This window comes from Corylus avellana, chromosome ca2, assembly GCF_901000735.1.
Source record: "Corylus avellana chromosome ca2, CavTom2PMs-1.0".
Taxonomy (NCBI): domain Eukaryota; kingdom Viridiplantae; phylum Streptophyta; class Magnoliopsida; order Fagales; family Betulaceae; genus Corylus; species Corylus avellana.
In genome coordinates this window covers 3,647,771-3,708,718 of record NC_081542.1, presented here as the reverse complement: position 1 = coordinate 3,708,718, position 60,948 = coordinate 3,647,771, and the positions used below count along the sequence as shown (strand labels likewise).

The 60,948-nt window shown below is 35.0% G+C and overlaps 7 protein-coding genes across 7 annotated transcripts; 2 read left to right on the top strand and 5 right to left on the bottom strand.

Annotated features, from left to right (window-relative positions):
- Positions 1 to 503: 503 nt before the first annotated feature.
- LOC132172282 (transcription factor RAX3) lies at positions 504 to 1,784 on the bottom strand. Its single transcript, XM_059583755.1, has 3 exons — positions 1,595 to 1,784; positions 1,366 to 1,495; positions 504 to 1,290 (listed from the first exon to the last, which is right to left on the bottom strand). Exons 1-3 carry the CDS (start codon positions 1,728 to 1,730, stop codon positions 600 to 602), a joined length of 957 nt encoding a protein of 318 aa, XP_059439738.1. The 5' UTR covers positions 1,731 to 1,784; the 3' UTR covers positions 504 to 599.
- Positions 1,785 to 7,787: 6,003 nt separating this feature from the next.
- Positions 7,788 to 15,590, bottom strand: LOC132171091 (branched-chain amino acid aminotransferase 2, chloroplastic). The gene is made up of 10 exons (XM_059582315.1): positions 15,381 to 15,590; positions 15,174 to 15,262; positions 14,552 to 14,726; positions 11,984 to 12,160; positions 11,761 to 11,892; positions 11,076 to 11,174; positions 10,330 to 10,446; positions 9,889 to 9,984; positions 8,867 to 8,979; positions 7,788 to 8,079 (listed from the first exon to the last, which is right to left on the bottom strand). The coding sequence occupies exons 1-10, from the start codon at positions 15,510 to 15,512 to the stop codon at positions 7,962 to 7,964; spliced, it is 1,248 nt and encodes a 415-aa protein (XP_059438298.1). The 5' UTR covers positions 15,513 to 15,590; the 3' UTR covers positions 7,788 to 7,961.
- A 1,459-nt stretch (positions 15,591 to 17,049) lies between these two features.
- Positions 17,050 to 24,822, bottom strand: LOC132170382 (protein CROWDED NUCLEI 4). Its single transcript, XM_059581346.1, has 8 exons — positions 24,483 to 24,822; positions 22,082 to 22,291; positions 21,716 to 21,969; positions 20,857 to 21,127; positions 20,675 to 20,758; positions 18,618 to 20,455; positions 18,116 to 18,464; positions 17,050 to 17,581 (listed from the first exon to the last, which is right to left on the bottom strand). The coding sequence occupies exons 1-8, from the start codon at positions 24,687 to 24,689 to the stop codon at positions 17,573 to 17,575; spliced, it is 3,222 nt and encodes a 1,073-aa protein (XP_059437329.1). The 5' UTR covers positions 24,690 to 24,822; the 3' UTR covers positions 17,050 to 17,572.
- Positions 24,823 to 26,051: 1,229 nt separating this feature from the next.
- Positions 26,052 to 26,557, bottom strand: LOC132172891 (pathogenesis-related protein PRB1-3-like). Its single transcript, XM_059584452.1, has one exon. It carries the CDS (start codon positions 26,551 to 26,553, stop codon positions 26,056 to 26,058), a length of 498 nt encoding a protein of 165 aa, XP_059440435.1. The 5' UTR covers positions 26,554 to 26,557; the 3' UTR covers positions 26,052 to 26,055.
- An 878-nt stretch (positions 26,558 to 27,435) lies between these two features.
- On the top strand, positions 27,436 to 30,484 carry LOC132168502 (GDSL esterase/lipase 7-like). The gene is made up of 6 exons (XM_059579491.1): positions 27,436 to 27,681; positions 28,281 to 28,524; positions 28,751 to 28,878; positions 29,000 to 29,242; positions 29,349 to 29,601; positions 30,453 to 30,484. The coding sequence occupies exons 1-6, from the start codon at positions 27,436 to 27,438 to the stop codon at positions 30,482 to 30,484; spliced, it is 1,146 nt and encodes a 381-aa protein (XP_059435474.1).
- An 855-nt stretch (positions 30,485 to 31,339) lies between these two features.
- LOC132171315 (uncharacterized) lies at positions 31,340 to 35,739 on the bottom strand. Its single transcript, XM_059582601.1, has 10 exons — positions 35,083 to 35,739; positions 34,821 to 35,007; positions 34,587 to 34,720; positions 34,382 to 34,494; positions 34,120 to 34,243; positions 33,729 to 33,878; positions 33,448 to 33,603; positions 32,984 to 33,063; positions 32,845 to 32,894; positions 31,340 to 31,700 (listed from the first exon to the last, which is right to left on the bottom strand). The coding sequence occupies exons 1-10, from the start codon at positions 35,524 to 35,526 to the stop codon at positions 31,561 to 31,563; spliced, it is 1,578 nt and encodes a 525-aa protein (XP_059438584.1). The 5' UTR covers positions 35,527 to 35,739; the 3' UTR covers positions 31,340 to 31,560.
- Positions 35,740 to 52,913: 17,174 nt separating this feature from the next.
- Positions 52,914 to 54,383, top strand: LOC132170978 (homeobox-leucine zipper protein HAT22). The gene is made up of 3 exons (XM_059582152.1): positions 52,914 to 53,483; positions 53,596 to 53,675; positions 53,795 to 54,383. The coding sequence occupies exons 1-3, from the start codon at positions 53,037 to 53,039 to the stop codon at positions 54,075 to 54,077; spliced, it is 810 nt and encodes a 269-aa protein (XP_059438135.1). The 5' UTR covers positions 52,914 to 53,036; the 3' UTR covers positions 54,078 to 54,383.
- Positions 54,384 to 60,948: the final 6,565 nt, after the last annotated feature.

The window sequence follows — 60,948 nt, the reverse complement described above, 5'->3', positions numbered from 1 at the left end:
CCATATAATATAGAAAGTTGCAGGCAACTTACAGTTTTCTTCTTTCTAGTTGGAACTACATGAAATGGACAGATAAGATGTGCTTTCACTGCTGTGATTGTTAGAGCAGACATGAAGAAAGAAATAAAAGAAAGCAGCCACATTTTGATGCCCTACTTGCTAAATCCGAGCAAGTGATGGCCAAAACGTCAAAGCACCTTTCCAACTTTACTTCCTTTTCATGGAGGATTCAGGGGCGCTTTGTGAAAGACACAATTCAACCAATGTGTTGGAAGAAAAAAAAAAAAAAAAAAAAAAAAAGAAGTAGCTTTTTAAGTTCGTAATTAAGAAATAAACGATAAAGTTCATCAAACACTACTCATCGAGAGAGGAGACCAGTCAACGCCCAGACAAATCTAAACATGAGTACTGCACTCAAAGAGATCGCAGGAGAGAAGAATTATATATATATATAAAACCAATTAACCATATATGAGAAAGTGCAAGTGCAGAACAAACAATTCTCTGAGTGAATTCATTTGGGTTTCCTTTTTTCTTCTGAAAATCTGACAGAAAATTTTCTACCGGTACAAATTTACACCACCCATGTGAAAGTTCTACTATTGCGGCGGCACAAAGTAGCTCAAATCTTGAAAAGCAGAATCCTGTGGCGGCTGCGGCAATCCTTGTTGGCAACCTTCATAGTCAGAAACCAAAGGAGGATAAACTAAAGAACTTATATCTCCCCAGCCGGTGCTTTCGCCGGAGCTAGTCGTGCCGGTGCTAGCATTGACGATGTCGGCCATTCCATAAAACTCTTCCAACCCATCAATTTGTTGTGGGTTGTGATCATATCCCAATTCACAAAGCTCGCTTGGGAGATTTTCAAGCCCCGGAAACATGTTTGGCAATTGAATAGAATTCATGGCTGCCGAAGAATTAGTAAGCATACTACTACTCATCGAGTTCACATATAGTTGATCTTGTGGCGAGGAAATAATATTAATGGGGTATTGAAAGTTAGTGTTTGGCTGCTGTGCAAGTTTCATCAGCAAACCCCTAAGATTTGCTTCTTCCGGATCTGTAGGCCAGTACGGGCTGATCTGGTTCATGACAGCTGGAGCCATAAACGCCTCACAGCTCTCTCTCTTCATCTCTTGCTTAATTAGGCTGTTGCCTCGCCGAGTCGCCGCCTGAGCCTGTTGCTCTTTCCGCTGCTTCCCAAGGAGCTTCTTCTTCAGCCTTGTGTTCCAGTAGTTTTTTATATCGTTATCAGTTCTCCCTGGTAATTGCCCTGCGATGATGGACCACCTATATATATATACTCGTGAGTATGTAGATGAATTTCTTGCAGAGAAAAGGGTTATAAGAGTAATTAATAATTACCTGCTTCCAATACTTATATAGAGGCTACAAATAATGTTATCTTCTTCCTCTGAAAACCCCCCGTGCTTAATGTTTGGGCGGAGATAATTCAGCCATCTAAGGCGGCAGCTCTTCCCGCATCTCTTAAGGCCTGATCATCATCAACAAGAAAAGACAAGGCATGATGATAAATATGCAAATTTGAATTTGAATTTACAAAAAGAGAGGGGTGAAGAAATAATATATATACCTATCTTCTGGGGCAAGGCAATCCAGTTGCCGCCAGTGCCATGCTGCTCGATGTAAGACTTGAGTGTGGCATCTTCCTCGGGCGACCATGGTCCTTTCTTGACGTTTGCTTTGTCACAGCAAGGAGCTCTCCCCATGTTTGTTTTTCTTTGTAAATGAGAGGTTCTAAAGTAATCTTCAAATCCCTTTATTATTAGCCCCTAGATGATAGTGATAATGATAATGATAATGATGATAATGTAATATATATATATATATATATATATAATAGAGAGAGAGAGAGAGAAGAGGGAGACTATAATGGCTGGAGGAGGGCAGACATGGAAGTGGTCACAGGATTTCAAAAAGGGTAATGGAAAAGATGAACCTTTATGAATAAAATAATAATGATAATAAAAATAAAAAATAAAAATTGGAAATGCCAGAATAGGAGACCAGGGTTTTTCTCATTTGTCTTTCATAATCATCCAGAATCTAGCTAGCTATAACATATGTCCGCCATCCTCCTTGACTGACTCTCTCTCCTCCCTTATCAAGGTGATCTGCTACAGCCTAATTTCTTCTCTGACGATCATGATAGTTCTATAAGTGGACCCGGCTACAACGTTAAGCTAGATATCATACATCACCTCTAGTTGAATGGTTCCTCAGACATGCCTCTAGCATTTCTGTAGAGAATATTATGATATCATCATCAGTGTCCTACTAAGAAACGGCTCTCAAATTAAACCCACAAGTAGAGAGAAAATTGATTAATTAGCAAAGAAATATATTTAGTACTATATTTTTGCCAGATATAGTTTGTGATAATTAAAATATATATAACAATATTGTCTAAGAGTAATGCTAGGTATCATTTTTTTATCCTCTTAAAGATGATGTGGCTTTTAAAATCACCATTAAATTTTAGATGAATCATATTTAAATTTTAATCAAATGGTAATTTTGAAAGTCACATTAACTTTAAAAAAAATTTAAAAAAATAAAAAGATGATACTTAATATTACTCATTGTCTATATATATATATATATATATATATATATGTTAAGTTGTCGCATGTCTTAGTCTTATCAATCATGAACCATTATGATCCATGAGTAGTCTCGAGATGCCACTTCAAAGTTGTAACAACGAAGGTGAACCTTCTGATCATAATTAAGAGGCTGCTGGCTGGGTCAATTAGTACGTATTGCAATCGTGGGGAATGATGAGAGATTTTTTCGTTATAGTAGGTGACCAAATGGCCACCGTGATATTAAAGGGAAGTGTAGCGCTGGATGGCTTGAATGTATCGCCAAATTAAAAATGAATTATTGCAGAAAGTTTCAAATTACAGCAACAATAATAGAGGGCTTTTAGATAATTAACAAATAGTATATATATAAGCAAGGCATGGCCTAGTTGAAGTTTCAACTATAGATTGCTCCTTCAAGGCAAAAGGCTTATGGGTGTAACCAATTATGCTAATCACACATGTCATTTGGGACCCAAAATCATATAAATAAATAAATAAAAGACATGATCGAAGATATATGCAACGTATGAGTTTGCCAGTAGCAATCAAGAACGAGAAACCCAGTGTCACGTCAATCACGTCACAAAATTAGACCTTTTTTGTCTGTTTGTTGAGATTTCATAATAATCACAAATTACTTATTGGGAAAAGATAATAATAATAAAAATATATATATATATATATAACTAAAGTGGTATGAACGTTCAAAGAAAAATGCAGAGGCTGACTTGAATCTTGGGTGAATATATGTGTAAAAGTCAAAGCTGGCATTCTATATTAATGGTTGTTGATTTTTTTTTTCAGTGCTTAGATTTGTCTTCCACATATTTTTCACTGCGTTTTTTATATTTGGTTATAAAAGTAGACAAAGTAAGCGGGAGAAAGCAGTACACAACTTTTCAAACCCGGATGGAAGGAAATGGTCTTCTTGGTAGGCCATGCTCTCTCTCTCTTCTCCAAGAATTGTGTGTTTTTTCCTTCCTTTTGCTTATTTGCTTCTCACTTTGAAAGTCTTTGGAAGGGTGTCCTAATTACAGCTCATGCCCACTTTTTTTCTCAAGCTACTTTCACTTTTTTGAGTGTAACTTACCTAATCCTAAGCTTGGTAATTTGTAGGCCTAGCTAGTTAAGGGCGGAACTACCCTTAGCCTTCAGGATTTTTAGGTTGCCTTGAATTATAAAAATGTCCAAATTAATTATTGGATTTTTTTTCTTTTAACAATGATTAATCCAAGAGTTAATGAATGGCCTGCTTGGAATTGCGTTGAGATAAAAGTATTTTTAACACTCAAAAAGTCCGTTTAAAGAAAAAAGTACTTGTTTGATAAAAAAAAATTAAAAACACTTTTAAGAATCCAAAAAGTCAAAAAATTGTCAAAAGACACTTTTGGCAAAAGCTTAAAAATAAAGCTTTTATCCAAAAGCTCTTTTTGACTTAAAAACTCTATTTCTCAAACGAAATCTCAAACAGATTCTAAGCGTGTCACGTCAGCTTTTGAATGAATATTAGATAGAATTTCTCAAACTTTATTTTACTCTAGATTTTGCTCTTTAAAAGGAAAGAAATTTAAATTAAACCCTAGCCTAATTAACCCTAGCCGCCCATATGGAAAAATATGCTACAACTAGCTTACCCATAAATCCCCTATCTTGAACCTAATAAAAAATTATTATTGGAAGAGAAATCAAATAATTAAGGGTGATTGAGAGTACTAGTCAAACACCCCACTATGGAAAAGGATTTGTTAGACTGGCAAGCAAATTAAAAGTTTGGGTTAAATCTTTTACAGGCAGATATGGTTTAATGCGAAATCAAACAGACCCTTCGATTTTTAAAAGTATCGCACATCATGGTACTTGTAGATAAGCAGCTCGTCCTTCTGTCCATATTCTGTCCAATAACCTAAGCCTAACGGGCCAGGGGCTTTACATTAATCAGTACAAGGGAGCAAAGACATTTAAAAGATTGAAGGAAATGCATTTTAAATCATGTGTGTAAAATGGACGTTCGTTCAAGAACTGTCGGCAACATATATATGAAGCATGCTAGTACTGTTTCACAAAAGAAAACAAAGTTCGACAATATTTTTCATTCACCAAGTATTCTACTCCTCACAGTACATATAAGGACCGACGTGGTTGACTAATCTGTCGCAAGACAGGTTTTTGCCTCTCCTTGCCCTGCAGTTACCTTTCTTTGCCTTTCTGCTTGTTGCCTCTCCGTCACTCCATCTCTCTCGCCTTCTCACAACCCCAACCACCATATCGATCCTTCTATTATTATTATTATTTGTTTTTATTGTACGGTAATCAAGAATTAAATCTGTGATGTCAAACCATGGGCTTCATCAAACTATCAACTCAACGCTGAAAACATGCGCGACACTGCAGGGGTGAAAAGACATAATCGTGTTGAAAATTTCAGAACATCTAGAAACATATATATATATATTTTAATAAGATCACCAAAGAATTAACGTCAGAGACTACGTCCTTTCTTGTTGCTAAGGGAGTTGGACCAGGACAAAAATACTTAAAACTGAAATAATGCTCAATTTGCTTCTCAGATTAGGAAGAAAGAATAAATAATGCTCGTTATTGGTCATGTTGTTTGCACATAATTGTCACATTTTACAGCTATCTTGCTAGTTAAAAAGAGAAGGTTTATGTGGGCATCCTTAACAAATCACGTAGAAAAATACCAAAAAAAAAAAAAGATGTATGTTTAAGAATATTGTTTGTGGTGGGGGAATTGAAATGATGTATGAAAAATGAGTTTGTACACTCAATTATGTGGGAAAAGTAGTTGTGTACCCTAAGCATGAGTATGCTCTCATGCTTCGTGACCGAAAGAAAAAAGCATTCCCATAATTGACCGAAACCAAATCGTTTCTAAGAAGAAAGTGATTGAGCCTTTATTATCATCTTAATATATATATATGCGTTTATTATTCTCTAAAGTTAAGTCAGCCACGCGGTTTCTTCTTCCTTTTGCTGATTCTAGAAATGTGTGAAACAAGGTGAAAGGTCAAAGAACAAAGACAAGCCAAAAGGAGATAAAGATTTTGACGATTCTGTTTTAAAATTATATTGATACATTAAGGTAATACCGTAATAGGACGGAAAGCGATAAAAATGATTGATCGAAAAGTAATGTTTTTCAATTTGTTAAACAACACACAGGTTGATAATGAAAATTCAATTGTTATTGAACTCAAAAATTGCTATCTTCATACGATTATAACCTTCTTATAACAATTATACGAGCTTATAAAGAACTCGGAAGGAATGGAATTAGTTTGTTGCCAAAATTAGAAGATTGTTCAAATTATTTTGCATTAGACGTACATACTCGAACCAACTTCGAGCGGATATTTAGGGCCTGTTTGGGATTGCGTTTGAGAGGCTTAAAAGTGCTTTTAACACTCAAAAAGCCTAAAAATTGCCAAAAAACACTTTTGGCAAAAGCTTAAAAATGAAGTTTTTTGCCCAAAAGCTCTTTTTGACTTAAAAGCTCTATTTCTTAAACGCAATCTCAAATAGGTTCTTAGTAAAGCATTCAAAGGACATACAACTTTCCCACTACATTCATTTCAAATAAGCCTGGCCCAATTAAAAGTGGGCTTAGTAACCAAAATGGGTCCTATAACAAAATTACAACGGGAAATGAACTATTTCGTTTTCTCAAAAAGCACCATAAAACCTCTCGTTTGCCAGAGATAATATATATACCCAAACGTGGGGTTACAAGTGGGATTGATGTTCCATTTTATAGTTAAAATTTTATTTTATTTTTATATTTAACAGTGTAAAGAGTGGTATCATATTGTTATATATACATCATGGCATCACGACCACGTCTGTCCTAGCTTCTCCACCACGTCCGTAATTAAATGACATAATTTCATGCGTACGGTGAATGGGCAGTTTTTGGCAAACACTTTTGACTACTAACCTTGTTATGTATTGTTTGCCTCCCCCTCCGCAAACAAAACTTTGTAGTTATGGTTTAAATCTACAACTTTCTTGCTTTTGCCATTTTGGTTATGGCTCTGCTTGACATGATGAACATATTCCTGAGCACCTACCCACGAAAATACAGATTAATTTCTCTTAGTTTCTCACTCTTAAGCTATTTTTTGCAAACCCTTTTGGGTACTAACCTAGTAATCTCGTAGTTATGGTCCAGAGAATAAGAAAGAGTAGTCCCTAGAATACTTCTAACTTTCTGATCTTCTCCTCTTAACTGTTCTTGGGTAAAAGAGGCAAGCCACGACCTCCAGATCTCCTTGTTAGGCGCAAGCTTGGTCCAGTGGGCACAGGAAGAACTTTTCTTATCCCATGTTTTCCAATAATGGGATGCATTATCACGACGATCTTCATCAGTATAGCCAAGAAAAATGGATCAAATGCGTGTTGTGGTGATGGAGAGAAGGCGTTGGGCTGGTGTGATACTTAAGGCCCACGCTATGATCAACATTTAAAAAAATAAATAAATAAAATAAACCTATTAACATACATCGCTGTAATTGGTATTTTTCTTTAACGTCAGCCACAACATAAATAAAATAATGGAGCATGCTCTCCAGATGCCCGAGGGTTGCAAAAGGTTCGTAAGCATTCACATGGGTTAGCCTAAATGCATTTTTTTTAAACAACTATTTAACAAAACAAAACAACCCAATTATTTCTTCTTTTTGGAAATAGTGATAATAAAAAAATATATTTTAAATAAAATAGTGAAAATAAATAGCTAAAATATTGAATCGATAAAAGTGCTTTTAAAAAGTGGGTGACTAAAATTATTTTTTTTTATTTTTTTTTTTAAAAAAAAAAGGTTTTATTTTAACTAAATTTTAGCTAAAGAGCGGGATGTGAATGGTTCAAGAGTCTGTTGACACTAGAAGTCGCAAGACTAACACAGCGCATCTTTTTAACAAGCTAAGTGAGCTTCAAAAATAAGAAAATAGCAAGTTATAGCCTTTGCTCTCATGCCATCGAGTAGCAAGATGCTTTTTACTGAGGATTATGAACATCTTATCTTACAAACGAGAAACACACCAAATGAGTCAGCGTTAGTCCAATATTTTATAAGGCTCAAAAAGTGTCTTAACTTATTTTTTCATTTGGTTCATATGCTTCAGGGCAGAATAGGGAGAGGAAAAAAAACACTGCATGTAAGCGAATCGGATGAATAAAAATTTTCGGTCTCTTTCAGTAGTCACGAACACACATTAACTTAGAAATAACTCCATCGTGCAAAACTTCTAAAGATCACTAGATACCAAAGCAAACTTGACAATTTCTTGCCTCTAAAGACGTTACAAACTAGATATGTTTATTTGAAAATACCTACCTTAGTTCAACAGTCCAATCCATCTTGTCTTCTATAAGTCCCATCTGCAGTCTGGTAAGCACAGAGTAGAGTTGTTGTGACACAACACCAACACCACCATCTCTATAAGACACCCTGCAAAAAGAAAAGACTACAATTAAGTGCCATTTGTTTCACTTTACAGCCATTTAATTCATAGTTCTTACAAGTAAAATGGATGCTCCTACTTGAGCAAGAATATGAAACAGAGTAATTTGATTCAAGTTTAAGGCAAGTAACTATAAGTACAAAAAAATGCCAAACAAACTTAATGCAGTAAGAAAAGGCATAACGGCAAATGACATGAGCCAGAGAGCAAAACAGCCAAGGGATTCATGTAGTGAGCGCCAAGTAGCAAAAACTTAAGGCTGCAGAGTTCACCAGAGGTTCAACCCATGTTGCATAAAAATTTGAAAAATTCAGTGACTTCCCAAAAACAACAGCACGAATTGATTATCTGATGTCGCTAGAGCAAATGCCTACTGATATGTGTCACTGTAGATCCATATTTAAGCTGTGTTATGACTAGTCAAAAAGAATTCCATTTGCATTAGCCTCTACAGCCACTAATCTAAATTTCCAGCTTGATAAGTTTAAAGCATACATTGACAAATGACTCCAAAAAGTTAGGCTGTAGAATAATATTCACCATTTCTCAACCATTGATTTGATCATGTTACAATAAGCATCATGTTTTTTGGAATTTACATCTGTATGACATACTTCATCAATAAGTTTGTTAGTTCCACCATATGTTGTTATTAGCACAAGCTCATATGAGAATGAAATCATTGTTCATTTTAATTATTAGTGAGACCAAACTATGATTAGGACTATAATTTGTGAAATATGGGGGTCAATCGTTTATTTTATATATTAGTACCTTTTACCCATATAAGTGATGCTGCCCACAGGTGATACAACCACAGCTGTTCCCGTACAAAAAACTTCATCAGCATCAAGCAATTCATCTACTGCCACATGACGTTCCTCAACCTGCAAGTTATTTTACAGTAGTAATCGGGTAGGTGGAGAAAAGCTACATACTGTGGAACTAAAAGACTGATGCAAGTGCAACACATCCAAGATTTAAAGAAATATCAATGATTTGTAAGTTATGTAACCAGCAATGACAACTAAAAACCAATTAAGATATCCCTCCTAGAGGTCCAAGTGAAGTTCGCATTATATTATTCCACCAGTATGGATAGACAAGGGACAATAATTCACAAATTGGAGGTTTTCCTCTCTACGACAAACCAGATGACTACCTTGTACTAGGCACTGGAATCTGATAAAGATGGGTTGGGAAGAAAAAAATTATCTCGTAAAATGAAAGCAAGATTTCAGGGGAAACCAGAAAAAAATCAGTGCAGACAGGTGGAGCAAATGTCATAATGTCAGTGTGTGAAATAAGGTCTATTATCAGGGCTTCCTCTCTATATGGAAGTATGTAAACATGCTTATTGGATCAGAAAGAGGAACTATAATCAAAGTTATCCCAGCTCAACTTGGATATTGAAAAAAGTGGATTTGTCACCCTAGATACTTTTCACCTCAGCAAGCCTCGATTACTAAGAGAGAGCATAACACTCCACCTAAAGTGATATACCAAGGAGATAAGCAGGGAAAGGAAAAGACATGATTAGATTGGAAACACTATAGAATACGTCATTCATAAAGATGACTTTCTGGCCCAAGTAAATATTGTCTGCATGAACACATATTTGAGAGCCACAATCTTTGGAATAAAAAAAATCAATTGTAGGTTGTTTTTTTTTTTTTTCATATTGGCAGATCCAGTTAGTAAAGAATGTAGACAGGCTCAATAACAAACGAAAAATGAGTAGTTATATCTCTAGTATCAAATGCTCATCAACGGTGTCCAAGATATTAAATAAGTACCTGAAACCCTTGGCTACGAGCAACATCAATTATACTCTTTCGAGTAATGCCAGGTAGAATAGTCCCTTTTATCGCAGGTGTGAAGATAACATTATCCTACAAGAACATAAAAATGAGAATATTTCAGCTGTGGCCACCTCAAATGACATGCTTCTTCTACACAGTTCAGATGCCTTGAAGCATTATGATTAGCCTTGCAGTTGCTTTTCTATCCATTAGGGTGCATGTTTCACGAAAAACAGATAAGATAGATGCAAATTTCTGCAAATAAGAAGTGATATTCAATGATTCTTCTTACTTTTCCCCATCAATCAGCATTGATCTTTGAAATGATATTCAATGATTCCTCTTTCTTTTCCTCATCAATCAGCAATGACACAGATCATAATTATAAAAGGTAATAGCTACACTAAAGCCCAGCGTAGTCATTAATCATCATACCTTTACAACAAAAATGTTGCAAGAGGAAACCTCCTCCAGATATCTTTTGTTGACACAATCAAGGTATAGCACATCCGAGTAGCCTTTGGCTTTTGCAGCAGATTGCGCCTTCAGAACCTACAAATATTTTTTTATTGATAAAAGAGATAATTCACTTGCTCCAAATTGCCTGAGCTTCACAAATCAGATAAGTAATGGCTCGTAAAGGGTAATTAATTAATTCAACCAAAACATTGGGAGATGGCTTGTATAGTGTTTAGTCAGGTCAAAATTCTCAAATTGAAAGGAAAAAAGAACCTGCAATTTTCATTGGCCCATTCCTAAGCACAATGAAGCCCTCTTAGACAAATTATAGCTTTCAACCAGAATTATCGCACATAAAAATAAAATAAAAAAATAAAAAATCATATAAGAACTAAATTTACAAATACTGCTTTTGGATCCTAGATGTATCATAATTTCCTTTTTTTCTTTTTGGAAAGTTACACATGCACCCCATGGGTCATGAATCAACGACCTCCCTTTTCATCTTGTTCTTGTAAGGGGAAGGTACCAATTGAGGTAGAATTCAATGGCCTTGACAAATTATGAAATTACAGAAAATAGTGCTGAAAGCATGCAACCATATAAACTTTGGTGAGATAAAAATTAAAAATTAAAATAAAATAAAATAAAAACAAAACAAAAAGTCTCAGCACAGATACAAGCATATACGAACTAAACAAGCACTTGCATGGTCAACTTACTGCAGCATAGTTTCCAATGGTCTTTACACCTCCAGTACCACCAGGAGTTGCACGGTGCAGTTCATGTTCAACAACCAGATGTATTGGTGCCACACCTTCCTGGCATCAAACATATAAAACATATTACACTCGATAACTGCAGTACAGGAATGCACCAAAACCATCAACACAAAACAAAATACAAAAGAGATACCAGGATGGAGTAATCCAGAAACAAATGATAACATTTCTAAACAAAAAGAAAAGATTGAATATGAAGCCCAAGATAAATAAAGAAAGAAAACCATGCACAAAAAATAAAGCAAAGTACTACTACAATATTTCAAATGAAGCAGGCCCCTAGTTTCCAAAAAGTGCTAAAAATAATAATCACCATATTTCAAATCCAAAGCTAAAATGAGAAGCCTCTTCAACTCCATAGTTCTGTTTTAACAAAAACAGAGAAAAGGAACAGCTTGGCTAAAATTTGATGCTAGCACCATTTGAGAATATTTCAGAGCAGAAATAAGCAAATAGTTCATGAGGAAAAAAAATAAAGAGCATTTAAGTCATGGTACATCTTTACAGCATTATGCATCCCAAAAGCAGATAATTGCAAAGATACTTAAAAAAAGGGGTTAAGACATCATATTTAAAGTGGCAACAATATAGAATGGATATCAATATGCAAGGGAAGATTAAAAACCTTAAAATAGTTTCCAACAGGTGAGACATAAATCAGAAAGGTATACTCTGGAGCAGGTGCAAGACCAAGAACAGCTCCACTCCCCATTAGCAATGGCCTGATGTATAAGGAACCTTTACCTGGAGGTGGAACCTGAAACGAGACAATAAAGATTTACCAATCTGACATGTACTGCCAATCACTAACAAAAAGGCTATACTGCAAGATTATTCAGGTATGCTACCCAACGTCTGTTTGCTAAAACAGTAGCCTTTACAGCTTCCACAAACTGTTCAACTGTTGGTGATGGCATGCACATCCGCTCTGCACCCGACCTCATCCGCACTGCATTTTCCTCGGGACGAAACAGTAGAATATTACCATCTTCTTTCCTGTAGGCTTTCAAGCCTTCAAATAATCCCTAGAGACACAAGAAAGATAAATGAGGGAACAAGTCATCAAGACTGAAGCAACAGAGACAACAATCAAATAAAAAGCCATATAAAAGGAAAATAAGTACAATCCTAAGGACAAACCATGATAAAGCCTCCATTGACATGCATACACACACACACACACACACAAAGTGTCCATGAATTTGATGTCTATCTAGCTAGTCCAAGATTGGAATTATCAAAATCTTCATTCAGTAGTATAATTCAAACTCCTGTAATCCCCTCTTCTTTCAATTCTTTCAGTTCAAGTTTGACTTCCTTTGAATTCTGGAATCAATCTCACTCTCTAGGATTCCAATAAGGTGGTGTACCATACGGATCATATTTACAAGTTCTAGAACTCCTCTAGGATTCCCAGACAATCTCTCCTCCTCACTCTCTTCCTCACCAGGCCACTTCTCTCTCCCCAAAATTTGACCACTCCTCTCTCTCCCTCACACCCATCAAAGACAAGCACTGCCACTAGCAACCCCCACCTGAAACCTCAACCTGGCAATCCCTTTAACGACTTCGATTGCTGGATTTCAGTTAGCTCATCAGAAAATCAAACTCTGGCCCCTTTTAACTTTTGGTGAATCTATTATATGAGTTGTGTGATAGGGAGTCGAAGAAGTGGATTCGCTTCCAGGTTTTGGACTCAATCCATAGTAACGCATCCTATTTTCTCTATCAGTGTGATTACAAGCTCTCTTCTACATTTTGTTGCTTCTTTCTATAGATTTACCTTTGGGTTTTTTTTATATTTTCAATTTCTGGTTTTTGCACTGGTTGAGTGGCAGAGAAAGAGAGAAGAATTGATGATTGTTTCTTTTTGGGGTATGGAGAATGCAAGCATAAAAATAGTAAAGACAGTACTATCTGTGGAGTAGGATTGATGGTGGGAGCATGCATATATACATGTGTTTTTCTAATGAAAGACTTACTATATTATTTGTTAAATTTCAATTTCTTTTTTTCTCTTTTTTTCTTTTATGCTATGTAAACAAATCTTAATTTCTATTAAGCTATTTGTCAACTCATTATTACTATGTTATATCCGTACCTAGTTATCAGGCTAAATGAAATAATGAAGGCATTCACCCATCTGAAGGGAGGATTTAGGGATAAGAATATGCATGTGAATTCCACTAAAAAAAAATGCATGAGGATTTAGGTTGCATTCAATCCATTGGATGCAGGTCCTCGAGATGTTGGGAGAACCAATGTATATGTAATATTTGGCTAAGATCTCTAGTTTATGAACTATGTGTGTTTTTTTAAATGGTATTGTTATAATATTGAAAGGTTGAACAACACTAGGTGTTTACGCTATGTTTTAGCCTTTTGTGTTTGAGTTTATGTAATGCTATTATTATCTTTTTCTTTGTCCTAGTTTGATTTTAAGTTTATTGAAAATAATATTATTAATATTTTTAAGCAAAAATAAATACTACTCCATCCGAAAATAGATAGAAGTGAGCAAATAGCGAGCATTTTAATGAAACAAAATAAACATAACCATCTTCCTAAAATGGCCTTTGGTGAATTAAAAAATGTGGGTTCAAATTTAAAGGTAATATGTTTGGAAAATCCCATATATTTTGGATAAGCCCAAAAAGAAAAGCAACAAATCTCGAACAGGGACATTTTTTGGGAAAAAGTAATTCTTTCAGAATTTCTAGTAATAACCCAAGCATTAGAGATTCATAATCTCAAAAATCTTATTGATTTCTTTTCAAATCAAATGTGGGGTATCACTACATCCCCAACATTCAAATTCTCAAGCATCACATTCCCAAGAATCTGAATATCAAAGAACATATTGGATTCCTCAAATCAAATGCCACTTAATATTTTAAGAAACCATTGGTAAAATTCCCTAACTAAATTTTTAAATGTGGATAAAGAGCAAGTATGCATCGTTACATACATGCATGTAAATTGAAGAGAAATGCACCCCAAATACCAGTGACATTAAAGTTCTACAATCAACATTCAAAGGACCAAAGAAAATGGCCCCAAATACCAGACTATCAAACAACAAAAACCGAATTACATTTAAATGATTGTGTACCTCATACAAACTTAGAGCAAGTCAAACAAAAATTAACACAAATTTCAAAATTCCAGTCAATGTTTGCATTACTAGTTACACTAAATTCTGGAACTAATACAATATTTTTTTATAAGTAATTCAATCTCATTAAAAGTGCAGAGGGCACAATTCTAGTACACATGAAGTATATGAGAAAACCCCTTTATATGGAAAAGAAAAAACAAAAATCCAAAAACACAAAAATTAGAAAATAACTGATTATGGAACGCTGATGCCCATGTGTAGAGGGATTGGAACAGCATATGAAGGTTTAAAATCTAACCTGCCCATAATTCAAGACTCCAGCTGATGGGTTCATTTCAATGTTCCCAAAACGCTGTAATTCACCTTTAGAGAATTCACCACCTCGAGCACATTTCATGGTGTACATATAATCAGTAGGAAGAAATGAAAAGCCAAGGCTGTCCCAGTCAATGTCAGCTAATTCGGTTGTTTCACTGCCATTGTTCAACAAAAAGCATGTCAATGACCAAAAACAAGTCTATACGGAATGCAGTATACATGTTTAACCATTATGTTCTTCCTCGTAGACAAAGAGCGAGATCCAGAGAGATAGGCGATGTAGCTAATGTGAATCTACCTTATGGGTTGCAAGATAACTCGTGTGTGTGTGTGTGTGTGTGTGTTCACAGGATGGCCTATCACGTCCTGTCAAGATGAAAAGATTAAGCCCATTACACACTAAACCACCGTTACTATGCAAGAGTGCATCTATTTGTTAAATTATATTTAAAAAGGCCGAAATTAATCCAGAGATTAGCTTTGTTTTCAGAACAATACAACCCGAGAATCGTGATTCAGTTTTGAAATTAAATAATCATGATGTCCAAATCAAAAATACCGAAAAAAAGTAAATAATGAATCAACAAAAACAATATACAAACCTGTAAGTTTCAGACAAAACGGCATCAAGCCTAGAGGGAGAAGCCGCTCGAAGAGCACCAAGAGAAGCAAGAGGAAACTGCTTCTGCAGCTGAAAACAATTTTCACAGTGAACCGAAAATCAAAATCATTTAAGATAAAATCAAGCAGCGAATGATTCGAAATTGAGAGTGAAAATGAAGAGGAAATGAAATATGCAACAATAATACCTTGAGAGATGACGGCGAGGAACGTGGTTTGTCGGCGAAGGGGAAGGAAGGGAGAGGAGTGGAGGGGTGGCGCCGGGAGGCGCTTAGTAGTTGATTTGGCTGAAGCCCTGCCAAGACGGCGCTTCTCTCCATTCTGCTATCTCTCTCTCTCTCTCTCTCTCTCTCTCTCTCTCTGTGTGGAACTCCACGCACGCAACACTGACTAATGCTCTCCCATTCAGAGTCTTACTTAATAACCTAGACCAGAATCTACGCGCGTGAATAATCCTTGATCTGTTTCCAAAAAATATAACTGTTTGTACCTTTTTATTTTATTTTATTTTTATTTTGTGAATATGACGGTTAATCGATTTTAATAGAGTCGAACGTGGATACAAACTAGACTACCAAAACTGAAAAATTTGATTGATGTACGACATTTTAATTAGATGGTTAAATTAAATTAATCCCTCTAACAAAGGTTTGACTGAAAGCTATTGCAGCGACGTAAGAAGTCGGCTACAATATAAAACGTATTACAAAATCTATACTCCATGCTGGGAAGCCCAATTGAAAGATTGCCGTACAGGACAAAAGGATAATGCCATCCCTGGGTGGATCAAGACTCTGACCGAGTTAACGCTCTCATGGAAATCCTTAATCCTTATCAATAAACAGTTTAATCCCTCCGAACCATTATGAGAACCATAGGCTGTTATGTTCGTTAACTTGCTTGAATAAGCTTTGCACGCCCACCTCTATCAGATTTTTTTTTTTTTTTTTTTTTGAAATTCACCTCTATCAGATTTGGATGGTCCTACAGTTGCTCCTTCTAGTGAGGATGGGCAGCCACTCTAATTTTTATTAAAATAATGAATTAACTTCTGCCCTTATAAAAGTTAATATATCTACTTTGTCAAAATATTCTTACAAAAAGTGTGACATGTTTTATAAATAAAACAATATATATATTGTATTTTAAATTATTTATTAATGTATTTAAGAATAATAAAGACTTCAAACTAAAAAGAGAAAAAATAATAGAGCAGGACAGGTAGGCTACCATTATAATATACATTTACTGTCGTCCCACTACAGTGAAGTGTCCTTGTCCTTCTTTGGACAAACATCTACACCAATTGTTTGTGAAAAATAATGCTATTTAATACTCTTATTCAATTGAATAATTTGATACTAAAAATAAACCTCTAGAACAGCATTTTTAAAGAGAATCTAATGCTAATTCAATGATTGATTTTTTCTACAACATCATCAGATGGTCATTATATGGCAATTGTATCTACTAAATATAATTATTAGTTAATGTTTTAAGGATGAGAACAAATACGTCACTAGAAGTGGAAATGCACACCAAATTACCCATAAAAAGAAAATGCACACATTCCCTAAAAACAAATACAAACCTCACTTGCTTACTACTTTCACAATGTATCCTCCTCATTTCACTTAATAAAAATTTAATACTGGTGTATCTAACAATATAAATAAAAGACAAAGATCCTATGACACTAAGGCATGCCGGCCTCTCCAATCTTTTTTTACTTCTAAATTTTTATCAGGAGAGGATCCTTGTCCAGCTATATATATATATGTGAACCGAATTCGTCAAGGATAACTTCACCTTTTTCACCTATTCTCTGCACGCTTGAAAAGAAAGAAAGGCAAAAGATAAAAAAATGTATGATGCCTTCACATTGGTAATGGTACCGGTTTCAACAATTCGAGGACTTAAAAATTGCCCCCCAACAAGAACTACACTACAATTCACCAAAAAGAGCAAAGCAGAAAACCCGAAAGCCATAAACGGAGACCATCACACAAAATGCTAAATTACCACCCCTTGGCAATACAAATATTGGCAACAATCACCTAACCTAAATGAAAACTACACAAACAAACCCGATAATAGATGCACAAACATTTACAAATTTCTCATAAGATCACCATGCGCAGATTCATTTACATATTCAGCCCACTCAAAGAGATGTCACCAGCCAAAACGACTTTAAAAGGAGTGAAGAAGACAGTATATGCATTAATAAGTGAACAACAGGTGCATCCAACAAAAAGCCAGAAATCTTTTACTTATGTTTCGACCTTGTTCACTGTTGAATTTTGTCATCAACCTTTTCGTTATGATTTGGCAGGGCCATGATCTTCAACTTCCTGTTCACTCTTTTGGATGTATCTCTTCAATCATGCTGCAAACCAGACATGCATAAGAAAAGAATAGAAAACATCAGTATAAATGGATAATTACTCAGCCATGCAATAACCACATCAAAGGTGAGCTTTGGTTTTTTAAGCCTATCAAGCGTTGGCTTATTTGACATAAATTAAGGACAACTGTGTTGAACGCCCTAAGAAAGTTTCACAGTACTCTCCTAGTTACACAAGCCATCAATCAAAGAAAGCGCATCATATAGGAGCAGTAAGATCAAGACATCAGCATGAACATAAAGGAGCAGAAACAAATCACAAATGACAAAAGCAGGCAAAATATCACAACCAGCTAGCCATGGAATAAAAAGACTCATAGATTAAACAGTATAGTGTTACAACTAAGAACATATACTTGCAATAACACTTGGAAAAGAAAATAATGAACATGAAACAGAAATTTCCGAGCAACCCAACAAAAATGAAATAATGTTAATAAAAGCTTAAAAAAAATCTGATAAATACCCACAAGCAAGAACATCAATACAGGTAAGATTTGTGAAAAAAGCAGTCACCTGACAATGCTCAGTAACTTGTCCAGAATTCTGCACTTCTTGTGGCTTTTCTGGTGCCTTAGGGCCACAGGGTAAGACACCGTTCTGTACATGTGACGAATCTGCATGACCATTTATTCCTTCACCTGAAAGAATATCCTGCTCCGATTCCGCTACGGGATTCAACAAAGAGTCTAATTTGTCTTCATTTGTAAAGTTGTCAGTATCAGTTTTCTCATGAGTCACTTCTGAGATTTGTATGATTTTATCTATAACAACTACATTAGCCTCTTCAGCACCTTCTTGAGTTCGAGAGGATGACAACAATACATGCTGATCCTCTGGAACATTTGGTTGGGAGGAAATAACACTGAAACCAAATAAAGAATATTTACCAGAAAGAAACAAATGATTTATTTTTACCATTAAGAACTGGTAGTGTGTTCCAAATTATGCATTCAGAAATTTGAGAAACCAATACAAGCAAAAGCTTAATGTAAAAAATATAATTTAAAAGTTGTACCTCTCAGTATTGGTCCATTGAGCTGAAGTGCCATCTTCTTCTTGCCTCCTTTTCTTATTGTTTTGCCTTTGCTCTGGTTGTAAATGCACACCATCATTGGATATAGACTGTTTAACTCTTCTTTTCCTTCCAGCCAGAAGCCCTTGCTCAGAAACTGAAGGGGCACACTTTTCACTGGCATATTCCTTGATTTCAGATTCAAAATAATGTGTTGCTTTTATATCGTCACCTACAGGGGGCACTTCAACTATCACTTTTGGTTCACCAAGAGCATATCTTTCCTGCTGTCTCTCGCTTGAATTCTCTCCCACAAACTTTTGCCTCTTACTCGCATTTTCAAGGTCAGATACCAAAGACCTTTCTTCATACTTCATCGAAGCCTTATCTGGAGAATGTTTGAATATTAATTCTGTACATCGTTTAATCCATGAGAAAGGAGTAGAGCTATGAGTAGAAGCACCATCCAGATTGTTCTTAGATGGAGAATTGAACCCATTGTCAATGTCAGCAACAATCTCTTTCTGTGAATCCTCAGCATTTTGTATAAGAGTTTGCTGCTTCAAAATTCTTTTTGCAGAAATTTTCCTCCTTGGTTCAGAATTTTGCAATTCAGCATCAGCAACAATATCTGAGGCAACTTTTAAATCCTGCAATTTCTTAAGGTCTTCAATCTGGGCAAGAATCTCTTCTCTATCAGCATGCAATAGCTCCCTTTGTTTTTTCAATTTCTCTCTTTGGACCTTAAGATCCTCAATGCAATTATTTAGCTCTGCCCACTCCTTGTTTCTTTGCTCACGTTCCAAATTTATCTCTATTCTCTCAGTTTCAAGCCTCTTCATTTCTAAAGCGACCTGTTCCAACTCTTTCTCTGCTTTTACCTTGAGGGAGCTTATATAATGAAGTTCATTTTTCCTTTCTTGCTCAAAGGCTTTCTCCCTCTCCCTCAAATCACTCTCTAACTCTTCACGTCTTTTCTCAAAACAGTTCTCCAGTTCCCTCTTATGCATCTCAATATCCAGTAAGAAATCTGCGCGTTCTTGCTGCATCTTGCTGAACCACTCAGTACGGTCATGCACCATCTTATTCATAAAGTCTTCCCGCTCACGGCTAAGTGCCTCAACATCACGTTTATACTGATCTTGCATTTCAAGTTTTTCCAGTCTAAGGCTATCACGCTCATCCTTAATAAACTTGGAAAAGGCCAGTCTCTCTTCAGCAACACATTCCGCTTCCTTCCGTAGCTCTTCTCTTTTTTCATCAATTAACTCCCATTCAGCTTCAAACTTTGCCTTCTCTATTTTCAACTTATCTGAATCAGCGATAAGCTCTGTTTTTTGAGCCCTAACCATATCTATTTCTTCTTTAAGGTTCATCTCTAAAACTGATAACTCACTTGTTTCGGTTTTCATGGCCTCTAAATTTTCCTTTGCACAATCAACCAGCTTCTTTTTGTCATCCAATGAATCCAGCGACTCCTGAAGCTCTACTTTCATTTTGTTAATCACTTCTTTTTCTTCTTGCAAACAGGCTTTGTTCCGCTCAAACACCTCCTCAGCAGCCCCTAGGCATTTTTCTTTCTCATCAAGCTGATGCAATGTCTCTGCCACTTCTTTCTCCCTATCTTCCAATGCCCTTGACTGAACCTCCAAGTCATGTTCCTTCTCCAACATTTGGTCCTCCCGTTGCCTAAGATCCATCTCCTTCAACTCCCAAGCCCGTGTCTTAGTTTCAATTTCATCTTCAATCAATTTTCGCTTCATCTCCAGCTCAGCATCAAATTCTGACTTCCTTGTTCTCAAAGCATTTTCCTGGATGGCAATGACTTTTTGAACTTTGTCCTGTGTTGTCCGTCAAAAAAGAAATAAGAAAAATAGAGTAATAACTATGAAGGAGTTTAGGCTCCCCAGCAGTAAAAATATCAGTAAGTATTGGCTGAAAAGATACAAAGAAACCATCCATACTCATAACGGAGATAAAACCTAAGGTCTACTCGATACCATCTTTTGGTTTATGAATTTTTTAAGAGAAAAATTTCCAGATAAGACAAAACAACTCACAGATTCCTTGCTTGCAAGTTTTTCCTGTAAAATAAGTAGGTCTTGCTGTTCCTTGTTCAGCAAAGTTTCCCTTCTAATGACATCCTGAATATACACAAGAGAAACTAAATATTGGAGTTTCCGGCGGACAAAGTAAAAATCTTATATACATCCAAATCAAATTAGGAATTAAAAATATAAACCTGCTCTCTTTTTGACAGGGAAGCCTCAGTCAGCACCAGATTGGATCTCTCTTCATTTAGAGCTCTGCGTTCCTTCTCAATATTCACATTTGAATCCTCTATCTCTTTTTCAAGTCGGTTTAGGTCCTGAGATCTACTAAAAATGTAATCCTCCCTTTGGTTTAGCAAAGCTTGTGCATCAAGTAACCTTTCATGTTCAAGCTGCAACGTTTTCTGCCTTTCACCTAAAGATTGTCTCTCAAGAATGATCTCCTTTTCTTTTTCATCACAACTACAACATAAAGACAACAAAAAGATTATAAAGCTACCTAACCAGGTTTCTTGTCACAGATTTATACATCACAGGAGCAGCTCCTGAACAAATTGATGACCATTGTGTGACTATGGCGTTATATGAAAGACAAAATACAGAACTTTTGTGTGTGAACACAAGCTGACAACTCCTGGACTGTTTCACCGGTTAGTCCAGGCAAAAAGTAAGTTCACAAGAAGAGCAACCTCATGCTCTTGCATGCAGCTCTCTCTTAAACTTCATTATAAACTAGTATGGAGAGCAAGCACACAAATCCACATATTAATACAAGGTTTGGCTACTAGAAACTTTACTAGCATGTCTTAGACAATCCAGTGAATTTAGCACGAAATTAAAAAAGAAACACCATTATGCAGTCTGCTTTCCAATCTTTTGTGATTTTGACTGCAACTTTGTTTTTTATTACAGATAAAGGAAGAGCTAATCGATCTCATGGTAAGAGGTGCTCTTCTAGCATTTTTCTTATGTACATATTCCTACTTGAACACATGCTGTTTGGAAAAATGCTTGTGGAAAATATATGATATAAATGAGTAGGACACATACTCAGACTTGAATGATACAATACGCCTCCTGAGATCATCTTCACGTGCTTCAACTTCCTGAAGTTTTCTTTCAGCAGCACGGTGATACCGACTAGCTTCCGCTTCTAAAGTTTCTGCTGCATGCAGCTTTGCCTCAGCCTCAGTAAATTTCTTGTGTGCATCCTCTACCATATTGCGCCCTTCATCCAATTTACTCTCAGCTGCAACCTTTATTTCAGCAGATTCTGCACGCATCTCATGCAAGGCCTTCTCGAGCTACAGTAATTTACCAAACAAACCCCAAGATAAGATAAAGAACAATGATAGGGTCATATGTGAAAGACACAATTTCTTTAATTTAAAGATGAGCACAATTGACAAAGCTTACGCTTGCTATACACTCATCCTTGACTCCTACAGTCTTCTTCAGTCTCTCTTCTCGTCTCCTTGCCTCGGTTAAAGCAGATAGACGCACAGCTTGATCACGCTTGTGCATTATTTCAGCTGTTTCTGCAGAAGCTTTTATCTGCTCATACTTGGAAGTTAACTCCTTTTTGTCCAATATAAGAAGGCCCATGTGGTGTTGGTGGTCAAACATCTACATAATGTTACTAGTCAGATATAGACTGAAAAGATCGATAAACTGGTATAGCTAGCACGCACCTCATGGTAGTACATACTATAATAATAGAGCCTACATACAGTGGTGAATTAATTGCCAAAGCCATTAAAACTTTACCACCCAATGAATTTGCAAACAGGGTTAAATTGTACCTAAGATTAAACACAATTTTCTTACTCAATAACAAACAATCTTATAGGACTAGTAATATGAGCATAAGCTCTTTCACACTCATGGCCCAGATCACAAACAAGTATGGAAAAAATTAATAATATAATTAAAAACAAATAATAACAATACAGCATAAAATGAAATCATAAAATCAATGAAACATGTTAGAAAAACTGTCTGCAAAGAACAATGTGCATAATTTAAATGCTCCTAATAGCTCTTGCTGCACCAGCACCCCCCACCACCCCCACCCCACCCCAACCCAATGAATCTTTGGTGGAGTTCATATTCTGCAACATCAACTAGCTATTACAAGCTAAGCCCAATACATGCACATACTACCAGTATGAAAATATTCTCTGATACCATATCTTCAAAATACAACATTATCAAATTTTTAAAGAAAAAAAAAATATTGCAAAACAAACTCTTCACCATGCACACTTAGCAAAATCCTCTAGCAGAAGGAAACACTTCTTATACGTCAGAATTAAATATATACATCTCTCCCATATCTTATATAAATGAAACCATCAAGAGGCCAGATATCCAAATTCATCTTCTTCAAATCCAAAAAGTCAACCACTTACAAATTTATAGATTAAAAAATGTACATAGAGCCTATTTAGGATTGGGTTGGGAAATAGAACTTAAGCCTAAAGGCCTTAGCCTTGGTGGCATTCTCATTGGGTCTAAGGTTCGAATCATCTTGGGTGCAAACAATTCGTTGGGGCTAGACCTCCAACAAAACTGAAGTATTACCTGATCTGTGTGGATAGAGTGCTTTGCATGGGCGCAAGGTTTATCCAATAGGAATGGGTACACAAAGTGGTCTTGCCTTGAATTGATTCCTCATCATAACCAAAAAAAAAACAAACAAACAAACAAACAAACAAACAAAACCTTATGTCTAAAGAAAAAGACTAAAAGAGCTTTTTAGAAAAATCATCATTTTCAAGCTTCCCTCGAAACACAGTTAGGGCTTTTCTAGAGCAAAAAAGTCCACAAAAAAAAATGCTTTTTAATTTTTTTACAAAACAGATCCATTTTTGCTTGCCGCAGCTTTTTACGTACTAAAAGCACTTTTTAAATTTATTGACACAATCTCAAACATGCTCATAAACTACCAACATTTCTATCAGCATTCATATGGAATCAACGAGAAACCATCATAAGTTACTCTTATCCTTACAAATAGAATTACAATAACTCTAAAAGAAATAAAAATGGAAACCCATATTACTTGAGATTCTCTGTCAAACAAAAGCCCATGTATATAAGCAACCACTCTAGCCTACAAAATTTAATTTCCTCCCAAAACTACGGTCACCTAGAACTATTATAATAACTTCTACATATGACATGCTAAAATCACTGATAGTTACTTTCCTTATCCTCATTATTATTAAACGTAGAAACCATACACTCAAACCATTTCTTTTGTAGGAATGATGAAAACAGATAATTATGGTAAAAGAAAAAAGAGTTCGAATTTGATCGTACATACTAAAAGAAGTGCACCACAAATCAAGATAGTGAATATTCAGTTCGATTAAGCCAAAGTCCTTCCTAACACTCTGGTTTGACAACTCAGCCACAATCTTCGCCCGGTTTTTCAAGTGATTCTCCTTTAACCCTCTATTTTTAGGACAACAAAGTATCAAGGAAATCGAAATTCAGCTCAACTAGTCCAAATAGTACGCGCACACTGGAAAAAAGGAATTCGATGATTCTGAAGCCCTAAGCAACGAGTTCGAATTTCAAAAAATTTTGAAGCCTTTACACTATTGCCACGTTATCTCACTCACTAAGAAAACTTACAAGCTACATAGATCAAATAAAATTGCTAAAAGAAACACAGAACCAAAAATTGTACTGTTCCGAAAGAAATTCAAAAAAAACCACAACAATAAAATTTGATCGATCAACAAAACAAGAAAGAAATGAAAATTAAAAACGAATAAGAAAGAAGGAGATTTTGGCAAAATTAAAAAACCTCAGCTTCAAGCTTTGCAATATAGGCTATGAGCGCAGCCTTGTCCCTCCGTTTGATTGACTCCTCATCGAACCCGGCCTGTTTGAGGCGCTTCCAGATCGCGTCGTCGCTGAGAGGGGTTTTCAAAACCCTAGAGCCAGGTGTTATCGACAAAGGCCGAGCGGAACTCGGAGTGATCGCGAGCCGTTCCGATTGCGGACTCGCCATCTCGGCCTCCGAAACCCTAAGATTCCCTCTCTTTCCTTTCCCTTTTGCGTTTCGGGTTCCTTGGCCACTCTTGACCTGTCACTCGCACTCCACGCTGGTCTTCTTGCTTTTTCACGCACTTGCTTTCTCTCACTCTCTGTGAACTCTGCGCGAGTAAAAGTCACCGACTACGCTTTTATTAATTAAGTAATTTCTGGCGTTGAAAGTGTTTTTACTAATATAAACTTAGAAAGAGTTTAAGCCCGAACTTGTGTGATAAGTACTGGACGGAACGACGTCGTTTAGACTCTTTAAGGGTTTGCTGAATGAAGTTTTGGGGGTTTAAAATTTAAATAGTTTAACCTGCGCGCCCTTTATAAGGAAAGTCAACTCTCCACGTCAGCTTGACTTAAAGTTTTACTGAGGCCAACAAGGATAAGGATAGAAATTTCTTTTAAATTAGGTAGGTAGAAATTTCTTTCTAAATACAATTTAATTACTTGTTGTCTTTTAATGTGAGTAGTACATTTTTTTTTTTTTTTTTAACATGCTCAACACCAATTACTTATCTTTCCACTAAGGAAAAAAATTTAAAATTAGTCTATGTAATTTGTTTGGTTTGTAATTAACTTCATGTGCTATCAAAATAAATGTAAAGGTCTCTGAAGTATGCTAAAAAAATAGTTTAGTCCTTACAGTCAAATTACGTTTATTGACTTAACAGATTCTAATAACGTTAGAGCCAATAAAATTGTGATACTTATCATATTTAAGTCAGTGTCACATTAATGGAACCTATTAAATTAGTAGACGAAATTTGACTGTGATGATTTAATTGTTTTTTTTTTACATACTTCACGGACTTTTGAGTTCATTTTAATACCACATGGAACTAATGATAAATCAGGTAAACTATAAGGACTGATTTTGCATTTTTTTTCTTTTACTAATGTTGTGATGTTTTCTCACCCAAAGTTTTTTTTATTAAAAAAAAAAATCTTTTTCACATGCCAGTTCGTAGTAAATTTATGTCCTTTCTTTCTCACTCAAACACACAGAATTCCAACAATCTCTCGCCTCCAGACCTTTCTCTGCTTTTTTGCTCACCTTTTTGGTTTTCAAACAAAAAGGTGTGTTATTTCCCAACGCAATTAACATGATTGCTTACATCTCTCGAAGTATAAGGGATAGAAGTTTAAAATTTTCACTTTTTTTTTGGGTAAGCAAAATCACCAAAATGCCCCATTAAAAAAAAAGAAAAGTAGAAATTCAGAAAGGCCCAATTTTGATTAACTTAACTATATTGATTTAATGTTATATATATATATATATATATATATATATATATATTATTATTGAATTGATATTCTAACAATTTCTAGATTGATCAGTATGGTCTTTCTCCTATATAATTCCCTGGAGGATAATAGTTACAGGTGATGAAGACTGAAGAATCCGGGCAATTAGCGAGAGCACAACCAAGCTGATTGGTATTCTTCCATATCACTTGGGTGTAATGCCAGCAGTCCTTGTTCTCCAAGCAAGTATTGGTCTTGTAATCGTAATAGTCCTTCTCCTCATCAACCCAAGTTATCATCGCAGCCTTCGGATCCATCCACCCCTCACCGAAGCCCCAGAAAATGTTCTCACCGTAGGGCCCATTGGAGTGGGCATGCTTGCAACCTCTGGATTCCTGGTATCGAGCGTAGGCACCGGCGTACGATTGTAGGGTTGAGTTCCACTCTAAGGGACCAATTCCATGCCCAACCTCTTTACGGACTTTGTTGTGGAGCTTAACGAAGACTTGAGCCATGGATCCGGCATGGGAAACAAGAGCCAGGGATAGACTCAGAACACAAACCAAAACTACTATGGTATTTGACATATATATATATGGTCGTTTTTTTTGTTTTGTTGTAAATATAGGATCATGTTGCTCATTCTCTTGCAGGTATATATATATACAAATCTTGAGCTATTTTGGGTAATTAATGGATTTAATGATTGGTTGGGGTTTGGTGAGAGAGGCTACTTTCTATACACACATTTTCAGCGGTTTGTACGGTGTTAGGTAGTCCCATTATGGGAGGGAATTTATTGAAATAAAAAAATATATGAAATATATAATCGTGATAGATTTCTAAATCTCGTACATGCATAAGTGATCACATATAAGGAGTTACTAAAAATTAAATGTATTCAATGAATTATGATTTCAAGAGTATGAGAATAATCAATAGATTAAATAAGGGACATAGATTAAGAAATAATAAAATAAAGTGACAATAAATTTACTTGTTACTTCAATTTCATGGACATTTCACATATTGATCAAATTAACATAGAATAAGTCTTAAGATGACAAATGTCCAAGGCCTACGGAAGCTGTAATTATCTTTAAGGTTTGACATAAATCAGAATATATATGTTGTCTTTATATTCTAAAAAAAATAAAACAAAATTGGTGCTACTATGTTCATCATGGAGCACCAACGAGCCTTAGAAAATTTTGACTGCTTTGGATGTGATTACATATATGTTTCCAACAATGCGGTATGTAATTTTTAATCCGGGGTAATTAGTGTAGACTGTGTTATCTAATTATAATTCTCTGACCAATATATATTTAACTTTTACACCTAATTATGTTCTCAAATACCAAATTTACATTTAAAGAAAAAGTAATGATATAGGGAGGATTAGAGTCAATCTAGAGTATGCGATTGCAATGAAACAGGGACCCCTGAATCCCTTAGCGGCAGAAGCCATGGGAGCAATATTGGCGGTGCAGCTATGCCAGGAACTGGGATTGCAACGTTTTCAGCTAGAAGGTGATGCCAAAAATGTGATTGAGGCAGTAACTTCCAAAAATCCTGATGATAGTAGCAGGGGACAGTTGATAGTGGACATACGCTCTTATTTACGTCCAATTCTGGCGTGGGAGATGAGATATGTTCGTCGAGATGGGAACAAGGTGGCTCATGCTTTAGCTAGGATGGCAATTAAGGACACTGTAAACATGGGGTGGTTATATAATCCACCGGAATGTATTAGAGAATTTTTGCAAGGAGACATATCTCCTTTGCAAGCTATAGAATAAATAGACGGCATATGCCTTTTGCTCAAAAAAAAAAAATAGAGTATCTTAAATATGATGTAGCATTTAAAATCACCAATAAATTAAAAGAAACCGAACATGATCTTTGAACTGGAAAAAATCCAATTAGTTATAGTGGAAGAGTATTTTTGTATTTTTACTTTTTGAGGAAACAAAAATACCCCTTCACTATAATTAACTAAATATTCATCCTAATTCCAAAGAAACCAATTCAAAAATAAATAAATAAATAAATACAAGGAAGATACGAACAAACAAGTAATTAGTCAGTAAAAGGTGAAAAGGCAAAAGCTGTCTGGTTTCTATTTTTAATCTGCTCAACCATATCATTGTTACATAAACAAAATTCAAAAGCTGCCATTGATACAAAAGCTTCAGGCCCACGCCATGCCACCATTTGACCAGTTCCAGTTTCCGAACAACAAAAGAGCCGAAAAAGAAGAGAGAAGAGAGGCATCATGTCCTTGTTATTCGTTTCTTTTCTCTTCATTGAGATTTTCGGCTCTGTTAAACCCGATGCTGATCATCATCATGATCATCAGATCGCTACGGAGAATATAGTTCTCCCGGCGCCGTTGGTGCCGGGTTTATACGTCTTCGGAGACTCCCAAGTTGATACTGGCCTCAATACAAATCTAGATACGTTAATGACCGCAACGTATAAGCCTTTTGGCATAGATTTCACCATTGGTGCCACCGGCAGGTTCAGTAATGGCGCCGTCATTACAGATTTCATTGGTAAGCTAACCCTTGAATCCAAATTCCTAGCCACTCTGACATGATTCGATGATAGCTCTACTCATTTGTTCAATGACTTATAATATGACTCTGATACCACTTGTTAAGGGCCTTAAATAACGATTCGAATGAACCCATTTTGCCATGAATAAAAGAAAAAGACAATTTTTTGTTGTGTTCTTTGGCTATTGCTTGAAGTTGAAGAAACATGTTTTCATTTGTGCAGGGCATGATCTTCAGCTACCAACTACGCTTACTTATGGGGCTTACAAGTCCCTAGATGAAGTAGTCACATCTGGTTTCAGCTATGCATCTGCTTCCGCCGGCATTCTTCACGAAACTGGGCATGGACCAGTAAATGTTAAAAGTAATGATTAAATAATTAATTTAAGCTTGTGAGATAATTGGTAATTTAATTTGATTTTAGAGCCAAAATCCTAAGATCTAAGATCCAACATTGACTCTGTTTTTAAAGGGAGAAAATTGGAGCATGGAGAAACAAATTGTCATGTTTAACAAGACAGTTCACGAAAACTTGAGAAGACACATCAACAGCACAGAGCTCCCAAAATACTTGTCGGAGTGTATCTTCCTAGTTTTCATCGGCGCCAGTGACTATGAAATCAATTTTCTTCAAGTTTATTACAACACTAGTAAAAAATATACAAATGAAGAATTTGGCACTCTCCTTGCGATGAAATTAGCGTATCAATCGAAGGTACGTCATCATCATTAATATTTTATAAATAAATAAAAAAGAGAGGAAAAAACTAATTAATTTAACGTTGTTGTTCTACTTTTGGTGCAATTAATATTGCATGCAGGATTTGTATAAACTGGGAGCCAGGAGGATTGTAGTGTTTGAAATAGGCCCTATCGGCTGTTATCCGGCATCACTGAAAGTTTTCGAACCACAGACAAAATGTGCAGAAGACATAAACGAAATGGTAATGATTTTCAACAGGAATCTCCACATAAAGATTGAAGCATTGAGGTCGAAACTTAAAGACGCAACAATACTTATTGCGGAGATGTACGGGCTTATCAGAGACATGATAGATATGCCATCATCATATGGTAATATATATTGCATTTACTTTGTCTCACCAACATATTATTATTAATTATACCACTTGGTAATTCAACTAGAATAATTTTTCTTCCTCTTTTTGTGTACGTTACAAGTTGTGTCAAAGGCTTGCAGTTAATATATAGTTTAAATTATTTGACTACGACCCTCTTTGTTTTGGCGCAAACTATTTTACGTTGGGAAAAAGTTATTATTTTTTGTTATTTGTTTGCAACCTTGAATTAAGGGGTTGACGCATGTTGAAAGCGGTGGAAAATGATTTACGCATATGAGAAGCGTAAATCATTTTACGTCTTGTGAATGTTATATTTTTTCCTTGGTCTACTGCAAATATTTTCAGGTAGACCAATATTTTACGTTGTGCCAGACATTAAAATAAGAAAAAAAAATTCTATAAAATATTTTACGCTGAAACATACGGGGCATAAGTTGTTAGGTCTCTTTCTTAACAAGTGAGACTTAACACGTGAAATCTTTATCTAAAATAAGGATAAATTATGAAATTAAGGTTCGAACTCTAGATTCTACTATGATAAGATGTTAAATCCCTAATGAAAAATGCTACACATACTCTTACTCTCACACTTCCAAGTACATACTACTTAACGTAACACTAAAAATCACTATTAGATTTTAGATTGATCACTTGGATCAATTATGACTTTTGATGACACATCAAGGGAGTGTGTATAACATTTTTCATCATCAATTGTCCTGAAAACTTAAACCGATAAAAAAATTATAAATCAATCATTTAATTAATATAATGAAATTGTGTTATTCTCTCTTAGTTAATTGATTGACTACTCTAACACATTTTTGGTGGGTCTATCTACAGGATTTACAGATATTAGGAACACTTTGTTGTGAAGTGGGAAGAGATGGAATAGGCTTATGCATGCCGGGAGTAGATGTATGCCCAAATAGACGAACAAATCTATTTTGGGATGATCATCATCTCACTGAGGCAGCAAATGTGATTATTGCCGACAAATGCTTTAAGGATTCCAATTTCTGCAGGCCAAAAGGCATCCGTGGAGTTATTTTCTCAGGACAGACTCATAGGCCGGGTTTCTCCTACTTTCTATTCGTAGTAATAATAGCTGGAAATTTTTGTTTTCACAAAATTTTAGGATTCTAAGTTTTTTTTTTTAAAAAAAGATAAAAAAGAAACACCCATACATTTGTTACCCATCCATAGGCCATAGTGAGTTTGTATAGGCAATTTTTGAGTCTCTGGACTTTGTACGTTTATACGAGTTTATTAGCTACATATTAGGTTTATTACAATAGTTATAGTTGTCCACTTGTCTGAGCAGATGTTCGAACTGTCCAAACGCCGTAAAAACATATGATCATTTGATTGGGGTGTTTAATTTGCTAAATATGCACAAGCAAATCATGATCATTTGAGTGGTAAGGGATCATTCCTGGCAAAGTCATAGCAGAAAATGGCCACACCCAAGGCAAACCAAGTCAGATAGACGTGAGAAACCCTAGTTTTGCCTTTGAAAGAACAATCTAGCCATAGTCATTGAGGCCAACACTTGAGCCATCAACAACAGCATAGTTCATCTGTGACAATGCTCGGCGGGAAACCGGGAGTCTTTGTAAGCTCTCCAACACAATCAACAACCATTTATATTTTCAAGAAACCAGAATCCATTACCATCTCCAGTCATCTGATCGTCCGAACTTGCACTAAGAGGAGGAAAAGGCAGCTAATGGACAAGGAAAATTAGGGACTACGTAATAATAAGCATATCACTTTCGGGTTAGATGCACCGAAAAATCCAGTTACAGTTAAACTTCAACTGATTAACTTGAGGCCCCGACAAGAGGGAAGTGAAGTCACACTGTTCATCTGGTGATGCCAGCAGGGAAAACACATACAACAAGACGAAAGAGGTATTTACAAGAAAGATCTTCATCCACCAATCATTCCTCTACATGTTGAAAATAGCTTTCTCTTCCTGATAGTAGTTACTTATCCACCCTTCAATCAACTTGATTTCAATTGCCCTCTGCTCTAGCAACCAATCAGGATCTTCTGAGGTTGATGCACGTAAATCTATATGATGTGCTCCTGAAAAATAAATAATAAAAGGAACGCATTACTTTTAGCAAAATAATATTGTTTCTATGGTTTAGCTGCTTTACTTGCTCCGTCTGATAAAAAGACCTTTAGCTGACAATAGCATCATATTGCAGGATTGCATAATCCACACTCACATAAACACACACATACACACACTCATGCAGCCAGCCAAAGATCAGGGAAAAACAAGATTAAAGACCAAAGTAAGTCAAGATATGGTGTAGGCTGTTTTGGATTGCTTCATTTGAATTTCCTTAAAATGAGAATATTAAGATGGAAATATAAAAATCAAGGTAAAATTAGAAAGGGTAGCCCTATTTCTACACCAGTTGTTGTTTCTTCCACAACCCCTCTTACAACTTTAGTTCCCACACTACGAGATAGGGTTGTGTGGAAGAAACAAAAACTGGTCTTGAAATATCATTTTCCAACAACAAACAAATACACAAGGAAGCAGTGTATGAGGACAAAATGAGAGACAAGTCTTGAATGAATTTCACAAGACAAAGACTTGGGACTCTCGACTCACACTAATGTCACTTGTATTGAGGAGGCAATTTGAAAAAGAAGATTTTGAGTTAATTAAAAAGACATGAAGTAGTCCTACACAAGCTAAAAGGATCAATGTGGTCAAATACAATCAGCGAGGGATCTGGCTTTGTTGATTGATTTACCACAATATCATTAGAAGTGACAAAACAAGCCAATCATACTAAAACAACTGAAACTGACCCTTTGAGTTGGTTGGGCCAACTACCAGCTTCTATTGAGCCACATGTTGGAACTCGATAACATTGGGATGGCTAGGCCAGTAGATTCTTATTCTCATAAATTATCTATAATATTATATCTTTTGACACCCACTACTTGAATAGGATCAACCAACCACGATATTTTTGGGGAAAAAAGAAAAAGAAAAAGCCAAGTAGGGATTAGATCAGTTCGTATCCATTCAAGATTGTAGATTTCAAGTAAATAAGATGGGTGCCTGCCTTTAGCCCTCATGTCCTGTTATCATGACCGATTTGATAAAAAATCAATTTTGACCCACCAAATAGTCCTTCTCACAAATAAAAGTGAAGCACATTATAGTTGATCTAAGAACAGAAGATGTACTCACAAGAAACATTACCTTCTTTAGTAACAAGAGCAACAATAGTTTCAGATACATTCTGCAGGACACTGCAACAGATGTCATGTACAATGATCAGAATTCAGATTTTAAATTTTTAACAACACTAGGCAATAATATATGCAGAATGAAGAAGTACCCGCCACCACTCCAGGGATCCAACAGGCCATTTGAGAAAATGATGTTACTTCCAAACTTTTTCAGGGCGGTCTTGATATCCTTCACAACGAAATACAAAAGATCAGATTTATAATATAGCATTTGAGAAGTAAAACCCTTCTGGATATTATGTATGTGAGAGCTAAAAGGCATCATCCACGGAATGGACCATGCTGTTGCAAAAAGTTACCGGTTTCCAAAATTTCTGCGTTTGATTTGAACACTTGAAATTGCCCATACAATCCACTAAGATAAATATGTTATGTAACTCAACAACCAATTACTACCAACCAAAAAAAAAAGGTAGAACGGAAGAGATAATAAGACCACTATGAACAGAATCAGCAACTAAAAAATGCAAGCTGTCACTCTTTAGAGAAAATATTCTAATGCAATTTGATTTAAATGGATGTTATCAATAAATTTGAAATGCGTGACACTTACATGTCCACCAAACACCGTTGTTATCCATCTAGGCCTGGGAATCACCCTGAAATCTTTCCAGCATTCATCTTGAAAGGAAGAGAAATTATAGTCATATGTTGGAAACATGCTCACATCCCGGCTACTAGACATTGGCATAACCATCTCGGTGCATGCCTATATTATGAAAAATAAAAAGTGGAAGCACGTAAATAAACAACAACAAAATTGATAAGTTATTTATCACCAACCATCATTTAGAAAAATACAATAACATAAAAAAGTACTAAGGAGCTCTAGACCTGCCAGTTCCAACCATCCAAGCCATGAGGATCATCATCCAATTGAAAGCAGTCAACGCTTCCAGAATAGTTGTAATAGATGCTTACTCCTTCAAATATGCGCTCCAGAATGCTAGAACCAGTAGGAGAGCCATCCATCTTTCTGCAAACCTACAAGAAGATTCAAATTATATCTAATTTGTAACAAAATTGAAAGTGCTCCAGAAATTTAAACAATATTGCTCAAAATTGATGTCCTGCGAGCTAAACAGTTGGTATAAGATACTTTTGGTTATGGAACAAATAGGTGGCAAATAACAGGTATCAAAGGACTTTAATTTAGACTATGAGATTCTTCATATGTGTGCAAACCGTGAGAGATTTTTCAAATTGTATCATAAACTCAACTAACCTCTCTTATTGGATGTCCAGGCAACGGCATCATAAACTCAGAACTATAAGGGTAGTTCACCATTGCCAAATAACTATAAGCAGAATCCAACCAATTTCTCAGATCTTCTGTGCTTTTTAATGTCCTGTCAACTTCCTCTGATTAGTTAAGACTCAATAACCCAAACTAGAAAAATACTCAGTATAAACAAGACTATTTGTATTCAGTCATCATTAGCTCATACAGAAACAGGGCATACATTTCTTTCATTCTTTTTCCTTACCCGCATAAGCGGAACGTTTTGGTCAGTTGCAGAAGGCCATCATTTTTCTGACCCTCGGATGTTATTACATCCCATGACTCCTTTATAGTGTTAAAACAGCTGGTACTTTCACGCTATGAAGAAAGTGATCATGTTATAATGCAGCCCATATACATATAATGAATACTATAACGGAGATGAAAGCAAACGACAAAGAGAAGCACACCTTGAAAGTATTGGAAACAATGTCATAAAATGTTTCGGGAGGCACAATATCTTCAAACTGAAGAATCGGTGCCGAAGAAGCAAGCGCACCAACGGCAACGTGAGGATACTTGAGTCTCATCCATGCCGCTAACACTAATTCGAATATATATAATGCCAATAATTAGTCAATTAACCAATGCTAACAGAAAAAGAAATGCAAACATCATTTCTTACAATGTGCGAGAACACTTACTTCCACCGTAGGATCCACCGAATAACACGACAGGACAAGCCTCGGCGGACAAATTTCGCTTCAATTCCCTAATCAACACCGCGAAATCGGCGAGGGCTTGTTCGGCCGTGAGATAGGATAACGTAGTGGCGTTCTTGTACGCCTCGTCTCTACTTCCATACGGCATAGACTCGCCATAGTATCGGTGCTGCCCATCGATCAAATAGTTTCAAGCTACACGTGTTTTCCAATAACAGGAGCAAAAGAAAAAAGAAAGACTTACTTCAGGAAAAACGACCATGGCGCCGAAGCGAGGAGCGATTTCCCAGACGAAGCCGGTATTAGCGGCGAACCACGCGATGTCGCCCTCATTGCCGCAATAGAAGAAGATGGGGCCACGGCGTTGAGGGCCCGCCCAGTGCTCGGTGCTGATGAGGTACCGCTGCGGGAAATTCGGGAGCTCCGAGAAGCTGAAGTGGTCGAGCCGCTGCGAAAAGTATCGGGTTTCGTACCGGTATTTTTGTTGTTGTTGTTGATGACGATGACTGTGATTCGGTGGCTGTGAGAATCTGCCCAAGAAGCGTGGGGCCCATCTGGAGGAAGAAGAGGAGGAGGAGGAGGGAGAATTGGACGGCTCTGATGCGAGCGACGGCCGAGATGAAAAGATATTGATGATGATGATGAGAAGAGATAAGACGAGAATTGATGGTTTGGTTTTTGTTGCCATTTTGGTGCGATTATTATCCTTAGGGATTCTGTGTTTGAGCTTTGAATCGCGGTTGAGGCGGTTCTGTTGAGGCCGGAAGGTGGGGGGTGGGACTCGGTGGTTGAGGGAGCATCATAGGTAGCGTGGTCTCGAGTAATGGGATACGCAAGGAATAGTGGAATACTTTCCCTTTAGATGCGGTGTGATTGTTGACGTCAGCGTATGACGACTTGGGTAGTTTGGCAAGTGGGGATTACTCTACGGTGTACGACTCTACTCTGCGTCGATGGAGAGGGGAGGGGAGAGTCTAAAGCAGGATTAGAGTAAAGGAAGCATGAATCGGGTCGGTCGCAATCAATGCAATAGAAAAATGGACCAATTATTACACATACGTCCAAAGGATCGTGTACCAAATGCAATAGAAAAATCTACCATACAGTTCAAATGTCTACCAAAGAAAAAATGGTCAAAAATTAGATACGGACAGATATATACGTGTCGATATATTGTTTGGTGTTGAACTGGTCTAGTAAATTTCTGTTAACATTACTAACATCTTGTTTGAGATTATGTTTTGAGAGAAGGGAGTTCTTCGTATCTAAAGTGTTGTGTCAAACAAAAGCTAACTTGTAATGTAAAAAAATTTAAAAGCATTTTTTTTTTTAAACTTTTTTTACTCTAAAAATAACTAAAATGCACTTTTAACAAAAATTTAAAAATTATATTTCTCACACATAATCTCAAACATTCTTTAAGAGTAAGAGGCATGTTACACATTAGTGTGACAATGGGCTTCACCTTACAGGCCCAAAGAAAGCCCACCACCTATACAGACATTAGACTACCTAAACACCCCACCTTGGAGCGAGAAGCCCACGAATCAAAAGGGGGCGCTAACGCAGCTCAAATCCACTAAGATCATTCAGTTCAAACAAACTATACATGTCCAACAATAAAGAAAGGCAAAATTTGTCTAACAAACTCAATCCTGTCAAACAAAGTTTAAATACAGTCAAAACCGCCATGTAACCCCTCCAAGGTTGTTATAGAATAAATCAACCTAGCAACAAACTCCATATTTTTGGGAGTCAAGTGAGAGTCCATCCACTACTCACACACCCAGATATTTTATAAAAGGAACCGCCCACCACCTCACTAAAGAAACAATGAACTCTCTCTACTCTTATCTTGGTATTATTTTCTATTCTATTATTCTTTCTAAATATCTCCATAATTCTAGCTTAGGCAAGGAAGGTGAAACAGCTGTCACACCCCCTCCCCCCCCTTTGCAACCTTCCATCACCTATCATTCTCTTATTTTTAGCATGCTTTAGATCCGAGTCGCTACCTAGGTTGACAACTATCTCAACACACATCATTCTTTATCTCATCTTTCATTCATTTTCTGTATAATGAATTAATGAATCTACCACTGAAAATTAGTAAGATCCTCATGATTTCACAAATTTAATGATGAATCCATTCAATTTAAAAAAATAAAATAAAAAATAGTTAAAAAAATAATGTATAGCATGCCTCTTTACAAAAGTTGAAAAGCAAATCATAAAAATCTATTGTACAAAAATTTAAGGAGAAACTTCACTAAGGACCCCCAAACTTCCACCCGTTTTGAAATACCCTCTATGAACTTCAAAATCTCTCAATTTAGTCCCCTGAACTTTCAATTTGGATTCCTTTGTCAGATTTTAAATGTCATATGACATTTATACCCCTGGCTTTTGTATAAAATTTCAACTTCTAAAATGTTTTTTTATTTTTAAAAAAACAAAAATCAGGGATATTTTGGTCTTTTTTTAAATTTTGAACGGCTAAAATTAATGGAATTGTCCAAATTAAGAGCAATTGAAAGTTTAGGAGACTAAATTGAGATATTTTGAAATTCATGAAGGGTATTTTAAAACGGGTAAAAGTTTAGACGTCCTTAGTGAAATTTCTCCAAAATTTAAAGCACGAAACAGGTGACAAGAAATATCACTCATCAACAAGGGCCCGACGACAAATAAGCCTTAGCGGGCCCTTGTGGATGAGTGATATTTCTATTCTTTTTTTAAGGGTTAGCCTGCTCATCGGACAGGTGGAGCATTTATATATGTTAGCGTTAGCCTGCTCACCATGTATGTCCGTATACATGGTGCGGTCAATTGTAAAATATACGAACTAATTCTGTGTTTTTTTAAAAAAACTAAAAAAATAAAGAATATATAACAAGTGTATTGGCGGCTATGGAGATCATTTGTAAAATCATTGAGGAATAGTGTGCTCAGCCCAAGAGGCAACTTGAGTGAGGATATTCATCGCACCAGATTTTGAAGAATATATATATATATTTTGTATTCTCTTTAGACGTACCTTCCCTCGAATGAGTATTAATCCACTGAAACTTACATAACATGAGCAGTTTTTCATTCCCACCCAATCTTGGACCAGGAACGTCAGACCATGGTTGTGGTTTGACCGTACATCTGCTTTAAACATTCTGAATTCCTGATAAAGACAATGGAGGTTTGACAAAAACAAAATAGGATTGGTTCGACAATGCTGATTCGTGGATTATCCGATCGTCAATTTGTGATAATTAAGAAATTATATGATGCTTACACTTGTTTGCATCTTCGCATATATATAAATCCACTGAAACTTACATAACATGAGCAATTTTCCCTTCCCACCCAATCTTGGACCAGGAAAGTCAGACCAACGTTGTGGTTTGACCACACATCTGCTTCAAACATTATGAATTCCTGATAAAGACAATGGAGGTTTAACAAAAAGGAAATAGAATTGGTCCGACGATGCTGATTCGTGAATTATCCGATCCTCAATTTGTGATAATTAAGAAATTATATGATGCTTACATTTGTTTGCATCTTCACACACACACACACACATATATATATATTCTGTGTTCTCTTTGGATGTACCTTCTCTCGAATGAGTATTAATCCACTGGAACTTACATAACATGAGTAGTTTTCCGTTCCCACCCAATCTTGGACCAGGAAAGTTAGACCATGGTTGTGGTTTGACCGTACATCTGCTTCAAACATTCTGAATTCCTGATAAAGACAATGGAGGTTTGACAAAAAGGAAATAGAATTGGTTCGACAATGCTGATTCGTGGATTATCCGATCGTCAATTTGTGATAATTAAGAAATTATATGATGCTTACACTTGTTTGCATCTTCGCATTTTCGTGGGTTCTATTATGTGTTAATGTGAGAATTCACATATATATGCAACAACCGACGTTGTTATTGTTAAATCACCAATTATTATAAGGGTTTAAGTTAATTAAAAATAATTATTATTTAATTAAGATTCAAATAGTTATGATAGTGGAAATATTGTACTTTGAGATTAGCCTAAGCACATTCATTCAAATAATAAAAAATAAATATCAAAGCACAAAATATAACAATATTCGACGTAGTTCAACAAACTCCATGCTTGCATGCATGGAACACAAATATATTTTAAAATTTGAAAAGGTAAGTATATGGGGATATTTTATTCATCCTCATCGACCAAATTATCTGAGAGACCGTGAATTCTCTCGATGAATTTAGGAGAGTAAATTCAATGAAACATGAGAAAATTGAAGACATTCAAAATATAGTGCAAATGGTGCTTAAGAGTCCTCCACCAGGAGCACTAAAATTCAATTGGGATTGTTAAATATATTGGATAATATATTAGAAGCGGAAGAAAGAAAGAGAAGAGAGAGAGAGAGCGAAAGCACACAATGGACTACATTGTATTGACTCTAATAATAATAATGAATACAGAGACCTCTATTTAGAGAGAGGCAAGTAATCTAAAAAATTAAGGAAAGGTAAACCTAGTAGACTAATAATACCTAAAGAAGTAAATAACAAGTAATATTCTTAACAGGGATGTTGCACTTGATGAACCAAATGGATGCGGACGCATAGGCATTAGTATCATTGTGCAGGATCATGACGGATATGTACTTGCAGCAAAAAGTACAACCAAACATGCAATAATTGAGTCAATAGCGACGGAAAAGCATTAGTTGTATTGTATGCATGGCAGAAACCGCAGAATTCAGTCGTAACTTGAGACTACAGAAAGTCATACTATGAAGAAATGCACTGCATATATACTGAATGCTACAAAGACAAATGACGGAAGATTAAGAAAGCTTGTGAATAATACAAAAGGTGTTTTGAACATGTTGCAAGACGGGTGAGTAGATTAACCATATGAAAAGGGAAGCTAGTTCTTTTGTTTGTGACATTATATCATTAGACCCAACATTTTCTCTCTTAATAATTATTAATGAATTATGAATGGTTCTAAAAACTACACTCATAAAACTCTCACAACCCAAACCAGATCTTTTGGTATATTCAACCTAAACTCTCGATCGATCTCAGCTCACAGACTTGAAACTCTCATAATCCCAAAATTATGATACATCTAATGTTGCTTGCACGTTGTAATAAACAAACTTTCGATTAACACAAACATGCACAAGTACCCTTTTCCCTTTATTGAACAAAAAAAATAAAATAAAAAAATACAAGAGAACCTGCTTAGGCCGAAACCCTAGCTACTTGGGCCTAAGCCTCTAATTGGACCAAAGCTACTAACCAAACCCTTAACAACACTGCCTATACACAAGCTTGAAATCGCAATTTATCATTTTCTTAGTGTCGGTGTGAGACTGCCACGCTTACACAGGAGCCATTACACACGCTTACTTCTTTGCTGGCAGGAAATGCTAGACACACCTTCATTTTTACACTTTTAAGTGTATATTTTTTGACATGACAGTAAAAATTATTATTATATTTTGAATTTTTGAATGTATGTTATAATATACTGTGTGAGATTTGATATTATGGGAATATATTAGCATTGATTGTAATTGATACAATCAAATAAGAAACATTCAATATTAATTTGATTTTATCAACCATTTCATTTTGTATTCTCTCCGCATCCCTATAAATAGATACCATTTGTATTATTAAATTATCCATTGAATAAAAAGCATATTGTAACCTTTATGACTTTATCTGTTGATGTAAACGGAACCACATAAAAAGTCTTGTATCTTTCATTATTATTTCCACAATTTAATTATCTTTTGGCCTTCTGTTGGCCGAACATTATTTAGTTGGTTTTCATAAATAAGGAGGTTAAGAGAATTAATAGTAGAACATATCAAATCAAATTAGATTTGAATGTTTCTGATTTGATATTATCAATTACAATCAATGTTAATACATTCTCATAATATCCAATATCTCACAATATATTCGAACAAAAGTAGTTAACGTTTTATTTAGTCCCACAAGTGAAGAAATAAGTAGTAATTTATAATGGTATTTGGTCTCATAAGTTGAACTATGATTCTACAAATTACTCTCGTTTAAATTAAGTATTTGTTGAAGATGAGTTAAATGAATAAATTTCACAACTTTTTTAAACATAAATTTTTAGGTTAGACAGTGATTTAACACATTTTTCTTTTTGAACATATACTTTTTGACTATAATAAGTATCATTAGATCAGCCCATACGTAAGCATGAGATAATAACATAAAGCAGATGGTAATGGCAAACCCTAGAAGACAAATGAAATGGATTGGTGTAATTAATCCGAGAAGACAGTTTAAAAGAATTTCAAGTCTTATTTCGGAAAAATGGTAACAAATTCCACCGAATCAAGAGGGATAATAAAGCAAGCCTGAGATTGAAGGTGGGTCCAAACCCACGCGGACATAGTTGTCTTCTCCCCATCTTGCGTGCCGCCCATTGCCTTTTTTATGGTCATCATTCATAGAACCCCGGCCACCTCCAAACAGCCTTTCTGTATAATGATCAAAGCCAAATTCTCAATCCAAAAGCAAGCACAAATTCACACACTTGAGTTTTGACGTTGATCCATTCATTTGAAGGCTTTATCTTAAGGTTTTATAGGGGTTTTTTTAAAAAAATAAAATTGATGTAACATACAAATGGAAGTAATTTTGATTGTTTTGTGAGTATTTGTATTTTTAATTGTTGATTGATATTTAATAGCTAATTGTTAGGGATTCCAATAGGATCTAATATCATATTGTTTGGGTGTGATCATAAATGAGATGTGTTTATATACTGTATGCTTTCTTTAAATGGTATGAGGTCATTTGGAGGTAAACCTAATAACAAAACTGTGCGAAATGAGACTCAAAGTAAACAATATCATACCACTTGGAGCTTGAAATGGGGAAATGTGCACAAGCCCATGAGGCCCCCTCTAAAGAGAGGGTGATTGTGACATGTCATATTGTCTAGGTGTGATAAAGGGGATGCTCATATATAGAGCATGCTTTCTCTAAATTAATGATATGAGGCTTTTTAGGGCAAACCAATAATAAAACAATGCCGACTCAGGCTCAAAGTAAATAATATCATATCACTTAGAGTATGTTTGGAATTATGTTTGAAAAATAGAGTTTTTAAGCAAAAAAACATTTTTTTGGCAAAAAGTTCATTTTTAAACTTTTGCCAAATTAAATTCTGTTTTGGCTATTTTAGGGCCTTTTTGGACCCTTATAAGTGCTTTCAATTTGTTTTACCAAATTGGTACTTTTGTCTTTAAAACGAACTTTTTGAATGTTAACCGCACTTTTAGACCCATCAAATGCACACCTAAATGATAAATATTGAACATTCTAATTTTTTGTTCAAAAAGTTGATTTTCAAATGATGTATCACCATCCCATTAGTTGATTATATACTTTCAAAAATAATAAATTTCATAAAATTATGACATAATATTTGAAAACTAACTTTAAAAAAAAAAAAAATTAAGACGTGTATCACTTACATACTTGTTATAATATATATATATATATATATAAAAACCAAACCCGAAAGCTTTGTTCATTTGAAATTCAACAACCTAATTAAAGACCCTAACCAATTACGGGAAAGAGAGTCAACAAAAAAAAGGAGGAGCGGAGGACTTTTAGTTTTGGGCAATGCCACTTTCCAACTAACAAAATCGTTATGATTGAGTTTGACTAACAATCATTCTTTTTCTTGCCAATCAATTGAAAATCTGATGGTCTAGTGGGAATTGTGATTGATCAAGATCTACAAACACAATCATTCATGAGATACTCAACTGCACCACCACACGATTTGGTCTAGTGTCTAGCTACTCTTCATTTTTATTGGTTGGCCAGTTAGAACCTAAACCAATTAATCTATGATTCTTTTTCTGTGAAGCCAATGATGAAAGGCTATACTAATTGATGGAATCTCTCTTATGCACTTTGCAATTTGTCAATTATCAACTGTATGGTCGCCTTTATAACTGTTAGCTATAAAACGGCAGGGAGGCAGAGGTAGCCACAGCATTAATTAGTAATTATCACACTAATCATACTATTATTCTGCTTCCAAAAAATATTTAATTAAACATAAATTGTAGAATAAACTTTTATTATATACTGTTTAATAATTCAAGATTAAATTTCTTCCTAGAGAGGATACTTATTCCCTACCCCCACACGTTTTGGCAAAAGATGATAATAATAGTGGCAGTACTAGTGCTAATTAATAACGGAAACAGTAGGTGGTCGGGCGTGGTGGCTAGTGTTCAACCCATTTATTACGGCCTTGGGAATGGGATTGGCGTTAAGTAAACGAAACGTGTTATTTGTTAATTATACAAATTTCCTTCCCGACACAACTATTATTTTACCAATGAGGGTAGGTGGGGGATGAGATATGCCGACAACTCCAACTGGTTTATTTTTGTTTCAACTGCCGACAACTTGGTGCATGTATCCAATATATTTTAAAATGAAATTATCTAGATCAAGACAGTAACTTTCTACATCAATATATTTTTTTTAAAATAAAATAAAAGTAACGTTTCTAAGTGGCCGTTGAGATATCCGAGCCACTTCAAAACAGTTGTTCGGAGTGGTGTGACAACTTCCTCAATTTTTTTGATGATGGCTGAACCATCTCTTGGTCATTCATTTTAAATCAATGGGTCTTATTGGAATCCAAATTCGACAACTTGAACCTCAGAAAAAATTAAAGAAATGCACGGTGGCTCCCTAATGCATGCCCAAATACTAGAAATGAATTAGAAGCAATTATATATTTACGTTTTTGTTTTTGGGTTGATAATGAGAATAAAAATAATGATCAAATTGTCCTCACATATGAAGATTTTGGACGTAAAAGTCCAATAAGTGTTGGTGGCAATAGTTTGAGTATGGAGACAGAAGACAGAAAATGTCATCGACGTACAGTACTAGGGGTAGATCAGTTCATGTCAGCAAGGTGCAAAGGCCAAGGTTAAATATTTGCATGGCTTGCACGGTGGCCTTGGGGCCCCTCCTGATTAATCTACATGCATGCTTGCATGTTCTTGAGGATAAGAAGTGTAGCCATTGAGTTTGGAATACGCGACATGCACATGAAAATTACGAAGCAATTATTTGTTCTTTTACAGACACACGGCAAGTATGGGATGTTGGATAAAGAGCACGTGGCATGCGAGCAATATATGTAACGATCCCTCTCTTTGACCATAAGAAGATTTAATATTTATATATATAAGTAATTTGTTAAATTATTATTTTTTAGCTGTATGAAAAAACCAAAAATTAATTTTACTGTCCCATCGTTTTAATTATTGCAGTACTTATTTTCCACAAAGCTAGAAGTATAGTTTTAACTAAATATATTTTTCAAATATGGAAAAGCTTTCATAAAGAAAACTATCATTTAGTGGGTTTTTTTTTTTTTTTAATTCATAAAAGACAGGAAGGAGCGACTAAACTTACTATTTTACTTTAACCTGACTATAATAACATCTGTCAACTGAGAATCAATAACAAAAATAATTTAAACAGTAAAAATCACAAGCGTTCCATTAATTCAAATTCATAGAAAATTTACATCATAAAAGTCAGCACCCATATTTTCTATTTACTAAAGCACATAAAAATTGCCATATGTGAAGGCAACCACCAGCCTATATGGTCGTTTAGTTTCTAAATCGTAGAGGTAATATAGATTCGTCAATTTCCTCATTGTAGAGTAGCCATGACTCATGAGCCGCTTTATCATGCAAGTACCAAGTGGCAACTGATCAGCTTGCGGAGATGATGGATGGAAGCCATATTCCATATCCCTAGCTATCTCCCGCGAGAGGGAGGAATCTAGCCCATACTAGCTAGGGCATATATATTATTCTCTCTATTATTATTATTATCGCCACTTCATTGTTGTGACTTTTCAACTTTTGCTCAAGTCAAATCTCGTGAGTGAGATCTCACCTAATGTAAAATGAATATTACACCAAAATTAAAGGGAAAGAAAAAAGAAATTAAAAGATAGTACTTGTGTTATCACTTAACCTAATTCAATAACACCTTTCTCCCAATTAGTTATAATTTTGTTATATTAAGAATCTGTTTAAATTTACAATTTCAAAAAGTATGTGATTTTTAAAAATGTAGTTAAGTGTTTGATTAAACTATAGTTTGACCTTAAAATTACAGTTTAACTTTTAAAATTTTGCGTATTACACAAAAAAAAAAAAAAAAAAAATTTATTACATATAATTTGAAAAACACAGATTTTATATGTTTTTAAATCGCAATTTTTTAAAAACGCATAAGTCTCCCTTTATCAATTATCACTCAAGTGAAAAAGAAAGGAAAAATCCAACCAATGGTGTTAAAATTGCTCAATTTCATACTAGAGATATAACTTGAAAAAAAAACATAAAAAAAATCAAGGATATATATCAGCAAGAATTTTTCTGCCCCCTATACAGTTGCATTTAGATTTGTAAATCAAGAAATTTGAAGAACAATATATTACTAGTTAGTATGAATAATTTGATATGAATATTAACAACAAATTATATATTTGGGTTTTGAAGTTTTTGATACAACAAAAGTAGTTGTCTTATAAATTTAAAATAATACCTTACATTTAATCATTTCAAACCCACATATATATTAACAAAGCTTAAGGACTCCATCCATATACTTTGTCCAAAAAAACAAAAATGACACTTTATCTATAGTAAAATTCTTCTCTTCAGATATTTTTATTTAAATAAATCATACAAGTATTGACTTATCATAAAGCCGTCTACTCAAATTAAATGATAAAGATTTTGCTCAAATATCACTCCGGATATCCGGACCCCACCATGCTCTAAAGTATACAATAATGATAACTTTCACGAAGCATAAGTTCAATTCGTATTCGTATTCGTGGAAGGTTTCATCTAGAATAGTAAAGTCAAGCCCATGACTACGTCCATTGAACGTAGGAGTAATCATTCGCGTTTGCGTGATAAATTTAAATTCTATCAAAATATTTATATAAAATTATATGAGTTAACTCCAACATAATTTATTTTAAACGAGTCAAATTTTTTAACTTTACTTTATTAATTTTGTGTCAAGTTTGGATTATAACACAATATAGGTTAAGTATCATTTTAAAAACTTAACTCTAACTTCTTAATTTTGTGTCGAATTCGTGTAAAAAATGATCAGCCCTGACTGGACGTGGGCAACAATGTTAATCTACCAACAACAACAACCTATACGTACGTACCAATGAGAGTAAGCCATTAAAACAGGAACCCTTTATTATATATTTGATGCTCACCATGGGCCCCGATGCCTTAACTTTGTGCCACATTTTAGCCGGCAAAGCCTCGACTGTGTTTGCTGATTACCCCCCAACTACCGGGTCAATTTTTGGGCAAATATCACAACCCCACCGCAAGTGTCTCCTCTCTCTCTCTCTCTCACTGTGTTGGGAGGGCATGCAGTCACGATAGTGGGGGTGACATGGGTCTCTGCTTTCTCAACTTTTAAACGCAAGCATGATGGGTGTGTATGAAAAAGCTTCCTTTAACGAGTGTCTTGGAAAAGAGAGTTCAAGTGGGGGCAACCTAATAATAAAGCCTTTTCCTTTATGCAAAAGTCGGTGCGTTTGTTGATGCCTCTCCATGGAAAATCATAGCCAGATTTTGCGTTTTAACTCTGACTAGGATCGTGTTATCCAATGCCCTAATCATTCTGTCTTCTCTATATTCAAATCTCTTCATCTTTAAGGGTTATTCTTTCAAGTAGGGGGGCCATTTGTATTTCCTTTTTCTTTTTCTTTAGGTATAATTCTTGGTAGCTAGACACTGTCACTCCCTCTTGGGAGAACGAGGGCGTACACGTAACACGTCCCCAGACACAAAAAGACAGCATTGCCCCCCCCTTCAGACGCTAAAAGAAACTCTACTTGACAAGGGGTACTTTCTACTTTATGAGTTCATTTTTATGTTTTGTATGTGTCTTACTGGTGTAAAGTGATAAACATTCAGGAGAATCTCTGTACCAAAACCAGGCACAGTGTATATATATAATACACTCCACCACGGGGCTGAATTGAAATTTTGATCATAGTCAAACTGCTGGGGGAAAATTTCAAAAAATAATTATCAGTTTATCCTTTTAATTACATGATAATATCTTATTGCTCACATCACCTACTTGGTTATTAATAAATTGAGAAGAGTAATGTTAAAAATTATATTTTTATTTTATAACTATTTTGCAATACTAATATTACGGTCTTAACTAATTCTTTAATAAGCCTGTTAAAAAAACAAAAAAAATTAATTATTAGTTGGTACCATCACGTTAACATTAGATAATAGTTATAAGCTAAAAATGTAGTATATAAATTATCTTATAAAACGTCATTTTGGGATTTAATCCCATCAAAAAAGGCTCATAAAAAGAAATAAAAACGTCATTTCGGGATTTAAGTCCATAGTTAAAACAATAAAAATTAATTAAAAAAGCCCAAAGAAAGCTTAAAATGCAAAGCAGATGTCATTTATATATGGGCAAGCTCTATCTGCTTTAGATGCGAAATACGACCTGAAGGCCGAAGTTCAAATTTCCTATATCATGCTAATCATTATTTTCAATAATCACATTCCACTACAACTTAATCAGTCGCTAATACATATCAAACTTTAGCATATCTAGACCACTAACACAAATTAAACTAATTAAAATGTGACAAAGCCAGAAAAATTGAGACTAAAGGCTTTATTATTGATATAGGATTTGTAAGTTAAAAAAAGGATAAAGTGTTTTTCGATACTTAATTAAAATCTATACATGAATAGACATATTAGGTACAAAATTAATATCGCAAGGTGAATATATATTACCTCAAACAATGAAAAAAGACTATAATTTCCTCGATCTGTAAAGTTTATTGTCTGGCTATAATTTATTTACTGGCTCGTATCCAAGCTTTAAACCTTTTGACATTCACAACCACAAATCAAACTAATTATTGGAATCAATGACACACTAAAGGAACAAGGAATAATTTCATTTAGATCGCTCAACTCAGTGGGCATAGTTGACCATTCAAATGTTAAAATATTAATTTAAATAATTAATTTTTTTAAAAAAAATTAATTAGTTAAAGGAAAGTAATTTGAGTTTTCTGATCGAGCATGCATTAGCCTCCAATCACATAATTATGTGTAATGACATGATGTGAATTGCAAAGGTAGCATGGGATATATATTGTGATACAGCAATTGGTTTCCTTGATTATGACGGTTGGTATAGAGGGGGACTAAAGAAAAAAAACAGGCTAATAATATTAGTTTTGTAACAAAACACACAAATAAAGCAACGTGGTCGGCTGGGCATGGGTTAAAAGGCAAGAAGAAAAAAGAAACATCACAAAACCTTATCCCATATTCTCCTCCTCCATCATTGCCAACTTCTACGCTCCACAATCATCAGATCCCCACGGAATCAAATGCCCATCATGCCAAATCATTGGTGGGGGCCGGATGTCTATCACACTCTCTTACCCATCCACGTGTCACCCATCTGAGCCCGACACGTATATCTGCCAAATTTTATGCAGGAAATTGAGGGAGATAAGGCTGGGGGACCTGGGGCTGGGGGTGAGGGGGAGGGGATGACATGAGAACCACCACTAACTTAGTTGGTTTTATGTCACCACTCTGCTGTGTGGTTGTGGATCAGATTTTGGAGTTTACTTATTTTTTTTATTTTTAAATAAAAGGAGATTTGTTTAATGAATTCCGTGATTATGCCCAAATCCAATCATCCCTTAAACTGAAAGTTTGGTGAATGGTGATGATATATATATATATATATACACACACAAAAGTATTTTCATATTCTCAACTGTGTCAAAGTCAATGTCTATCTACTTGAGTCCAAAAATATATACATTTATATCTGTTAGCAAATAGCAATCTACTTGCTTTTTGGATTGCTTGTCTCCCATGGCTCTATAATAATAAACACAAAATAATTAACTTATTGGCAAAGCAGTGAGGGACCTCATTGTATATATATAATTAATCTTATTTAAATTCTTTAAAGAAAGAATCAAAAACGTGAAATGCAACGGTGCAGTTGATGTGATTGGGTATTAATTGGAAAAATACTAATTTATTATGCAATGATTCTCGGGAGGAAAAATGGCATGTATAGTTTCCGAAATTAGAATCCTCGATCGGCCAAAAAATAAAATTATTAATGAATCTTTTTCCGCACTCAAACAAATGGAGCTCATTTGTTAAAGATTACAGAACATCATCCCTAGCTAGAGGCTACAAACAAATATGTATAGCCTCTTATCCTGTGTCTTTTTTGTCCATGTCAAAATAATTAGATTAAGAAAAAATATATTAAACATGAAATTCAGCATCATTAATTTATACATGTTGAGTAACATTATTATTCACACTCATTTATTGTATTTACTTAATGAAGTGGAGGTCACTAGTTCGAATCCCCCTCCCCCCTCTTGTGCGGACATGTCAAAAAAAAAAGAATAATTACAATAAGATATTTAAAGGGTAGCTCAATCGGCTGAGAATTACGCCTCATGAAGTAGATGTTACTAGCTTGAATCTCTCTATTCTCCCTTGTACGAATATCTCCAACAAAAAAAAAAAAAAAAAACTCCAATTTGGTTGTAATGTAAACAAGGTTTTGTGCACTGTCCAATAAGAAGCATACATTTCAGCTTGAAATACGAAAAAAAAAAATATAACCATTTATACCAAATAATTTTCCTTATTTTGAAAAAATATCTAATAAACAAAATACCCATTGAAAAAACCATTAGAGCCACCGTTTTGGTTGGTTTTGGAAACTTTGATATTGAGGGCTCAGAGGAAGGTGGGTGGTGGTCAATGGATTAGAACGAACGGAAAATTCGATGGGATTGGTTTCTATTAAATTTACGGTATTTTCATCACCATTGTATTTAGTAGTTTTACCTAATGTGTCAAATTTTTATTGAAGGCGGTAAACTACATTCGAATAGAATGAGTTCTTATTTTAAGTGCACACTTTTTGACATGGTAGTGAAAGTTACTATTAAATTTTGGACTGACCACCATTAAATTTCAGATCTAATAGTGATTGTTTTTTTGTTTTGGAACAAATTATCTCTTCATTGATATAACAATCAAATTTGGCAAAATGCTCCGTACAATGTTAAAGATATAATTTGAAATCTTCACAACTTAAATATTATCTATGATATATACAATAGCCACTCGGGTTATTATAAGACAATATGTATAAAAAGTTACCATTTCAATCAGTTTCAGATTTACAACAAATTCTGATCCGTTGCCAGACTTTGATTCCCTGACCTTTTTTTTTTTTTTTTTTTTTTTTTAATTTTTTTTTATTAATCGCAATCACATTCGCTGTCTTCACCATAGTGACAATTCTTCTTTATGCTTGATATCTTTTCCGTAATCGGTTTATGGTTTGCTTCCAAAAAATGAACCATAAGAAAATAAAAGACCGATTCAAAACTAATTTTGTTATTCGTAAGGGTTTGTAAAAACAAAACCTAAGAAAACAAATAAAACTTCGATCCCATAGATCGCTACTAAAAGCAAATCTAAAGATAAACACATTCTTATTTAAAAACAACGAAAATAAAATAACAAAAACCCAACACACTCACGTGTTCCACGCTCCACCACTGGCTAGCCATGCGCTGCTAAAAAGCACCCTAAGAACCATTGACACACGCACCCTGATCGATGTATGGTGGATGCGGGAAATTGGAGGTGTGGTAGGGAATTAGAGAAAGGAGGCAGGGAGGAGGAAGTCGTAACTCCCTCCTCCCACTCTGCTATGGTCTCTTTATGCTACTCTTTTTCTAGGGTTTGACGTCGAAAAATTGAAAGTTAGATCTAATAGTAATTTTCAATACCATGTCAGAGAGTGCGCATTTGAAAATGTGCAATTGGAAGTAATTCTACTATTATTTACACTAATTTACCATATTCATTTCACATCAGTTTACATAATATAATTTAAATGATTGATTCGAAAACCAATGTAAAATTAATGTGATAAATAAGTGTAAATAATAGCATTACTCTTATTATGATCAAATTTCCAAATTGGATAGATAAAAGAAAATGCTATAAATATGGCCATTAATTATACCCGATAGAAACCAACACAGCACCTTTCAAATTGACGAGTGGTCTGGAGGTATCAACAATATATGCCGTGTGAGGTATAATTCCTTGCATATTAATAAATCTTCCTACAACTACAAATGCTTAATTAGCAGTTAAAGGTATTAAGACATATGGGAGGTGGTGTTATTTTGCCTTGCATTATTTAAAAGTTTATCATGTTTTATGGGTGACCTAACTTCTCATCAGCATCGCCGACAAAGCATTATTGAAAGTGCCTATTGTTCATTGATAGAGGAGTAGGTCCCAAACACTCCACATCAACTTTCTAGTTAAGCAAAGATCCGAATTCTTGTTGATGAATCATATTCTGGCACCATTATAGCTCTTTGAAACTCCAATGGTGTTATCTACCTACTTTCCTTTTTTATCAGCCTTTTTTGAGCTTTCTTTGCTTTTCACACACCACACACAGGAAGCAAGAAAATCCACCAATCCTATTACACAAACTCTGGGATAGTGCACATTTCTGTCTAATCTCAGCATTCATAATAAGCAAAGAAAAAACGGCCCACCCCCACCCTCACCCCCATCCTCTTTAATATAAGAATGCAATATTGGTAAGCAAGGTGACATGGTACCCATATCTCTAGCTAGTTGGATTAGGGATTGAGTGGGAGACAGTTCATGTGGTCTGTTATAAAAAGAAAGTCATTAATATCCAATCATGGCTTCTGCCTACATCTTCTCTTTTTCTTTTTTGGTATTTTCTTAAGTAATCTTTTGATGAGGCCACAAACTTGTGCACGCAGTTATATGTATATTTTTCAAGAAAGAGCTGGAAACGAAAGAAAAAGAGAAAAAGAAAAAAGATCATCAAGGCTGCTGCTTGGAGGTAAGTAAAACATGGCAAAAGTGGGCTAATAATTGATACATGTAAAGTGAAACTTTATACTCAAGGAAGCATAGGAAAAGAAAGTGGTAGTAATAGTTAAATGTGGTACGCTAATGGGTGGCGAAGGAAAGGGCGAATCATCCTCTTGATGTGTCTCCCACTGCCATTTGTGGACTGTTGGATTCTACCTATGAGAGAGAGAGGAGAGAAAAGAGGAAGTAACATATGATTATATTGGAAAGATTTGTATCTCTCACACTCACACACACACACATATATATATATATATATATATATAGATTCTTTTTAATTTTAAAAATATTATAAATTCTTAAATTATGTGAATTCATGTCGTTTCTTACCTCAAATAACTTGAAAAATGCTACCAATAAAAAATGTGATATGTTACCGATAAGAATTAAATATATTTTTATCGTGTTATGTTGTAAAAAAATTGTGAGTCAAAGGTTGTCTTTCAATAGGAAAATTCTTTTTAAGTGCCTTGAAAACATGCTACTTTTTTAATAGATAATATTTTTCAAGCCGTTCGATGTAAGAAACAGTATAAAAATTCACATAATTAATTTTAAAATTTCAAATAAGAAATTGTAAGAAATCCTAATTATTTGTGCATATATATATATATATAGAGAGAGAGAGAGAGAGAGAGAGAGAGTAAGTAATTTATAAAAAAAAAAACATTAATAGATGTTAAGTCTTTAAGGAAAGTTGAAATTAATTATTTATTTTAGAATGATAAAACAAATTATATGAGTCGATGAAATTTTATATTTTCTTTTTGTTATTTGTTATTATAGTGGTGATAACAGTAGTGGGGTTCAAATGGTCAACCTATGTAAGAGAGATGGGGGGACTTTCATAATTTCGCAGTGACGAGATTCGTTTCTATACTCATTCTCACCTTTGATTAATAATCATAGCCACCCCCCCCCCCCACCCAACGCCCCCACAAAGAGTCCCCTTCATTCTCTTTCCCCTTCTTATAACCCTTTTGCTCCCATAACTTTCAACCATATTATCTCCTCCCCATTTCGCATAACACACAGGATTATTGTCTTCTCTCCCAAATGGGTTTTGATGATGTTTGTAACACCGGTCTTGTTCTAGGTTTAGGTCTCACGACAGCGCAAGAAAGTACAGCAGCATCCAAGGCAGCAAAGAAGCCGTGCTCCAATTTTGAGCCGTCTCTAACGTTAGGTCTTGCCGCCGGCGATAGTTTCCACCAACAAGCCCCGCCCAGCAGAAAGATCGATGTGAACAAAGGGTGTGAGGATTCGGTTGACTTTTATCGGCAGGCTTCCCCTCACAGCGCTGTTTCATCCTTCTCCAGCGGTCGTGTTAAGAGGGAGAGAGACCTTAGCAGCGATGAGGTTGAGGTTGAGGTTGAGAGAGTCTCTTCAAGAGTCAGCGATGAAGATGAAGATGGTCCTAATGCAAGAAAGAAGCTCCGGCTCACCAAGGACCAGTCTGCTCTTTTGGAGGAAAGCTTCAAACAACATAGCACTCTCAACCCTGTAATTAATCTCTCTCTCTCTCTCTCTCTCTCTCTGATAATAACTTTTTCTTGAGGATTATTATTGTTTGATGGATGTGTTGTTTCTAACTGAAATTGTTTTTTGTTTACAGAAGCAAAAGCAAGCTTTGGCAAGGCAGCTAAATCTACGGCCTCGACAGGTTGAAGTTTGGTTCCAGAACAGAAGAGCAAGGTATATATCATCATCCTTAATTCTAGTCAAAAACAAAAACCCAGATGATTATATGTTTTTTGATAGAAAATTAAGGTTCAATGAATTAATGAGATGTTGTTTGTTTGTTTAATTTGCAGGACAAAGCTTAAGCAAACCGAGGTGGATTGTGAGTTCCTGAAGAAGTGCTGCGAAACACTGACAGATGAAAATCGGCGGCTACAGAAAGAGCTACAGGAGCTGAAGGCGCTGAAACTAGCACAACCTTTGTACATGCACATGCCGGCGGCGACTCTCACGATGTGCCCGTCGTGTGAAAGGATTGGCGGTGTCGGCGAAAGCGCTTCCAAGAGCCCCTTTTCGATGGCTCCCAAGCCTCACTTCTACAACCCCTTCACCAATCATCCTTCTGCAGCTTGTTAGGGTGTTAGGATTAGAGAAATATACATCTCCGTAACCCCTATATTTTTTTTGGTCAAGGGCTTGCAGTGAAAGATTAGTGTAATTAAGCTGTAGAAAAAAAAAATAGTATTACTAATCAATTTACCTTTCTTTTTTTCCTTTTTTTTTTTTTTTTTTTACTTCATATCTCTCTCTCTATATATATGTATGCTTGTAAATCGTTAAACTTTTACGTCTATGAAGGGATAGCTATTATTTATGGCTCTGTTCTTTTTCCTTGACGTTTTTGGTCAGTTTGATTGTTGTATACGATGGATATATGGTGAACATGAGGTGCAACTTCCTGCGTTATTCAATTCTATTTTTGGGATATCCTTATTCTGCTTCTGGGACTCAAAAGGATAATTTTGCATATAATTAAACCTTGGAAAGATAAGGATGATTTAAATGAAGGATTTTGCATGAATGTTTGGCACATGGAGCAGTACTACTCTAATTTCTCTTTCTTAATGTTGAAGAAATCAATATTTAACCTAAATTGATCTGGCCCCAAATCCAATTAAATATTATTTGAAAAGTCTTAACTCATCATATGCCCCAAATCTATTAATAAATTAAGCTTCTTTTTTTTTTTTTAATGGTAATTGCTAATTAGTCACACCACTTCCATGCATGATGCTTTTTTAGTGTCATGAAATGAAAGAAATGATAGTGTGATAAATCAGTCGGAGGTTATGATTAAGTTAAAGGGCAGGTTATAGTTGTGGGGAGGGAGGTTAGCTCACGTGTAGAGAGAGAGAGAGAGAGAGAAAGAGAAAGAGTCATGGTCTATGAAATGAGTGGTCAGAGGCGTGTAGAGAAAGAAAGGAATGGATGATTTGATTCACTTGGGGAGAGGTATAAAAATTAGATTAAAAGAAAAGAAAAAAAAAAAGATTTGTGTTATGGTCTCGTGAGATGCTCTCCCTTTAAGGGGACTGGTGGGTCACACCCCACGTGATGTCCCAATGGCCCTCCCTTAGGCACTTAGGCCCTTTACCTTTTCCTTTTTTTTAAAAAAAATATATATATATATATTATTATTTTTTTTAAAAAAAAAAAATAATTTCCTCAACAATATCTTAGTACGGGATTTTTCATGAAGGTCAGACCATGCTATAATGGGGGCCCAAAGGCCCACCCTGGCTTTTGATTAAAATTCGTAATATCCATCCTAAAAGCTAGATATTCCATCAGATAATAATGGCAGAAATGAAATGAGTCAAATGGACGGTCGAGATGAAGGGGGCTTGGAAAGTGGCATGTATTCGTTGGAGGCACGCCATCATGATTAGTGCGGGCTATATCCTATGCATGAATGATGAGGAACTGCTATAATAGTCCACACATTACTCATACTGGTGTGGACCAAGAAATAATGAGAGGGACTTTCCTGGAAAAGAGGGCACTTTCCTGGAAAACCCTTACTCATCATCACTTTCATCATCATTTTTCCATCGCCATCATTATGATATGAACTCTTCAACTCTTTTGAATTCCAATCCGGAATACTAATAATATATATATATATATATATATATATATATATATATATTTTATTTTTTTTAACCCTGAAAGTGCGAAAGCTATGTGGTTTTCCAATTCTCTTCCTACTTCTTTTGCTAATAAAAGAGAAAATGTTTCTTGTCTTTGGCCAACCCTTTTCCTTTAAAGAACGTGTAGAAGAAGTATCAAAGTTGCTTTAGAAAAAAGATTTGATTGTTTTAATCTCCTCTTTTCATGACTATAGATTCGCTTTACGTGGGCGCACACGTAATTATGTTTTAAAAAAGAAAACAAAAGACACATGTCTTACGTTGGCTACTTTGTCGGCCTGTCGATCTTTCATACACATTTGGATATATATGATTATTTCCAATTGATTATTCATCATTTAGTTTAATATATATTGTTTATGTCTCTCATGCTTGAAAGCAACCCAGCTGGTTTTCGAGGCCACATAATAGGACCTAGTTGATCAAGACTTTAGCCATTTATCGTTGTATAAACGGTTAGATTCAGCTTAGGTATCATTTAAAAAAAAAAAACATTATAATATATTTTTTAACCATCCAAATATAATTTTAATCTTTTATTTTTTAAAGGAGAAAAAGAGATAATATATATTGATAGAAATGTCTGCACTTGTGCTAATTATAGGTAGCCCGATTTGTACAGGACCGATACGAGTATGCACTATAGCCTACGATGGCATGCTTTTAAGATGATTTATTTGAGAAATATAAATACGAAATTCTACACACGTTTTCACTCTAAAACTTGTAAATATATATTTGTAAACATTATAATAAAATATTATTATATCTAATACTTAAAAGTGATTCATTCAAAATTTAATAATATTAAAAATATCACATCAAAAAATATATACTTAGAAGTGTACAAACGAGAATGTTTATAACGTTTCTCAAATGTCAAACCTGTATAGGTCTTATTAATAGCTTTAGGACCAAAATTCACGTGGTATAATTTATGGAGGTGCAATAACTCTTTTATGGCCGTTTTAACTATATGCATAAAGAAAATGTGACTTTTAGAACACATAGGTGGTGGTAAAGCTAGTAAGAGGACCATTGAGAGTTGTTCATCCATCGTTTTAATCATTATTATGGTTAATTCAACGACTTTAATCGGACCTTTAAGGGTAATTTAACGGTTCATTTTGGTTTTTAATGGCTTAATCACCTCTGACTTAATTATTAGGTTGCTGGACCACTCTCTTAACCAAAAAGATTTAACCATCTCAATCCGATTATTGATGGTGGCTGAATCACCCATGTGACTGAAAGCCTTAATTGAGAGTGACTGAATCACTTTTTATTTTTTTTTAATGACATGTCCACACAAAAGTGTGAGAAAGAATTTAAATTAGTGATATCCGCTTCATGATGCGTGATTTTCAGTCGATTAAGCTACTCCTTAAAAACTGAATCACTCTTCTTAATTGCATAATGATTCGGCCACTTTTAATCGCCATCCCTATAGTTTGGATGCAAGATAACTCATCCTTCTCCCCTTCTCCAACAAATAATTCAGAAAAATTATTGCACGTGGGATTGCACCGATCAAGAATATCCTAATTAAGTTAATAAAGTTCGGCTTCATTTATGGATGAAAACTATTCAAAATTGGGCTATTTTGGACGGGGAAGCCGACCTAAGGCTACTAGGCTAGGCTACTACCAAATGGCTCAAATAATTGAGGGCAAAGCGATACACAGCCCAACATAGACAGTATACACGTACAGCATAGCCCAAAAAGTCAGAAACAACGACTCAAAAGGTCAACTTGGCTTTTATTGATGCTTTGAGGTCAAAACCAAAAATCAAGCACCTGATTTGTAGCCTTCCTTGATGACATATGGAATGAAGAATTACTCTTGAAGTCTTCATTTAAAAAAAAAAAAAAAAAAAATTCTGAGCTTTGAAGGGTGTGTTTGGTAAGTATATATCTTTGTTTTAAGTTTTTTTTTTTTGGTTTAGAAATAATAAAGAGTAAGAAGGCAGGTAACGAGATGGGGGTGTCAACTGTCAACCCTACTCACGAGTCATTCATATCTTACTCATCCTATTATTCTTGAGGGTCTTAAAACGTATAATAATATATTATGAGATTATTACTTGTCTTGAAAATCTAAAATGAGAGGATAGAAAAGTAAAATATTGAGATATCACAACTTGTACCATAAAAATATTCTGATTTAACAATTTATAATTAGTAAAATAATTAAGACAAATTGATAAGCTAAATTATTTTGCTTCTTATTTTATCAATTATGAGCCATCACATTTATTTATAAATAAACTTTTTTTTGCTTTGTTTATAATAAAAGTTGTACCTTGGCACTGTTCTAAAAAAATATATTATTGTTTTGTCAAAGATTGAGGAGAGAGATTCAAGGGATTGATTGATTTGTTGACTAAATACATAAATCAATTATTATGAGACTGATTCCATGATTTTCTCAGTCAATTAAAATATATTCCACACATGATATATATATATATATATATGACACCTTATAATACCAGTCTTGTCATGTATTAAAATAAATAAATAAAAACTCAAGAGAAAACCTTTGGATACATGTCTACTGGAGGCACTGGAAGCTTCTTCAAGTGTACATCGTATAAGGCTGTAAGCTAATTTTTTGAAGCCTGAGTCAAGCAGGCCAATACGTCCAATAAATAACCATAATTTGGGGGTTGTAGTCCACGGATAAAAAGACAAATTGTTCATAGACGCCAACAAAACTCGGATAATAGACTATATATATATATATATATATATATGTGTGTGTGAAAAAAGTACGCTTTAACCCCTCAAAGTTTGGGACAATTTTTAATTCGACCTTCAATGTTTTAATTTTTACAATGCACTTTTCTAAACTTTCAAATTTTTGTAATTTGACCAATTGTATCCCAAACTTCTTATATTACCCATAATTTTTTATAAAAAATAAAAATAAAAAATTTGGAGTGGCTGTAGTGACCCCTTTGGCCATCTGGCCATTTTTGCACCTCAATTTTTTTTTTTTTTTTTTTTTTTTGTTATATATATAATTAGAGGTAATATGAGAATTTTGGAATAACATTGGTCGAATTGCAAAAATTTGAAAATTTAGAGAAGTGCATTGCAAAAATTGAAACATTAAAGGTCGAATTAAAAATTTTTCAAACGTTAAGGGGGTAAAGTGTACTTTTACCCGTGTCACTATATATATCAAGATAATTGCGGAGTCAAATGGGGTTGCGAGGAGACAAATGGGGTTGAGAGGAGACAAACGACCACTTCACCCGCCTACAATTTTAATAAATCATGTAAAATGTGTTGCATGTTATAGTTGCTCCCCCTGAAAAACAAGAAAAGAAAAAAAGAATTCCTCTCACAAGTCTAAGACATCAAACAATTACAGCCATGCTTCTAAGTCTCTTCTAGATTGCCATGTGCTTGTCAACAATTACAGCCATACTTCTTTAATATTTTTTAAGTAATTCTTGTTCAGTTCCGTCTTTTCATTTTGCCTCCTATGAACTAAAATTCTAATTCCGCCACTGCACAGTTAGTCAGAATCGGATCCGTGAAATATATCCTTCCGTTCTTGTTCGAAATAAAGAGGATCTTATTTCGCAAAACTTGCGGGAAATGTAGCACACTTGTATGCCAATTGGCCATAGGTGATAGACCATGATAAGTTTCTTGAAGTTTTTGGCTCACTCAAAGCTCGTGGACCAAAATTAATAAGGAAGGAAAACGAAGGCAGGAAGCAACAAGATATTATTGATAAGTATTTTTGTTTTTGAAGGCGTCAAGGAGCAGTCTTTGTCAATCATTAATACGTGGGCCTATGGAGAAACTATTGTTGATGGAGCCCAAGCCCGTCACGTGACAGCCCATGTAATGGCATGATGGTGGGGACGGTCATTATGTTTGATTGGCAAAGTTGAAGGCCCAGCAGATAACGTATCGACGGCCCACGATTCACCCTTTGTCTAGATTGGAGCCCACACCCTTGTTGGAAATCTTTTGAGCAACTCCTGGTATAACACAACTGCCCCACCATTTTCTCACAAACTGTACAGCTTGTGCAACATCACAGTGTGGAGTCCACCCATTATATGCTCAAACCCTAATTCCAGTCTTTCGCGAAGATTTCGAATATTAGTCCCGAATTCAAGTTGATTATGTTTCGCCTCTTCCTCAGAGAAACACATCAAACAATTCCCAATCATCAAAATAATATATAGAAAAGAAGCTTCATATATTTGATTTCTTTCTCTTTGAACGAGAATTCCAGCAACGGTTTCATTAGATATCTTACGACTAATTTTTTTTTTTTACCAACGCTGCGAACCTCAGTTAGATTAAGACATGATACACTCTTTTACCAAATCCAATTCTTATTTAATGTATAAAATCCAACAACTCAATCATAGCCTATCATTATAAATTGTATTACAAAACCAAAACGGATATATTGACAAGGCCTTTTCCACAGTACTGTTGATTTAAAAAAAAAAAAAAAAATTGATATAGAAAAGTAAAAAAATAGTATTGAAAAGTGAAAATTTTTATTTTATACTAATTTTTTTATTTAAATAATAATAAAAAGTAAATGATATGATATAAAAAATGATAATATTTTAATGTTATTTTTTTTGAAAAAAATGAAATGAATAGTATGGTGGTGTTTGCTTTTGTTTATCAATCACGACACCATTGAACCATGTCAACTTTTTAGAAGAGACGACCTTTTGTTTGATGCAGAGTTCACGTGGTTGGGCCCATAGTTTCATCTCCTTCTGTGATTGTGCGTTAGTTATTGTCAAAATTGCATCCAGTCTGATTGGATAGATGTGACCTTCACGTGACCAACTATATGTAGGGCATTATTATCCAACCAAGGTGGCCATGAATATGATGACTAATAAGCCCAGAAATGAGGCCCAAGTCCAGAACATCATTTCCCAATTGGGCTTCGGCCCAAATCCCTCTGTATATTCACCCCTTGCATTCTCTCTCTCTTTTTTTGGGCATCATTTTCTCTTTGTTTTTCGTTCTTATTTGCTGCACCACAAACAAAGGAGTCATAAAAAATCGTCTTAAAACTTTTTTAAAAAAAATTATTCAGGCAAAAAATATGACATATTCAACCCTATTTAAATTTCAATAAGATTAAATCCCTTATATATAACTTGAATAGTTGAATACAACACTTTGAAAGAAGCCGAATGACCCCAATCTATCCCATGAATACATATAATTAATATCTTTCACTATTTTAATTTGAGTAAAGATATACGTACAACCCTTTTACAACCGCCTAACACAT

Excerpts from the sequence above, each read along its gene's own strand:
- LOC132172282 (XM_059583755.1), bottom strand. The coding sequence starts at position 1,730 with ATGGGGAGAGCTCCTTGCTGTGACAAAGCAAACGTCAAGAAAGGACCA. Across the intron at positions 1,496-1,594 it reads TGCCTTGCCCCAGAAGATAG|GCCTTAAGAGATGCGGGAAG; the intron begins GTATATATATTA and ends GATGATGATCAG. Across the intron at positions 1,291-1,365 it reads TATATAAGTATTGGAAGCAG|GTGGTCCATCATCGCAGGGC; the intron begins GTAATTATTAAT and ends ATATATATATAG.
- LOC132171091 (XM_059582315.1), bottom strand. The coding sequence starts at position 15,512 with ATGGAGAGAAGCGCCGTCTTGGCAGGGCTTCAGCCAAATCAACTACTA. Across the intron at positions 9,985-10,329 it reads GCAACATTTTTGTTGTAAAG|GATAATGTTATCTTCACACC; the intron begins GTATGATGATTA and ends ATGTTCTTGTAG. Across the intron at positions 8,080-8,866 it reads ATCACTTATATGGGTAAAAG|GGTGTCTTATAGAGATGGTG; the intron begins GTACTAATATAT and ends TTCTTTTTGCAG.
- LOC132170382 (XM_059581346.1), bottom strand. The coding sequence starts at position 24,689 with ATGGCGAGTCCGCAATCGGAACGGCTCGCGATCACTCCGAGTTCCGCT. Across the intron at positions 22,292-24,482 it reads TTGCAAAGCTTGAAGCTGAG|ATGTTTGACCACCAACACCA; the intron begins GTTTTTTAATTT and ends AACATTATGTAG. Across the intron at positions 21,128-21,715 it reads ATTGTATCATTCAAGTCTGA|TTGTGATGAAAAAGAAAAGG; the intron begins GTATGTGTCCTA and ends TTTATGTTGTAG.
- LOC132172891 (XM_059584452.1), bottom strand. The coding sequence starts at position 26,553 with ATGTCAAATACCATAGTAGTTTTGGTTTGTGTTCTGAGTCTATCCCTG.
- LOC132168502 (XM_059579491.1), top strand. The coding sequence starts at position 27,436 with ATGGGAGCAATATTGGCGGTGCAGCTATGCCAGGAACTGGGATTGCAA. Across the intron at positions 29,243-29,348 it reads AATTAGCGTATCAATCGAAG|GATTTGTATAAACTGGGAGC; the intron begins GTACGTCATCAT and ends TATTGCATGCAG. Across the intron at positions 29,602-30,452 it reads AGATATGCCATCATCATATG|GATTTACAGATATTAGGAAC; the intron begins GTAATATATATT and ends GTCTATCTACAG.
- LOC132171315 (XM_059582601.1), bottom strand. The coding sequence starts at position 35,526 with ATGGCAACAAAAACCAAACCATCAATTCTCGTCTTATCTCTTCTCATC. Across the intron at positions 34,495-34,586 it reads TTGTTTCCAATACTTTCAAG|CGTGAAAGTACCAGCTGTTT; the intron begins GTGTGCTTCTCT and ends CTTTCTTCATAG. Across the intron at positions 34,244-34,381 it reads AAAACGTTCCGCTTATGCGG|GACATTAAAAAGCACAGAAG; the intron begins GTAAGGAAAAAG and ends GGAAGTTGACAG.
- LOC132170978 (XM_059582152.1), top strand. The coding sequence starts at position 53,037 with ATGGGTTTTGATGATGTTTGTAACACCGGTCTTGTTCTAGGTTTAGGT. Across the intron at positions 53,484-53,595 it reads AACATAGCACTCTCAACCCT|AAGCAAAAGCAAGCTTTGGC; the intron begins GTAATTAATCTC and ends TTTTGTTTACAG. Across the intron at positions 53,676-53,794 it reads TTCCAGAACAGAAGAGCAAG|GACAAAGCTTAAGCAAACCG; the intron begins GTATATATCATC and ends TTTAATTTGCAG.